Source organism: Aegilops tauschii, chromosome 3 (genome assembly GCF_002575655.3).
Source record: "Aegilops tauschii subsp. strangulata cultivar AL8/78 chromosome 3, Aet v6.0, whole genome shotgun sequence".
Taxonomy (NCBI): Eukaryota; Viridiplantae; Streptophyta; class Magnoliopsida; order Poales; family Poaceae; genus Aegilops; species Aegilops tauschii.
This window is the reverse complement of record NC_053037.3, coordinates 466,531,955-466,602,992: the sequence shown is the minus strand read 5'-3', so window position 1 is coordinate 466,602,992 and position 71,038 is coordinate 466,531,955. Positions and strand designations below refer to the sequence as shown.

Sequence of the window (71,038 nt, the reverse complement as noted above, 5' to 3'; positions counted from 1 at the left end):
CGGCTGAACCGGCGTCCCCGTTCCAGGTGCTTCGACCCGGTTTACCACTGGCTGGTCGCTGGTTCCTGCTCCTGGTGTGTTGAAGAGATTTCTGGCTTCGTAAACCGGAGGCAGGTGAGATCGGTACCTCCTCCTCATGACATCATTCGATGCATTTTGATCCAACATAAGCCGATAAGCCTGTGCATCTAACTCGGCCTGCTTCGCTGTCATCCTGGCATTTTCGGCGGCCAGGTCCACTTTGGCTTGGGCTATCTGATCCTTCACCTTCGCCACTTCTGCGTTGTGCCACTCCTGATCCGTCGGGCTGACTTCAGCCGCTAGCAGTGCTGCCAAGGTGTCGAATAAATCGGACAAAGCCTGAGCCGGTGGCGGTGCAGGGCCTCCTGCCCCAGCTGCTGTCGCCGTTGCTGAACCAGAGATCATCGCCGCGGCGGTCGAAGATTGTGGCGCTGACTGTGTACCAGCCATGAAGATCACAACTCGGCTTGGCGGATCAAGGGGGTCCGAAATACTGTCGCCATCAGAACAGCCCCCAAACCGGCCATCCTGCAACTGATACAATGACTCGGTCTCTCCAGTAGATGACTCGTCACCGGAGTAAACGGCGGTTTCACCACCAGATTCCGATCTATCCTCAGATTCCACTCGGTGGATGACTCCCACGAAGGCACGCTTCATTGCAGGCTTAACCCGGGCGGTTCTCGCACGCTGAGCCGTTTCGACGATGTCGGTGCAGATGTCCGGCTCAGGGCCCGGTTCGCCAATCTTGCCAATGAACACGTGAATGCCGCCGAAGGGGACCCGGTACCCGTACTCAATTGAGCCGGCCTCGGGGCCCCAGCCTGCGTCGTCGATGTAGAGCTTGCCGCGACGACTCTTGGTCATCCGGCCCACAGCATATCACTTGAGCCCTTCGAAGCTGCCCTCTAAGAACTCAAAACCATCGTGCGATAGCCCCACGGTGGGCGCCAACTGTCGTGGTTTTGTCACGGCAGATGTCCTAGTGAAAGGACTTAGTCGTGGAGCCATCGCGACGGGTTAGCTTAAAGGGGTTAAAGCGGACAAAGGACGCAGAGAGTTTTATACTGGTTTGGCCCCTTGCGGTGAAGGTAAAGGCCTAATCCAGTTGTTGTGGAATTGCTAGGGTTTCGATGACCAGGGAGCGAATCCAGTTGTTTCTTGTCCCTAAACCGCCGCAGGGTCGTCCCTTTATATACATAAGTTGACGCCCGTCGATTTACAGAATCCCGAGGCCGGCTTATAAACGTGTCCGGCTCGGTTTCTACTCTTTCTATCTTACAACACAAGTTTACATATCAATGGCGGTTTATGTCTACAGGCTTTAATCCGCCTTTGGGCCCTGGGCCTTCGTAAAGCGCCACACTCCTTGTCTTCATGGGCTTCAAATATAAATAACTCATTATGGGGATAACGCGGCCTCTCCTGGCCAGTTTATACCCAGTAGTAATATCCCCAACGGTCTCCTTTGGGTATCCTATGAAGACACATTTCTTAGATTTGTGTTCGAGCTTATCAGGTTGAAGCTTTTTCACATAAGCATCGCAGCCCCAAACTTTAAGAAACGACAACTTGGGTTTCTTGCCAAACCACAGTTCATAAGGCGTCGTCTCAACGGATTTAGATGGTGCCCTATTTAACGTGAATGCAGCCGTCTCTAAAGCATAACCCCAAAACGATAGCGGTAAATCGGTAAGAGACATCATAGATCGCACCATATCTAGTAAAGTACGATTACGACGTTCGGACACACCATTACGCTGTGGTGTTCCAGGTGGCGTGAGTTGTGAAACTATTCCGCATTGTTTCAAATGAAGACCAAACTCGTAACTCAAATATTCTCCTCCACGATCAGATCGTAGAAACTTTATTTTCTTGTTACGATGTTTTTCCACTTCACTCTGAAATTATTTGAACTTTTCAAATGTTTCAGACTTATGCTTCATCAAGTAGATATACCCATATCTGCTCAAATCATCTATGAAGGTGAGAAAATTACGATACCCGCCGCGAGCTTCAATATTCATTGGACCACATACATCAGTACGTATGATTTCCAACAAATCTGTTGCTCGCTCCATTGTTCCGGAGAACGGAGTTTTCATCTTGCCCATGAGGCATGGTTCGCAAGTACCAAGTGATTCATAATCAAGTGATTCCAAAAGTCCATCAGAATGGAGTTTCTTCATGCGCTTTACACCAATATGACCCAAACGGCAGTGCCACAAATAAGTTGGACTATCATTATCAACTCTGCATCTTTTGGCTTCAATATTATGAATATGTGTGTCACTACTATCGAGATTCAACAAAAATAGACCACTCTTCAAGGGTGCATGAACATAAAAGATATTACTCATATAAATAGAACAACCATTATTGAACAACCAAAAATAGTAGCTTGGTGGCAGTGATTGAAGAATTCTGTCAATGACACTATCATCAGGAAGATTAACTCCTAGTTGAATCAAGTGATTGTTATACCCAGACATTTTGAGTATATGCTCATTGACAGAACTATTCTCCTCCATCTTGCAGCTGTAGAACTTATTGGAGACTTCATATCCCTCAATCCGGGCATTTGCTTGAAATATTAACTTCAACTCCTGGAACATCTCATATGCTCCATGACGTTCAAAACATCGTTGAAGTCCTGGTTCTAAGCCGTAAAGCATGGCACACTGAACTATGGAGTAGTCATCAGCTTTGCTCTGCCAGACGTTCATAACATCTGGCGTTGCTCCTGCAGCAGGTTTGGCACCTAGCGGTGCTTCCAGGACGTAATTCTTCTGTGCAGCAATGAGGATAATCCTCAAGTTACGGACCCAGTACGTGTAGTTGCTACCATCATCTTTCAACTTAGCTTTCTCTAGGAACGCATTAAAATTCAACAGAACAACAGCACGGGCCATCTATCTACAACAACATAGACATGCAAAATACTATCAGGTACTAAGTTCATGATAAATTAAAGTTCAATTAATCATATTACTAAAGAACTCCCACTTAGATAGACATCCCTCTAATCATCTAAGTGATCACGTGATCCATATCAACTAAACCATGTCCGATCATCACGTGAGATGGAGTAGTTTTCAATGGTGAACATCACTATGTTGATCATATCTACTATATGATTCACGCTCGACCTTTCGGTCTCAGTGTTTTGAGGCTATATCTGCATATGCTAGGCTCGTCAAGTTTAACCCAAGTATTCTGCGTGTGCAAAACTGGCTTGCACCCGTTGTATGTGAACGTAGAGCTTATCACACCCGATCATCACGTGGTGTCTCGGCACGACGAACTTTCGCAACGGTGCATACTCAGGGAGAACACTTATACCTTGAAATTTAGTGAGAGATCATCTTATAATGCTACCGTCGAACTAAGCAAAATAAGATGCATAAAGGATAAACATCACATGCAATCAATATAAGTGATATGATATGGCCATCATCATCTTGTGCCTTTGATCTCCATCTCCAAAGCACCGTCATGATCACCAACGTCACCGGCGCGACACCTTGCTCTCCGTCGTAGCAACGTAGTCGTCTCGCCAACTATTGCTTCTGCGACTTGCTACCTCTTGAGCACTGTGTTGGTTTCCCTTGAGGAGGAAAGGGTGATGCAGTAAAGTAGCGTAAGTATTTCCCTCAGTTTTTGAGAACCAAGGTATCAATCTAGTAGGAGACCACGCGCGAGTCCCACGCACCTACACAAACAAAGAAGAACCTCGCAACCAACGCGATAAAGGGGTTGGCAATCCCTTCACGGTCACTTACGAGAGTGAGATCTAATAGAGATGATAAGATAATATTTTTGGTATTTTTATGATAAAGAGTAAAAGTAAAGAAAGCAAAATAAACGGCGCCAGAAATAGCTTGATGACGGAAGATTAATATGATGGAAAATAGACCCGGGGGCCATAGGTTTCACTAGTGGCTTCTCTCAAGATAGCATAAGTATTACGATGGGTAAACAAATTACTGTCGAGCAATTGATAGAATTGAGCATAGTTATGAGAATATCTAAGTATGATCATGTATATAGGCATCACGTCCGTGACAAGTAGACCGACTCCTGCCTGCATCCACTACAATTACTCCACACATCGACCGCTATCCAGCATGCATCTAGAGTATTAAGTTCATAAGAACGGAGTAATGCTTTAAGCAAGATGACAAGATGTAGAGGGATAAACTCATGCAATATGATATAAACCCCATCTTTTTATCCTCGATGGCAACAATACAATACGTGTCGTTTCCCCTACTGTCACTAGGATCGAGCACCGCAAGATTGAACCCAAAGCTAAGCACTTCTCCCATTGCAAGAAAGATCAATCTAGTAGGCCAAACCAAACTGATAATTCAAAGAGACTTGCAAAGATAACCAATCATACATGAAAGAATTCAGAGGAGATTCAAATATTGTTCATAGATAAACTTGATCATAAACCCACAATTCATCGGATCTCGACAACACACCGCAAAAGATTACATCGAATAGATCTCCAAGAGAATTGAGGAGAACTTTATATTGAGATCCAAAGAAAGAGAAGAAGCCATCTAGCTAATAACTATGGACCCGAAGGTCTGAGGTAAACTACTCACACATCATCGGAGAGGCTCTGGTGTTGATGTAGAAGCCCTCCGTGATCGATGCCCCCTCCAGCGGAGCGCCAGAAAAGGCCCCAAGATGGGATCTCACGGGTATAGAGAGTTGCGGCGGTGGAAATAGGGTTTTGGCTCCGTATTTGATGTTTCCAGGGTATATGAGTATATATAGGTGAAAGAGGTCGGTCAGGAGAGCTACGAGGGGCCCATGAGGGTGGGGGCGTGCCCAGGGGGCAGGCGCGCCTCCCAGCCTCGTGGCTTCCTTGTTCGTTTCTTGACGTCCACTCCAAGTCCTCTGGATCACGTTTGTTCCGAAAATCATGTTCCCGAAGGTTTCATTCCGTTTGGACTCCGTTTGATATCTTTTCCTTCGAAACACTGAAATAGGCAAAAAACAGCAATTTGGGCTGGGCCTCCGGTTAATAGGTTAGTCCCAAAAATAGTATAAAAGTGTATAATAAAGCCCATTAAACATCCAAAACAGAATATATATTAGCATGGAACAATAAAAAATTATAGATACGTTGGAGACGTATCACGACTATCGCTACCGCTTAGTGATAAAGTAAAGCAATTACATGGCGATTGTATTTCATACAATAAAGCAACAACCATATGGCTCCTGCCAGTTGCCGATACCTCTGTTACAAAACATGATCATCTCATACAATAAAATTTAGCATCATGTCTTGACGATATCACATCACAACATGCCCTACAAAAACAAGTTAGACGTCCTCTACTTTGTTGTTGCAAGTTTTACGTGGCTGCTACGGGCTGAGCAAGAACCGTTCTTACCTATGCATCAAAACCACAACGATTTTTCGTCAAGTATGTGTTGTTTTAACCTTCAACAAGGACCGGGCATAGCCACACTCGATTGAACTAAAGTTGGAGAAATTGACACCCGCCAGCCACCTGTGTGCGAAGCACGTCGGTAGAAGCAGTCTCGCGTAAGTGTACGCGTAATGTCGGTCCGGGCCGCTTCATCCAACAATACCGCCGAATCAAAGTATGACATGCTGGTAAGCAATATGAATATTATCGCCCACAACTCACTTGTTTTTTACTCGTGCATATAACATCTACGCATAAACCTGGCTCTGATACCACTATTGGGGAACGTAGTTGTCACATCCCTAGTTCTGGTCTGACCTAGGCTAGCTTCCTTGTGAGCATCATATTTAAATTCAAATGAAATTTGAATTGAGGAATTCTCAAAGCCTCAAAAACCTTCTAATAATAATCAACATTTAAAACTTATCAAATGAGTCCAAGAAAATGTTCCTATTATTCTGTGAAAATATTGGTAAGAGGTAAAATCCAAACCAATATTTTTGGAATCACAGAAATATTTATTTTGGGCCTTTTGAATTAAATCAAAGACATATTTGAGTTGAATTTATTTCTGTTATATAAGAAATAAATTTCAAATATTTTTGTAAGTTGCTTGTGACCTTGGACTAGTTTCTGAGCTCACATAACAATTTACAGAAAGTTCAAAAAAAATGATTTGATGTTTTAAAATCAAATCAAAACAAAATGCAAAGAAATAGAAAACTAAAACAAATAAGAGAGAGAGAGAGAGAGAGAGAGAGAAGGACTACCTGGCCATCTACCTGTAGCCGGCCCAGGAGCTGGCCCGGCCCACCAGAGCCGCCACCGTCTCCCACCTCGCGCCAGAAGGACGCCAGAGGGACGCCGGGCGTGTGGTCGCCGCGCGCGTCCACGCGCGAGGCCACCTCCTGCTTCCGCCGCTTCTGGACGCCTCCACGAGTGCCACGCCACCTCCCCGAGCCCCTCTCACTTCTCCCTCGCTCTCTGGACCTCCCTCCCCCTCGCTCCTCTGTCCCCCCCCCCCCATGGCCGAGTATGCCGTCGCCGCCGCTCGCTGTTGCCACGACCACCGGCCCTCCCTCGCCCATCCAACGTGCTTGAGAGCTCCGCCACGCCGTCCCCATCTACCCCACCGAGCCACGTGAGCTGGGAAGCACCGCAACACCCTCGACGTCCTCATCTTCTTCCTCGGCCATAGGAGATCACCGCCGGGATTCCGACGCCGTCAAGCCTTCCTCGATCCCGCTTCGACGACCTCTGCAACCACCGTGAGTTCCCGCGTCGTAACCCCCTCTCCCCGAGCTCGATTACGCCCTCTAGTCGTGCCAGCCGCCGTACCCAAGCGCCGCCGTCCGCCATGGTCGTTGCTCTCGCAGCCACCGTGCATCTCCGCTCAAGATTGTGCCTCCGGCGTGCTCCTGGAGCAACGATGAGTCCAACGCAGCCCCTAACTAGCTCTCCCGTGCGCTGGAACCACGCGCCCGCACTCGCCCGTACTCCGGCCGCCGCCACGAGCTCGACTTCGGCGAGCTCGCTCCATCCCAGCCCCTCCCGTCTGCCGTAACAGATGCGCGCGAACGCTAGCTCGCCGTAGAGCCAGACCCCGCCCCAAACCGCTGTCTGTAGCGCGAGCCCGAGCAACTCCGGCGACCCTCCGCCGTCGGCTTTGGTCGCCGGCATTAAGCCGCCGACGTGGCACACTTAATTAGCCTAATGACAATCTAATTGACCTCTTAGGTCGCTGACACCGGGCCCCACGACGGGTCAAAGCTGAGTCAACGCGGGGTTAAACCGGAGTTTAACACTGTCTCAATGACATGCGGGTCCCAGCCGTCAGGTTTGACCTGGGCTAGTGCCTTTGACCTGCTGACATCACCACGACGTCATGCTGACGCAATTAACCTTTTTCTAGATTTATTCTTATATAGGAAATTCCAGAAAATAGTGCTAACTTCTAAAAATCATAGAAATTAATCTGTAACTCCAAATGCAAAGTGTTATATATGAAAAATGATCAGAAAAATCCAATCTATCAATTTGTACTGGTTTCATGCATGTTTAAACAACTTAACCTTGCTGTTTAGATGAAACAAGATAATGCACTTATATGAATTTATAAAATGGGTTTGCATTTGAATATTTGGTTCAAATGGACTCATCTCAATCCGTTCTAGCTTGCATTAGCCCAGAACACATTCATATTGCCATGTCATGATCATGCATCATATTGTGCATTGCATTGATTGAATTTCTTCTCTGTTGCCGGTAATTGTCCCCTCTCGGTAGACGATGTTCCGGCGTTGTGATCGTTGACACTAATGAAGACTCAATGCTATCTTCAGAAGTGCCAGGCAAGCAAAACCCCCTTGTTCATTCTGATACAATCCCACTCTCTCGCTCCTGCTCCCTTTTATTGCATTAGGACAACAACGATTCATCTGTTACATGCTGCGGTAGTTGAACCCCTTTCCTCTGCATGACCTGTCATTGCCACAGTAAATAGATGAAACCCACTAGCATGAGTAGGAGTTGTTTGAGCCCTGATGTGCCTACTCATTCATGCCTGTTTGTCATGCCTGCTATTGCTTAGAATTGTGTCAGGTCTGATTCATCGGGGATGAATTGGAATAGTGGTGAACATGTCCTACTGTGTGTGAGCTAAGTGTGTGAACACGATTTGGTAAAGGTAGCGATGAGAGGCCATGTAGGAGTACATGGTGGGTTGTCTCATTGAAACCGTCCTCAGGAACTGAGTTCTGTGTTTGTGATCCATGAACAGCTACTACCACGCATTGGAATGCTTAAGTGCCCCTCTCGACTTATTAATCAACATGATCTCTGTCCAGGAGTTGCAACTAGTTTCTGGTGTTTGTAGGTAGTGTTAGTAGTCTACCAAGTGGGACCCGGTACAGGTGGGCTTGGGACAGACTAGGCACCGTGGCCGGGTATACCAAGCGCCGCCCGTTTGGTGGGCTTGGAACCCTGTACACATCGTTTGGGGCCGTGAGCGACACCCCGGCCGGATCTCCTTGCGGATGGAACCCGAATAGGCGATAAACCTGGACGAGAGACTTGTGTGGTTAGTCAGGTCGTGGCCGACTCCCTCGCCAGGCTTCCGCTTGAAGGTTGCCGAGATACATGACGTGAACATGGTGGTAAGTGGCGAGAGCGTGTGTGTGAAGTACACCCCTGCAGGGTTAACATCATCTATTCGAATAGCCGTGTCCACGGAAAAGGACTTCTGGGTTGCCTGTACAGTTCATAGACAAGTGAAAGTGGATACTCTAAAATGCACAAGATAAGCGTGAGTGCTATGGATGGCGTTCTCGTAGGGAGACGGGAGCGGATCCATAGTGGTGTATTGGTATGGTGAATTTGTGGACTCGTGTGCGCCACCTCAAAAGAGTTACTTGCAGTCGTAGATAGGATAGCCACCGAGTCAAAGCTGGCTTGCTGCAGTTAAACTACACCACCCCCTTTGTTGATACCGATGCATATGTAGCTAGTTCTGATGTAAGTCTTGCTGGGTACATTTGTACTCACGTTTGCTTAATTTATGTTTTTGCAGAGAGACTTCAGTCTCGCTAGTAGTTCCGCGTGGACTTCGACGTTTAGCTTGTTACCTCAGCTACGATCTTGTGCCCTCGGCAGGATCTAGTAGATAGTCAGGCTTCTCAGCCTTTTTCATTTATAGTTGTCTGTACTCAGACATGTTAAGCTTCCGCATGTGTTTGACTTGTATGCTCTGAATGCTGGGTCGAGAGACCCCTGTTTGTAATATCTGGCTCTTCGGAGCCTAATGAATAAATACTCTGAGTCGTAGAGTCTTGTTGTGATGCCATGTTGTATTTGCACATATCGAGCATATTGTGTGTATGATTGAAATGCTTGGTATGTGTGGGATCCGACAACCTAGTTGTTTATCCTTGGTAGCCTCTCTTATGGGGAAATGTAGTCTTGTGCTTCCATGAGCCATAGTGGTCCGCTACAGCCCGGTTCACCGGAGTCCTGCTAGCCCAGCACTACTGCTCCGGAACACTTGACTGGCCGGCATGTGATTCACTTCGTTCCTGTGTCTGTCCCTTCGGGGAAATGTCACGCGGTGACATCCGAAGTCCTGCCTAGCCTGCTACAGCCCGGGTTCCCGGAGTCCTGTTAGCCCAGTGCTACAGCCCGGATTCACACGTTGCTGACCGACATGCTCGATGTTGATTCATGTATGCCTGTCCCCGTAAGTTAGTGCCGCTTTGGGTTCACGACTAGCCATGTCGGCCCGGGTTCTCTGTCATATGGATGCTAGCGACACTATCATATACGTCATCCAAAAGGCGCAAACGGTCCCGGGCCATGGTAAGGCGACACCCGTGGGAATACCGTGCGTGAGGCCACAAAGTGATATGAGGTGTTACCGGCTAGATCGATGTGACTTGGAATCGGGGTCCTGACAGTAGTAATTTCAAAAAAAATCCTACACACACGCAAGATCATGGTGATGCATAGCAACGAGAGGGGAGAGTGTTGTCCACGTACCCTCGTAGAGCGAAAGCGGAAGCGTTATAACAACGCGGTTGATGTATTTGTACGTCTTCACGATCGACCGATCCTAGTACCGAAAGTACGGCACCTCTGCGATCTGCACACGTTCGGCTCGGTGACGTTCCACGAACTCACGATCTAGCAGAGTGTTAAGGGAGAGCTTCGTCAGCATGATGACATGATGACGGTGATGATGAAGCTACCGGCGCAGGGCTTCGCCTAAGCACTACGACGATATGACCGAGGTGGATTATGGTGGAGGGGGGAACCGCACACGGCTAAGGGATCAATGATCAACTTGTGTGTCAATGAAGGAAATATGCCCTAGAGGCAATAATAAAGTTGTTATTCATATTTCCTTATATCATGATAAATGTTTATTATTCATACTAGAATTGTATTAACCGGAAACTTGATACATGTGTGAATACATAGACAAAACAAAGTGTCCCTAGTATGCCTCTACTAGACTAGCTCGTTAATCAAAGAGGGTTAAGTTTCCTAACCATAGACATGTGTTGTCATTTGATGAACGGGATCACATCATTAGAGAATGATGTGATGGACAAGACCCATCCGTTAGCTTAGCATAATGATCATGTAGTTTTATTGCTAATGCTTTCATCATGACTTATACATGTTCCTTTGACTATGAGATTATGCAACTCCCGAATACCGGAGGAACACCTTGTGTGCTATCAAATGTCACAACATAACTGGGTCATTATAAAGATGCTCTTCAGGTGTCTCCAATGGTGTTTGTTGAGTTGGCATAGATCGAGATTGTGATTTGTCACTCTGTGTATCGGAGAGGTATCTCTGGGCCCACTCGGTAATGATCATCACTATAAGCCTTGCAAGCAATGTGACTGATGAGTTAGTTACGGGATGATGCATTACGGAACGAGTAAAGATACTTGCCGGTAAAGAGATTGAACTAGGTATGATGATACCGACGATCGAATCTCGGGCAAGTAACATACCGATGACAAAGGGAACAATGTATGTTGTTATGAGGTTTGACCGATAAAATCTTCATAGAATATGTAGGAGCCAATATGAGCATCCAGGTTCCGCTATTGGTTATTGACCGGAGATGTGTCTCGGTCATGTCTACATAGTTCTCGAACCCGTAGGGTCCGCACGCTTAACGTTCGATGACGATTTGTATTATATGAGTTATGTGATTTGGTGTCTGAATGTTGTTCGGAGTCCCGGGTGAGATCACGGACATGACAGGAGTCTCGAAATGGTCGAGAGGTAAAGATTCATATATAGGACAATAGTATTCGGACACCGGAAGTGTTCTGGGGGTACCAGGTACGTATCGGGTCATCGGAAGGGGTTCTGGGCACCCCGCGGCAAAGATATGGGCCTTATTGGGCCAAGGGCGGGACAGACCGGCCCCTAGTGGGCTGGTGCGCCCCATATATGCCAAATAGGAGGAGAAGGAAGGAGGGGAAGAGAGAAAGGAAAGAGGAGGATTCGGCCTCCCCTTCCCTTCTCTCCCCCCTCTCTTTCCTTCCCCCTCCAACACTTTTGGAAGGGGGGAGGCCGAATTGGACAAGGCCCCCAAGTAGGATTCCTCCTACTTGGGCGTGCCCTTGCTGCTCCCCTCCCCCTCCCACCTATATATACGTGGGGAGGGGGCGCCTAGAACACACAACAAACATTGTTAGCCGTGTGCGGCACCCCCCTCCACAATTTACGCCTCCGGTCATATTCACGTAGTGCTTAGGCGAAGCCCTGCGCGGATTACTTCACCATCACCGTCACCATGCCGTCATGCTGACGGAACTCTCCCTCGACACTTTTGCTGGATCAAGAGTTCGAGGGACGTCATTGAGCTGAACATGTGCAGAACTCGGAGGTGCTGTACGTTCGGTGCTTGGATCGGTCGGATCGTGAAGACGTTCGACTACATCAACCGCATTACTAAACGCTTCCGCTTTCGGTCTACGAGGGTATGTGGACACACTCTCCCCTCTTGTTGCTATGCTTCTTCTAGATAGATCTTGCATGATCGTAGGCAAATTTTTTGAAATACTACGTTCCCCAACAGTGTTATCCGAGCCAGGTCTATGCGTAGATGTTATAAGCACGAGTAGAACACAAAGAGATGTGGGCGATAATAGTCATACTGCTTACCAGCATGTCATACTTTGATTCGGCGGTATTGTTGGATGAAGCGGCCCAGACCGACATTACATGACCGTGTTCATGAGACTGGTTCTACCGCCGTGCTTTGCACACAGGTGGCTAGTGGGTGTCTATTTCTCCAACTTTAGTTGAATCGAGTTTGACTACGCCCGGTCCTTGTTGAAGGTTAAAACAGCACACTTGACGAAAAATCGTTGTGTTTTTGATGCGTAGGTAAGAACGGTTCTTGCTAAGCCCGTAGCAGCCACGTAAAACTTGCAACAACAAAGTAGAGGACGTCTAACTTGTTTTTGCAGGGCATGTTGTGATGTGATATGGTCAAGACGTGATGAGATATAAATTGTTGTATGTGATGATCATGTTTTGTTAAAGTTATCCGCAACTGGCAGGAGCCTTATGGTTGTCTCTTTATTGCATAAGATGCAAGTGCCATATAATTGCTTTACTTTATCGCTATGCGATAGCAATAGTTGCAAAAGCAATAGTTGGCGAGACGACCATGTGACGACATGTTGATAAAGATCAAGATGATGGAGATCATGGTGTCATGCCAGTGATGATGGAGATCATGGTGTCATGCCGGTGACGATGGAGATCATAATGGTACTTTGAAGATGGAGATCAAAGGCACAAGATGATGATGGCCATATCATGTCACATATTTTGATTGCATGTGATGTTTATCTTTTATGCATCTTATTTTGCTCAGTACGACAGTAGCTTTATAAGATGATCCCTTACTAAAATTTCAAGGTATAAGTGTTCTCCCTGAGTATGCACCGTTGCGACAGTTCTTCGTGCTGAGACACCACGTGATGATCGGGTGTGATAAGCTCTACGTTCACATACAACGGGTGCAAGTTAGTTTTGCACACGCAGAATACTCGGGTTAAACTTGACGAGCCTAGCATATGCAGATATGGCCTCGGAACACTGAGACCTAAAGGTCGAGCGTGAATCATATAGTAGATATGATCAACATAGAGATGTTCACCATTGAAAACTACTCCATCTCACGTGATGATCGGACATGGTTTAGTTGATATGGATCACGTGATCATTTAGATGACTAGAGGGATGTCTATCTAAGTGGGAGTTCTTAAGTAATATGATTAATTGAACTTAATTTATCATGATCTTAGTCCTGATAGTATTTGCATATCTATGTTGTAGATCAATAACTTGCGATGTAGCTCCCCGTTTATTTTTTAATATGTTCCTAGAGGAAAACTATGTTGAAAGATGATAGTAGCAATGATGCGGACTAGGTCCGTGATCTGAGGATTATCCTCATTGCTGCACAGAAGAATTATGTCCTTGATGCACCGCTAGGTGACGGACCTATTGCAGGAGCAGATAACAGATGTTATGAATGTTTGGCAAGCTCGGTATGATAACTACTTGATAGTTTAGTGCGCCATGCTTTAAGGCTTAGAACCGGGACTTCAAAAACGTTTTGAATGTCATGAAGCATATAAGATGTTCTAAGAGCTGGAATTGGTATGTCAGACTCATGCCCGAGTCGAGAGGTATGAGACCTCTGACAAGTACTTTGCCTACAAGATGGAGGAGAATCGCTTAACCAGCGAGCATGTGCTCAGATTGTCTGAGTACTACAGTCGCTTGAATCAAGTGGGAGTTGATATTCCAGACAAAATAGTGATTGACAGAGTTCTCTAGTCACTATCACCAAGTTACTGGAACTTCATGATGAACTATAATATGCAAGGGATGACGGAAACAATTCCCGAGCTCTTCGTGATGCTGAAATCGACGAAGGTAGAAATCAAGAAAAGCATCAAATGTTGATGGTTGACAAGACCACTAGTTTCAAGTAAAAGGGCAAGGGAAAGAAAGGGAACTTCAAGAAGAATGGCAAGCAAGTTGCCACTCCCATGAAGAAGCCCAAAGCTAGATCCAAGCCTGAAATTGAGTGCTTCTACTACAAAGGAAATGGTCACTGGAAGTGGAACTGCCCTAGATACTTGGCGGATAAGAGGATGGCAAAGTGAACAAAGGTATATTTGACATACATGTTATTGATGTGTACTTTACTAGTGTTTATAGCAAAGAGTAGTAACTCGAAACGGGAGTTGCAAAATAAACAGAGACTAGTTAAGGACGAGGTGACGATGTGTATTGGAAATGATTCCAAGGTTGATAAGATCACCATCGCACACTCCTTTTTTACCTTCGGGATTAGTGTTGAACCTAAAATAAATGTTATTTGGTGTTTGCGTTGAGCATGAATATGATTGGATCATGTTTATTGCAATACGGTTATTCATTTAAGTCAAAGAATAATTGTTGTTCTATTTACATGAATAAAGCCTTCTATGGTCATACACTCAATGTAAATGGTTTATTGAATCTCGATCGTAGTGATACACATATTCATTATATTGAAGCCAAAAGATGAAAAGTTAATAATGATAGTGCAACTTATTTGTGGCACTGCCGTTTAGGTCATATTGGTGTAAAGCGCATGAAGAAACTCCATGCCGATGGGCTTTTGGAATCACTTGATGCTTGCGAACCATGCCTCATGGGCAAGATGACTAAGACTCCGTTCTCCGGAACAACGGAGCGAGCAACTGACTTGTTGGAAATAATACATAATAAGTCTGAAACATTTGAAAAGTTCAAAGAATTTCAGAGTGAAGTGGAAAATCATCGTAACAAGAAAATATAGTTTCTACGATCTGATCGTGAAGGTGAATATTTGAGTTACGAGTTTGGTCTTCATTTGAAACAATGTGGAATAGTTTCGCAACTCACGCCACCTGGAACACCACAGCGTAATGGTGTGTCCGAACATCGTAACCGTACTTTATTGGATATGGTGCGATTTATGATGTATCTTACCAATTTATCACTATCGTTTTGGGGTTATGCATTAGAGACAGCTGCATTCACGTTAAATAGGGCATCATCTAAATCCGTTGAGACGACACCATATGAACTGTGGTTTAGCAAGAAACCTAAGCTGTCGTTTCTTAAAATTTGGGGCTGTGATGCATATGTGAAAAAGTTTCAACCTGATAAGCTCGAACCCAAATCGAAGAAATGCGTCTTCATAGGATACCCAAAGGAAACTATTGGGTACTTCTTCTATCACAGATCCGAAGGCAAGTTCGTTGCTAAGAATGGATCCTTTCTAGAGAAGAAGTTTCTTTCGAAAGAAGTGAGTGGGAGGAATGTAGAACTTGATGAGGTAATTGTACCTTCTCCCGAATTGGAAAGTAGTTCATCACAGAAATCAGTTCCAGTGATTCCTACACCAATTAAGTGAGGAAGCTAATGATGATGATCATGAAACTTCAGATCAAGTTACTACCGAACCTCATAGGTGAACTAGAGTATGGTCTGCACCAGAGTGGTACGGTAATCCTTTCTGGAAGTCATGTTACTAGACCATGACGAACCTACGAACTATGAGGAAGCGATGATGAGCCCAGATTCCACGAAATGGCTTGAGGCCATGAAATCTGAGATGGGATCCATGTATGAGAACAAAGTATGGACTTTGATTGACTTGCCCGATGATCGACAAGCCATTGAGAATAAATGGATCTTCAAGAGGAAGACGGATGCTGATAGCGGTGTTACTATCTACAAAGCTTGAATTGTCGCAAAAAGTTTTCGACAAGTTCAAGGTGTTGACTACGATAAGATTTTCTCACTCGTAGCGATGCTTAAGTCTGTCCGAATCATGTTAGCAATTGCCACATTTTATGAAATCTGGCAAATGGATGTCAAAACTGCATTCCTTAATGGATTTCTTAAAGAAGAGTTGTATATGATACAACTAGAAGGTTTTGTCAATCCTAAAGGCGCTAACAAAATATGCAAGCTCCAGCGATCCATCTATGGACTGGTGCAAGCATCTTGGAGTTGGAATATACGCTTTGATAAGTTGATCAAAGCATATAGTTTTATACAGACTTGCGGTGAAGCCTGTATTTACAAGAAAGTGAGTGGGAGCACTACAACCTTTCTGATAAGTATATGTGAATGACATATTGTTGATCGGAAATGATGTAAAATTTTCTGGAAAGCATAAAGGAGTGTTTGAAAGGAGTTTTTCAAATAAAGACCTCGGTGAAGCTGCTTACATATTGAGCATCAAGATCTATAGAGATAGATCAAGATGCTTGATAAAATTTTTCAATGAGTACATGCCTTGACAAGTTTTTGAAGTAGCTCAAAATGGAACAATCAAGGAAAGAGTTCTTGCCTGTGTTGCAAGGTGTGAAGTTGAGTAAAGACTCAAAACCCGACCACAGCAGAAAATAGAAAGAGAATGAAAAGTCATTCCCTCTGCCTCAACCATAGGTTCTATAAAGTATGTTATGCTGTGTACCAGACCTATTGTGTACCTCACCATGAGTTTGGCAAGAGGGTACAATAGTGATCCAGGAGTGGATCACTGGACAGCGGTCAAAATTATCCTTAGTGGAATGAGGACATGTTTCTCGGTTATGGAGGTGACAAAAAGTTCGTCATAAAGGATTACGTCGATGCAAGATTTGACACTGATCCGGATGACTCTAATTCTCAATCTGGATACATGTTGAAAGTGGGAGCGATTAGCTAGATTAGCTCCATGCAGAGCATTGTAGACATAGAAAATTTGCAAAATACATACAACTCTGAATGTGGCAGACCCATTGACTAAACTTCTCCCACAAAGCAAAACATGATCACTCTTTGGGTGTTAATCACATAGCGGTGTGAACTAGATTATTGACTCTAGTAAACCCTTTGGGTATTAGTCACATGGAGATGTGAACTAATCACATAAAGATGTGAACTATCGGTGTTAAATCACATGACGATGTGAACTAGATTATTGACTCTAGTGCAAGTGGGAGACTGAAGGAAATATGCCCTAGAGGCAACAATAAAGTTGTTATTTATATTTCCTTATATCATGATAAATGTTTATTATTCATACTAGAATTGTATTAACCGGAAACTTGATACATGTGTGAATACATAGACAAAACAAAGTTTCCCTAGTATGCCTCTACTAGACTAGCTCGTTAATCAAAGATGGTTAAGTTTCCTGACCATAGACATGTGTTGTCATTTGATGAATGGGATCACATCATTAGAGAATGATGTGATGGACAGGACCCATACGTTAGCTTAGCACAATGATCTTATAGTTTTATTGCTAATGCTTTCATCATGACTTATACATGTTCCTCTGACTATGAGATTATGCAACTCCCGAATACTGGAGGAACACCTTGTGTGCTATCAAACGTCACAACGTAACTGGGTGATTATAAAGATGCTCTACAGGTGTCTCCAATGGTGTTTGTTGAGTTGGCATAGATCGAGATTAGGATTTGTCACTCCGTGTATCGGAGAGGTATCTCTAGGCCCACTCGGTAATGATCATCACTATAAGCCTTGCAAGCAATGTGACTAATGAGTTAGTTATGGGGTGATGCATTACGGAACGAGTAATGAGACTTTCCGGTAACGAGATTGAACTAGGTATGATGATACCGACGATCGAATCTCGGGCAAGTAACATACCGATGACAAAGGGAACAACGTATGTTGTTATGCGGTTTGACCGATAAAGATCTTCATAGAATATGTAGGAGCCAATATGAGCATCCAGGTTCCGCTATTGGTTATTGACCGGAGATGTGTCTCGGTCATGTCGACATAGTTCTCGAACCCGTAGGGTCCGCACGCTTAACGTTCGATGACGATTTGTATTATATGAGTTATGTGATTTGGTGACCGAATGTTGTTCGAAGTCCCGGATGAGATCACGGACATGACGAGGAGTCTCGAAATGGTCGAGAGGTAAAGATTCATATATAGGACAATAGTATTCGGACACCGGAAGTGTTTTGGGGGTACCGGGTACGTATCGGGTCATCGGAAGGGGTTCCGGGCACCCCCCGGCAAAGATATGGGCCTTATTGGGCCAAGGGCGGGACAGACCGGCCCCTAGTGGGCTGGTGCGCCCCATATATGCCAAATAGGAGGAGAAGGAAGGAGGGGAAGAGAGAAAGGAAAGAGGAGGATTCGGCCTCCCCTTCCCTTCTCTCCCCCCTCTCTTTCCTTCCCCCTCCAACACTTTTGGAAGGGGGGAGGCCGAATTGGACAAGGCCCCCAAGTAGGATTCCTCCTACTTGGGCGCGCCCTTGCTGCTCCCCTCCCCCTCCCACCTATATATACATGGGGAGGGGCGCCTAGAACACACAACAAACATTGTTAGCCGTGTGCGGCGCCCCCGTCCACAGTTTACGCCTCCAGTCATATTCACGTAGTGCTTAGGCAAAGCCCTGCGTGGATTACTTCATCATCACCATCACCACGCCATCATGCTGACGGAACTCTCCCTCGACACTTTTGATGGATCAAGAGTTCGAGGGACGTCATCGAGCTGAACATGTGCAGAACTCAGAGGTGCCGTACGTTCGGTGCTTGGATCGATCGAATCGTGAAGACGTTCGACTACATCAACCGCGTTACTAAACACTTCCGCTTTCGGTCTACGAGGGTACGTGGACACACTCTCCCCGCTCGTTGCTATGCTTCTCCTAGATAGATCTTGCGTGATCGTAGGCAAAATTTTGAAATACTACGTTCCCCAACAGTCCATGGGGTGCCCCCCTCCCCCGTATATAAAGGAGTGGAGGAGGGGGAGAGGGCCGGCCTCCTAGGCGCGCCCAAGGGGGGAGTCCTACTCCCGGTGGGAGTAGGATTCCCCCTTCCCTAGTTGGAGTAGGAGAGGGAAGGAAGGGGGAGAAGAAGAGATGGAAAGGGGGGCCGGCCCCCTCTCCCAATTCGGATTGGGCTTGGGGGGGGGGCGCCCCCACCTTGGACGCCTCCTCCTCCTTTCCACTATGGCCCATTAAGGCCCATTGACTCCCTGGGGGGTTCCGGTAACCCCCCGGTACTCTGGTATATGCCCGAACTCTCTCGAAACCTTTCTGATGTCCAAACATAGTCATCCAATATATCGATCTTTCTATCTCGACCATTTCGAGACTCCTCGTCATGTCCGCGATCATACCCGGGACTCCGAACTACCTTCGGTGCATCAAAACACATAAACTCATAATACCGATCGTCACCGGTCGTTAAGCGTGCGGACCCTACGGGTTCGAGAACTATGTAGACATGACCGAGACACGTCTCCGGTCAATAACCAATAGCGGAACCTGGATGCTCATATTGGCTCCCACATATTCTACGAAGATCTTTATCGGTCAAACCGCATAACAACATACGTTGTTCCCTTTGTCATCGGTATGTTACTTGCCCGAGATTTGATCGTCGGTATCTCAATACCTAGTTCAATCTCGTTACCGGCAAGTCTCTTTACTCGTTTCGTAATGCATCATCCCGCAACTAACTCATTAGTCACATTGCTTGCAAGGATTACAGTGTGCATTACCGAGAGGGCCCAGAGATACCTCTCCAACAATCGGAGTGGCAAATCCTAATCTCGATCTATGCCAACTCAACAAGTACCATCAGAGACACCTGTAGAGCACCTTTATAATCACCCAGTTACGTTCTGACGTTTGGTAGCACACAAAGTGTTCCTTCGGTATTCGGGAGTTGCATAATTTCATAGTCATAGGAACATGTATAAGTCATGAAGAAAGAAATAACAACAACGATCAAATGCTAAGCTAACGGAATGGGTCAAGTCAATCACATCATTCTCTAATGATGTGATCCCGTTAATCAAATGACAACTCATGTCTATGGCTAGGAAACTTAACCATCTTTGATTCAACGAGCTATTCAAGTAGAGGCATACTAGTGACACTCTGTTTGTCTATGTACTCACACATGTACTAAGTTTCCGGTTAATACAATTCTAGCATGAATAATAAACATTTATCATGATATAAGGAAATATAAATAACAACTTTATTATTGCCTCTAGGGCATATTTCCTTCAAAGATGTAATCGATCAGCGATGATATCAAGCAAAAGGAATGGTGAAGCAAAAAGACTACTGGAACCGCGGATACGACACAAACTCGGAATCAAGCTTGTTGTTCAAGGCAATATGATATGATGAGGACGATGGACGTAAGCTTAGCTCATCGTCGAAAATTTTGCTAGGGGGAGAAGGACCAGGTAGCACAGTTAAAATTTAGCACAATAATGATATAGACGACAAGGCTAGGAATGACGAGATTGAGTACAAACTCGTAAGTAAACAAGATTACTAAGAGTTGTTTAATCGCGATACGGACTCGGTTCAGTTATCGGTGTCCTTGAGTAGTTAACAACTCAAAACCCAGGAAAAATTGGAAGCAGTGAGAATAATACTTGATGAAGAACTCATAAGAAGTTATGTAGTTCTTGATATTATTGAGGTACCAGAGGGTAATATTCGATGGTAGGGCAGAATATAGGTTAGAATGGTGTATTGATCTGCAGAAGACAAGTGTCTTTACTTGACTGAGAAATGAAATCCAAGGAGAACAATATGGTCAGAACCACATTTGTAAATGATCAAACCACAGAAGATGAACTCATAACAAGGGGATAATTATTTTAAGAGAAGCTTCCATGATAAGTTATACATCGTGTCCATGGGCATGAACACAAAGTTCAAGGTCGACTCCCACTTCTTCAATGCATAACCTTTCATTCACTTCTCGTCCTCGAAGAAGTTGTATGGTAGAAAATTATCTGGTAAAACACCAGAAGGGTATGACTTGTGAAAACCTTCGGGTTCATACGATTTTTAGGGAAGGTATAGGTTCAACCCATCGGGGCATCTTAGAAACATATACCTCAAGCTTCAAGAGTAAATATCACCAGCTCGAAAGCAGAGTATGGTTGGCCAAATCAAAGAATAGGATTCACCAATGGTATTATGTATCAGGTAAAGAACTCACAAGAATTTTGGTTGTGAAGGACATTGTCGGATAATAACCCGGTAATGGGTATGGCGGTCCACAACGGGGCTGATGTGAGTATCGGTTCTCAATCAGAGGAAGAAGGAATGCAAAGGCGTCAAATTATAGAAACAACTGACTAATTCAAAGCTCAATGCAAAGAAATTTATGATTTCCAAATCATGGGATCAGAAGCAATCGTTCTGATCAAAAATGAATAAGTTCAATAGACTTAAAAGAACAACCGATCAAGGCATTGATTGGTCATGAACCAGCTCATATCCAAATGACATCTGAGCCAGAAGGATGGATTCTAGGATCCGATTGAGGATTGCGAGCATTCGCAACATATTGAATCAAGAGACTCGAAACGATAACGACAAAGGATACTAAATGAATATTGCTGGTCTTAAGGAACACAACCAAAATGCAAGCACACAATTGCAGAGCAATAGCGGGTAGAGGATTAACGGAAGATCAGATAATATCTCAATGTATCTTGTGCATCATATGCACAACGGGGGAAGAACGGATACTCGGTAAGTGCGAGGAATTATCCGTAGGGGGTATTCATGAGGCAAGAACTACTGGGCAATAAGCTCAAAGGATTCTCGGAACAATGGAGAGCAATTCGGGGCATCTTGTAATAACAAGATCAATGGGATTGGATGTAGGCAAGTGTATGTAGTTATCCATACGAATATAATAGTGGTAGGGAATTTGCAAAGGCGATGGGCACAAGCGTCTCAGGAAAACATCGAATAGCATCTTCAGAACCTTTTGGTGAAGCAGTCGATCATCTAGAATGAAGGGGCTCTCTGGCAGGAAGTGGTAACGAGAACCTAGAGTTATAATTAGTAAAATCATTCAACCCGAGTAGAAGAGAGTTCAGAGTCCCGGAGTAAAGATCGAGGAGTAAAAGGTCCTAATACCACCCAAATGGCGACGTGGGCCCGTAAGACACACATCCATGTTAGTAAAAGTTTTGCAATGTCTAGACTCGACTTCGGCCAAGGAGTGTGGAAGGGGGATTCCTACAGGCAGTCGGCTCTAATACCAACTTGTGACGCCCCCCATTTGACCGTACACTAATCATACATGCAAATGTGTACGATCAAGATCAGGGACTCACAGAAAGATATCACAACACAACTCTAGACACAAATTAAAATAATATAAGCTTTATATTACAAGCCAGGGGCCTCGAGGGCTCGAATACATCAGCTCGAACATAAATGAGTCAGCGGAAGCAACAATATCTGAGTATAGACATAAGTTAAACAAGTTTGCCTTAAGAAGGCTAGCACAAAAGTAGCAACGATCGAAAAGGCGAGGCCTCCTGCCTGGGACCTCCTAACTACTCCTCGAAGCCGAACTCCATGTAGAATCATCCTCGGGATCCTCTGGCTCCTGGACTCCATCATATGATCGCAATAATCGGGAAAGGGGGGAGAAGAAGTAGCAAAGCAACTGTGAGTACTCATCCAAAGTACTCGCAAGCAAGGAACTACACTACATATGCATGGGTATCTGTATAAAGGGGCAATATCGGTGGACTGAACTGCAGAATGCCAGAATAAGAGGGGGATAGCTAGTCCTGTCGAAGACTACGCTTCTAGCAGCCTCCATTTTGCAGCATGTAGAAGAGAGTAGATGTAGGTTCACCAAGTATCATCGCATAGCATAATCCTACCCGGTGATCCTCTCCTCGTCGACTAGTGAGAGAGCGATCACCGGGTTGTATCTGGCACTTGAAAGGGTGTGTTTTATTAAGTATTCGGTTCTAGTTGTCATAAGGTCAAGGTACAACTCTGGGTCGTCCTTTTACCGAGGATCATGGCTATTCGAATAGATAAACTTCCCTGCAGGGTGCACCACATTACCCAACACGCTTGATCCCTCTGGCTGGACACACTTTCCTGGGTCATGCCCGGCCTCGGAAGATCAACACGTCGCAGCCCTACCTAGGCACAATAGAGAGGTCAGCACGCCGGTCTAAATCCTATGCGCGCAGGGGTCTGGGCCCATCGCCCATTGCACACCTGCATGTTGCGAACGCGGTCGTTGAGCAGACCTAGCCTCCCTTATACAAGAGCTGGCGTTCCAGTCCAACCCGGCGTGCGCCGCTCAGTCGCTGACGTCAAGAAAGCTTCGGCTGATACCACGACGTCGAGTGCCCATAACTATTCCCGCGTAGTTGGTTAGTGCGTATAGGCCAGTGGCCAGACTCAGATCAAATACCAAGATCTCGTTAAGCGTGTTAATTGATGTAACCGCGGACGCTGACCAGGGCCAGGCCCACCTCTCACCTAGGTGGTCTCAACCTGCCCTGTCGCTCCGCCACAAAGTAACAGTCGGGGGCCGTCGGGAACCCAGGCCCACCACTACCGGGATGGAACCACCTGTCCTTTCAGCCCCCGCATCGAAATCACTTGCGGGTACTCTAAGAGCCGACCCGACTTTAGTCACCACATGTATCATATAATATGTATGTAAGTATATACCCGTGATCACCTCCCGAGTGATCACGGCCCGGTAGTATAGCATGGCAGACGGACAAGAATGTAGGGCCACTGATGGAATACTAGCATCCTATACTAAGCATTTAGGATTGCAGGTAAGGGTAACAACTGTAGCAACAATGACAGGCTATGCAACAGAATAGGATTAACCGAAAGCAGTAACATGCTACACTACTCTAATGCAAGCAGTAGAGAGAAGGAATAGGCGATATCTAGTGATCAAGGGGGGGCTTGCCTGGTTGCTCTGGCAAGGAGGGGTCGTCAACACCGTAGTCGATCGGGTCAAAACCGGCGTCGGTCTCGGTGTCTAACGAGAGAAGAGGGGGAAGAAACAATAAATATAATGCAAACATATGCATGACGATGCATGACATGACAAGTAATGGCGGTAGGTGTGCCCTAATGCGGTATTAGGTGATACCGACGAAGGGTGGAAACATCCGGGAAAGTATTCCCGGTGTTTCGCATTTTCGGACAGACAGACCGGAGGGGGAAAGTTGTATGTTCGCTATGCTAGGGGCGTGTGGCTGCCAAACGGACTGTGTATTCGGATTCGTCTCGTCGATCTGAGCAACTTTCACGTACAAAGTATTTTCATCCGAGTTACGGATTATTTTATATTTATTTTTAAAGTTTTAGTTCATTTTTGAAATTAACAGATTTAATTTAAATAAAAACAGGTTTACTGCATCAGCATGACATCAACATGATATCAGCAGCCAACAGTGCATTTGACTAGGTCAACTGACGTGTGGTCCCGGTTGTCATAGACTACTAACTAATTAACAATTAGTTATTTTAGTTAGCAGGCTAATTAAGTTTAATTAGTCATCTAAACAGAATTAATTAAGTTAATTAATTATTTAATTAATTAGTTTTCGTTTTTTATCTTCTTCTTTTTTTAACAGGGGCTGGGCCCCACGTGTATGTGACTCATCTGGCCAATCGGGGCGGCCAACGGGCGCGGCCGTTGCGGGCGTGCGGGTTTCGCCCGAACGGCGAGCGGTGCGGGGCTAGCGGCAGGGAGGCGGCGACGAGCAGCGGTGGAGGCGGGGCGGCGCAGCAGCAACGGCCAGAGCGAGTAGCGGGCGCCGGCGGCCGCAGCAGGAGTGGCAAGCTGTGCGGGGCTCGGGGCCGGCCGGAGCTCACTGGGAGCTGGGCGAGCAGAAGGCGTGCGGGGAACCGCGATGGGGCGCGGCGACGCAGAGGCGGCGAGGTGAGGTGCGCGGCTGGAGCAGGGCCTCAACCGTGGTTACGACGGGCGCGGATGAGGTCGGGCGCGCGGTAGTGGAAGGCAGCGGAGCGAGGGCTCGGGGGACCACAGCGAGGCGCTGAGTCGAACGCGGTCGGTGCGCGGTGGACGACGCCGAAGACAGAGAACGAGGGGGAGGAGGCCACGGCCGTGAGCGCGTGCACGTGGGAGAGAGGGAGAGGCCGGGGGCCTCACCGCGGGGCCGTAGGGCAAAGGCAGTGGGCTCGGGGACGTCCGGCGAGGCAGATCAACGACGGGGCGAGGTGGCGACGACGGCGAACGGCGTTGGCGTCCAGGCGTGGTTGGAGAAGAGGCCGAGGATGGGGAGTCGCGGCATCCATGGCGATGGCTGGCGTCGGGAGGAAGCAGAGGCGACAGGAGGCCGGTCAGGGAGGAGGGTTGAGGAGGCGGGTGCCGGCGACGGCGGGGCGGCGATGCACGTCGAGGCGCCGTTTCCCCCGATCCAGATCGGGGGGCAGAGGAGGTCGTGGAGGGGGAGTGGACCGAGAGGGGGAAGTGGGAAAGGGATCGGGCTAGGGTTTTGGGTGTGTGTGTGTGGGTGTGGGGGGGGGGTTATACAGCCGGGATGGGCCGGCTGGGTCGCGCGGGTGGCCAGCTGGGCCTGTTAGCCCAGGTGGCCAGGGGGTCCTCTTTGTTTTTGTTTTTGTGTGTTCCTTTTTTTTTAATGTTTTCCTTTTCTTAATTTTCTTATACTTCTTATCTGTGTTATTTTAGTTTCAACAAAATACAAAAGTGGCACCTAAAATAGTGTTACAATTTATGCCACTGCCATAAACAGTTTTAGCACTGAAATAAAATAGTTTTGAAATTGTTTGTTATTTTAAACGCATTTGAATAACTGTTTTCCACTGTTTATTTATTATAGTGCATTTTTTTTTATAAAAGTGTGGTTTCTCCACCAATATTACATATGATTTATTTTTCACTTTTAGAACATTTTAATTTTGACATTTGAAAACTTTTATTGTTTGCTTGATTTTGAATTTGAATTCAAACCGGTTTCAAACTAACGCGAGATTATCAACATTAACCGAGGTGACATGGCATCATTAGCAGGGAATTAATGTAGTCTAATTATTCGGGCTCACAACTCCACAAAATTTAGTAAGAAAAGAAAGCAAAAAACATGAAAACAAATTAGAAAATACAAGGCAACGGCCTCCCGTGCGCTGGCCCGGCACATTTAGGCAGGCGCCTGGTTGTGCCTGCTAGTTGGACCGGCCCATTTACAAGCTAAGCGAGATATAGTCGCGCCCACAAAAGCCTACTTGACACAAAATGCGTCAGTAGGGGATAAAGCCAAATTATTATTGATCAAGTAGCACAGAGAGTGAAATGCATCTTGGATCATTACGAGCGTCTAAACAACCCTGTAAGAGCAAGTACAATAAGCTTATGTAAGTAGGTTATAAGAGTTAAAATATTATTTTTCTACTGACATGAAAGAGAGAGAGAGAAGAAGAAGAGATAAGGGGAGCCAGCTACAGAATAAGAGTCCGCTGCAGCACATACTCCTAGGCACTATGTTGAGAGTGAGAGATGGGCCATGTATTAATTAAGTAGCATCTTTATATCTAGTTATTGTACTTGCTGACTATAAGCTTGGCTATAGATTTTCTTTAAAAAAAATTGGCTATAGATAACATGACAACATCCTATAGCCATCAGCTGGCTGTACTATTAACCATGCTCTAAAGCGGTCATTACCAAACCTTGGGCTTTACACGTAAAAAAAAGAACTTGGGCTTTCTCCAATACTGGTATCAGGCCCAGCTCAGTAGGCGTCGGCCCATGCGTGTTGTCGTTAGCCAGGAGGAAACCGGCGTGCGAAGGAACTCTCCGTCTCTCTCAGAAAAAAAAAACCCGAAGGAACTCCCCTGCATAAAAACTGACCTTCCTCGTCGTGCTCCTTCGGTCCGTTCTGTCCTCCTCCGTCCCTCCATAGCTCGCGCCTCGCGGATCTCAGGTACGCCGCAACTCCTCTCTCTCCCGCTCCCCGTCGCACGCCATGGCACCATCACCCCCTCCGCAAACCCCCACCCCCTCTGCCCCCACTAGGGTTTGTTTGCTCTGCTCTGCGTCTCGCCGGATACCTCGGGGCGCGCCAGGATCCGATTGATCACGAGTCGCGTCCCCTACGCGCTTACCAACCTTGTCGCCCGCGTTCCCAGATCCGTGAATCTGTAATCCGTTTTCGCGAGGCATTGTTCGTGTCTAATTGTTCGTGAATCTGTGATCAGTTTGGGTTCAGACGGTCGGTGCATGGAGAGGTTGCGGTTATCAGTTTGGATCTGTAGTGAACTCCAATAGCGGCTCATAGTCAGTAGTGTCAGTAGTAGTTGGGTTCTGAGATAACGAGTTTGAAGATGTCAATTCGGTTCTGGGATGGCAATCCGGATGTCAAATTAGCCGTTGCCATATCAGTTGTCTGCCGGGCCTGTCTGCATTATGCTCGACTTGTTTGGATAGTTTAGCTCGAGGGTCTTAGGGCATGTACAGCGCTGAGTGCTTAGATAGGCGCTTAAGCGAAATAAAATAATTACTACAAAATCTAATTAAGAGCTAAGCGCCCTGCCCGGCAATGCGGAGCGCTTAAAAAAGTACTAAAAGCAATCGCTAGCGCCTTGGCTTGCTGAAACAAAATAGTCCAAGCGCTCGACGCGACAATTAGCATCGACGCCAGACAAAATCCCTGGCTCGGCCGGGATTTGGACGTAACGGCCTGGAAATCTACCCTGGCGCCCGTCCTTAGCACCCCCATTGGAGATGCCCTTAGAATTTTTTAACGTGATCTGATGTTGTTTGAGTAGGGACATCTAATCATAGTGTTTAATCTGCATCTGCTTCACAGCGAATGCTTTAGGATAGTGTTATTTTAACTGGCGTCAACCAGTTTCCTACTTACATTGTACTTTCGAAATTCATAAAATATTGTATTGGTCTGGGAAAATATGTCTGAATTCACTTGTGTTCATAATGATTACCTTCATGTAGATGTTCCCTTGTCTTTCTGTTCTTGCTTTTTACTTTACCTCGTGATTTGGCGTCAAATGCACCTGTATCTCATTAATATATATTAACATACTGTATTTGTTCTGTCACGAGCAAAACTTAAGTGGCAGAATATTTTGTGAAATCCTATTTGATATGTGCATAAAACATTTATTTCTTGGCCATACTCTTTGTATATGAGTGGCTGTAGATTTGCAGTTCTCACTGCTTTCAAGTTTCAACTATCTTGCATGCCTTTTTTCTGTGAGAAATAATTAGCCTCTCTCTTGCAGTTCTATAACTTGTCAACTTGGCTTTGGTAATTCCTGGGACTGACGGAACCACTGAAAATGGTAACGACTGATTGTTTCCAATTGTTGTCCTGCAACGTTTTACTGTTTTATTCCCAGTATATTATAAACTTACTTACCTCTCGACATTCAGACACGCATCGCAGTTAAATGCTGGGCTTTATTTTAGTTCGTTAATTCTAAGTAGTAATGTTTTCCCCCTAGTACTACTCAGAAGAAATGACTGTTTCTTTTTATATGCACTCAGGTGGTTCTGGCAGCTTCTATAATATCAAAGTCTGGAAAGGGTGAGTGTGTTTGAAATTCCGCAGTTACTAAATTCCTTCTATTGAACCATGAGTTGGTTACGAGATCTTATGGGTTTCAGCTCTAGCCTACCCCAACTTGTTTGGGATTAAAGGCTTTGTTATTGTTGTTGTTGTTGTACTAAAGTCCTTTTATTGATTCTCATATGAGATATATCCTCTTTTTATAATGTTTTCAAGAAAAAACGAAAATGCAGCCTAATCTTAGTAGCTGTAGGCATATATGAAAATCTGTCATCCATTGTAGAGTTGCTTAAAACAGCAGCTCTGAAACGGCTTTTCTGCTTCAGTGTTGTTCAGTAAATCTACGATTTATGTTTTTCTTAGTGTATGTTTGTATCTACAGCTGTATACTATATATGATATGATATTGTTTATTTACTTGAACTGCAGCACTTGCTTCGAGGCAATATGTTGACATGTCTCGGATAAGGATCGAGGGACTGCTTGCAGCATTTCCAAAGTTGGTTGGAACTGGAAAGCAACATACTTATGTTGAGACAGAAAATGTTCGTTATGTTTATCAACCAATTGAAGAGCTGTATCTGCTACTCATCACAAATAAGCAGAGTAACATCCTTGAAGATCTGGACACACTGAGGCTGCTCTCCAAAATTGTATCCTACTTTCAATCATGTTATATATTCCTGTTGTCAAAAGCTAGGTTGTTGCAATTTTAAAAAGGATAGATTATGCCAAAAAAAGAAAAGAAGAAGATGTAGCTAACTCAAAAAAAAAAAACTAAATGCTAGCAACTCGATATCAAACTTATTGGAACAAAAATCAACTCAATGATCATATGTCAGTAGACTGTTACCATCTGTTTTTTTTCTTCTTCTTAAAACCTAGTTATATAATTGGTTTTTATATGAATCAATGTTGCAATGGTTTCCTTGAACATCTATTAAGGTACCTGAATACTCCCCTTCTTTGGACGAAGAGGGTGTCTGCAAGGCCGCATTCCAACTTATATTTGCTTTTGATGAAGCCATTTCTCTTGGAAACAAGGAAAATGTAACTGTTCCACAAATTAAACAATATTGCGAAATGGAGAGCCATGAAGAGAAGCTACACAAGCTGATCATGCAAAGCAAGATAAATGACACTAACGATCTCATGAGGAGAAAAGTTACTGAGATTGAGAAAAACAAGGTTTGTCCTACATATTACTCGAACAAGAAACATGTTCTTAGTTTAGGCGTTACAAGGGATATCCACCCCTATTACTAGCCCTCCATGTAGACATAACAATCTTTTTTGCTGGACTGTACAGATTGATAGAGGCAAGACTGGGGAAGGATTTGCTCCGACAAGAACTCCGAATAACTTTAATGACATGAACATTAGAGGTGGTCCAGGGTCAGAGATTGGTCCTATATTTACTGACAAGACAAAAGGTTTGTAATCAGAAAAATGCATGTTGTTCTCTTTTACCACTGATGTTAATATTTACGTTTTCAATGTGTAGTATCTATACTTGCAGTAAATTTGTGCATAAATAATTGATGGTGTATTGGATGGAATCTGGATGATCACAGTATCATATGCTTACATTCTCCTAGGACACTTCCAATATGGATCATCCGTGGGTTCATGATAATTATTAGCCGGTTCTCATTATGCTTTACCCTATTCATTTTATCAGGCATTTGCAATTGGTTCTATTCAAGTAGACTAAGTCCCTAGCATGCAGTATATTTACTTTTGCAGTAGGTGACTTGTCATGAATTAAAGGATGTAACCATCTGTCGCGTCAGCAAGTAAATTATCATCTCAGTTTGAAAGTTATGACGTGTTCTGATTCACAACCAATTAACAAGGAAAAAAATAGAGCAGTTGCAAGAAAGAAATATCTTCGTTCACATATTTCACACAATTTACTAGACTTGCATGACTTCAAACAGTAAAGCTTTCTTTTATGGCGATGTGTGGTTAGAGGAGAGATGAGGCAACCAATGTGTGAGTATGGGATTTGGCTTTGTGGCTATTATTTGTGTTAAATGCTAGGTGCATTTATACAGGGCGATCATCTGCTCCTTCTCCTGCTCCTAGTAAAATGCCTGGTGGAATGAAATTAAGTAAAGCACACAAGCCAAATCAGTTCCTGGAGTCTTTGAAAGCTGAAGGAGAAGTTATTCTGGAGGATACTCAACTAAGGTCAAAGTCATCATCATCTATTCCACCAAGTGATCCTATCACAGTGACTATTGAAGAGAAGTTGAATGTCACAGTTAAAAGGGATGGCGGAGTTACTAATTTTGATGTTCAAGGAACCCTTGCTCTCCAAGTTCTTAATGACACTGATGGTTATATCCAGTTGCAGGTCATTTTCTATGTCTGAGTTCTGGATCTTTGCATTCTCATATGACTCATTCACTTGGAACATTCAGACTATTAAGCAATGCAATCTGTTAATTCAGTTTTAATATGAATTTGCATAAAGCTTCTGTTCATGTGTATTTATAGTAGTGAGTCACACTGTTTTGTGCAGTCCTCAATATCCACATGAATACACTCATAGCGAGTGACTTGCATGAAGCTTCTGTTCATGTGTATTTATAGTAGTGAGTCACACTGTTTTGATGTTAATGCAAGTGTTCATGTGTATTCATGCGACTAAATGAAATGGTCTGTTAGATCACTCATAGCACACGATAACCAAACTTCCATATATAACTCACCACTGTCCTATCTTACACTATGAATTTTTGAGACAGGAAAAGTGGTCACGATTTTATTTAGGATATGCTACTGTAGCAACATGAGTAGGAGTTGCTTGCCTGCAAGAACTGCTTTTTTTAGCTAACAGCACGCTTGAAATTACTTCAATTTTAATTTGGAGATACAATTTTCCCCTACATTTGGTACAGATTGAGAACCAAGATGCACCTGGACTTAGCTTCAGGACGCACCCTAATATTGACAAACAGCTGTTCAACGGCCAGAAAATTGTTGGGGCAAGAGATCCATCCAGGCCTTTCCCCAGTGGTCAAAATGAAACACCCCTGGTGAAATGGAGAATCGAGGGGTTGAATGAGTCTTCTCTGCCATTGACAGGTATACTGCAACTGTTTGGTTTTAGTAGCTTGCTAGTTTGTACTTGCGTAATCTGTTTTTGCCAATTCCAGTGGTTTGTACTTGCGTAACCTGTTTTTGCCAATTCCAGTCAGTTGCTGGCCTTCAACATCTGGAAATACAACTGTTGTGAACATTGAATATGAAGCTTCAGACATGTTTGATTTGCACAATGTTATCGTCTCTATCCCTCTGCCCGCACTTAGGGATGCTCCAAGTGTAAAACAGATAGATGGAGAATGGAGGTAATGTTCTAACTTCCTCATCTTCTCTTAAATACCCTGCTAAAATGTGCAGAGACCAAGAAACACTAAATGTGGGACAAATTTCCATGCACACACACTTGTTAAATGACATGCTAAGACCACTTCCAGAACATCTTAAGGGCATAGAGTGGAAATATGGCAATAACTATGCTCTTGATTCACACAAGACCCACTGTGAAGACACCTGAGTCCGAGGACAGTTTAGACACCTGAGAATGGAGGACAATTTGATGTATACTTAGGCTGTATTTAACATGGCTCAGTATTTCATTTTTATGTAGTATAATAAATTAAGCAGCTTTAAAAAGAAGTGATTCAATTTATTTAAAAAATGATTACTCAGATGACAATCTCTCCAGGTCACCCATCCATTCATTCCTCTTTAAAATAGTTTCTTTATGCAAGTTTCTCCGGATTGTCCATCTAGTTAGTTATTACCTGCACTCACGGTCTTGTGTCTTTATTTATCCAGGTATGACTCAAGAAACTCTGTGTTGGAATGGTCTGTGATGCTTATTGATCAATCCAACCGAAGGTACATGAAGTATACTTTCCCAGTAGTGTTGCTTCTATTATGCAGTTTGTTCCCATGGTGTTGATAACACTTGTCTTCTATTTATTTTTTCATTTGCAGTGGTTCCATGGAGTTCTCTGTTCCCGCTGCTGATCCATCGACATTTTTTCCCATCTCCGTTGGATTTTCTGCATCAAATACATTTAGTAACGTGAAGGTTTGTTATATTACTTGTTTACATGCATACTTGCATCTTCCCCTGCTTTGCTCTAGTGACTCCAGAACTATGGACACAGATAAGAATAATGCTATACTGAGAATAACATATTGTATTTGAGTGTGGCATTTGCATGGTTATCTGGCTGTATCACATCATTTGACTTGCATTAAGGCTTGGTTGAATATTCATTGTCTCTACAGTACGTACAACCTCGCAGAATTTTCCAGTATAATGTTAGACAGTGAACAGTCTACCTGTGTAGAGTTTGTATGTTTTGCTTTCTTGCCTCTTCCTTTCCATGTGTCAAGCAGTAGGATGTCCTCTTACTGGCTTTTAACGCATTTTGATCTACTCTGCTTTGCAATTAATATTTTCAGCCACATTTCAAATTTCTTTATGTCCACCCTTGCCTCGTCATTTCTTTAGTAGCAGCACTTTGGAAAAAGAATAAACCAAATAAAGTTTATAGTGGGTCTCTAGTCATAAACTGATGCTGGAAGCATTTTATTTATGGGCTTTGTGATATTTCTTACTGTTTACTCGATGACACTGCACCACATCGTTCCGGAAATGCTATTCTGCTTGCGCCGAGTTAATCCATTTGTCTAGGTTCGATGTTTCTCCTTGAATCTGTAATTCTTATGGTCTCCTGCAAATTCTGTTTCAGGTTACTGCCATCCTTCCATTGCAGGGAGGTAGTTCAAAATATTCACAGCAGGTTCGACTGGTCACTGTTAACTATCAAGTGGTCTGATGTCGTTTGTTCTGGTCAAGTGATTGCGCATATCTGGAGTATATAGGAACTTTTGATTTTTGTTCATGACTTGCTGAGCCGGTGTGACATCATCTTTCGGCTCAAGAATTTCATGGGATAGAGGATAAAAAGCTGGTATACGGAAATGCATTTTTGTACTTTATATTGTAGATTGGTGAACCGAACATTGTGTTCTTCGTGTCCACAGATACAGTATATGGAAATATATATGACACTCTCGTCGCCCGTTTTCTGCTGTTACTACGTTGTTGGATATCATACACTAATATGTTCTCTAAATGCGTGTTTTTTTTGTTGGTCGCTTGTAGTTGGAATTCTTTACTTTCACCTTGAGTCAAATGTATCCGATTGCTTAAGATGCACAAGTGCAATTTTCTCGTGGTTGTTTCTGGATCCTTACCGGCGTCTGGGTTTGTATTGTTTCTGGAACGTTCCAGCAAGGCCCGTTTGCTGTCGATGGCCAGAAGGCGAGATGTGGTCGTTGCCGGCCAGTGTGATATGTGGCGAGATCTGGGCCGTTAGAACTCTGGATTGTTCCAGATGCGCGTTCTAATTCGTACAGTTGTAGCAGTACTTGTTCGTCTCTTTCTGCTTTCGATTAAGACAGCGCAGTGTTTACCGCTGGATTATGTGTGCTCTGTATGGTTCAGGAGAGAGGAAGAATTCATCACGAATAGCAAAGGTAAACACGGACGCGAAATTCCTGACATCTTTGGCACTTTCTTTGCCGAACCCTGAATAAATCGCTCGCTCCATCGACTGTCACTCAGGTCACGCGCGCCCTGTCTGTGTTTCTCGTCTCGTCTCCCTTGCGCGATCTGACACGAAATTCTCGTCGAACGCAACCATACATCCGCTTCCATGGCGATCAGCAGCAGAGCTGCAGCTTGTACCGCACTCGGTTTCCCGAGCACCACCGCCGCCGCCCCGCCCTCGAGCGTCTCCGTGAACCGGAGAGCTCAGCCGAGGAAGGCGGTGGCAGCCGTGGCCCGCGCGACCAGCGCTGGCGGCGCGGTGCTGGACCCGCCGGCCTTCGACCAGTCCCAGCTCGACACCCTTCCCCCAGCACAAGAAGGTGCGCATTCAGCAACAACGCCGAACCAAAACCAAATCATCGTTTCGAGCTCTCCATTCCTGATGCTCGGTGCGCTGATACTGACATTGCGTTGTGCCGTTGCATGCAGGAGGAGACACGGGGAGGCTCAAGGACCGCAAGGGCACCGGCAGCGGCGACAGCTACAAGGTGCTGCTCCTAGACGACCCGCGCCACACCGAGAAGCACGGTATGCATTCTCCTTCTTCTCCTCCTCGATCGACCCTGGCAGTGGTGGTGCGTTTTTCCTTACTGCCGTGTGTGTGTGCTGTGCAGTGGAGACGGCGTTGCCGCAGGTGGTGCCGTCGGTGACGGCCGAGGCGGCGCGGCAGCTCTTCCACGAGTCCCGCCAGAAAGGCGCCGCGCTGGTCATCGTCGCCGTCAAGGTACATACCACACGCATGCCCGCCCGCCCCCCCCTTTACTTACTTCAGTCCGTCGAATAGCTAGCGCGCGGCGTGCACACCTCCGTATTAATAAATCTCAGTTGAGCCAGCACGTCTCGATCTGCTGCAGCTCCAAGACTTGGAGGACACTCTCAACTTGTTTCCCTTTCTCCTTATATATTATGGGGGTAGGGTATGGCTTAGATATAGTGGTACTAGTAGCTTTTTGGGCTAGTTTAATTTAAGAGATTCTGTCATGATGGCTGAACAGGAGCATGCCGAGTTCTACGCGCAGATGATGGTTCGCCACGGGCTACGATCTGCCATCGAGCCCGAGTCCGACATGGCATCTTAACTTAACCGTGTTTTCAGAGACAAGGGAGCACCTGCCCATCCTCGGCGCTGGGTTTTGGAGGACCGACGCATCTCTTCTCATCCCATAGGACCGGAGGCAAATTCAGCTAGTGCTAGTGTGTAAGCTCTGAGCATTTATGTAATCACATGTAACATCAAGTAAGTGAAACCAACGAGATTCAGACAGAGAAGCTCCGAGCACATTTCCCATGGCGTTCCACGTCTGCCAGCCAGCGCGTCGAAATGCATGGCTCTGTCCAGTGATGCCACACATCCCAGCATGCGATTTTCTGGGTGTCTGGTAACATCAAGTAGGTGAAGCCAAAGAGATTCAGAGAAGTGATCGTGCGCGCAAACTCCTGCCGCTGGTTTTGTGGCACATTTTGTATGGCATTCCGGATGTGCCAGTCACTCATACGTACATTCTTGGGTGCCTGGTAATCTGGTATGTCGACACGTCGGTTGGGACTAGGACCAGAGCTTTGCATAGGGCCTGCACGCACGCACGTAGGCGACATCATTCCGTTCCGTAGCGACACACGGCAAGCCCCCACCACACGAGTTCGTTCGTTCGCTGGGCGCAGCAGAGCTCAACGTGAGATACTATGAACTACTCAAAAAAGGGCCATGGAAGTGTATAGAGAAATGCGTGCTAGAACCGAGCCCAAACGTGCTGCTTTCGGGTTCCCCTAAGCGGCAAATTTGACCCGTGGACGAAATCAAATCACAGAATAAACTGCCCGTGAAACTATTTCACGCGGCTGACCTTTTTGTGACGCCCGACACGAAGGCGCCACACTAGCCACACTATACTGTGCAACGCCTCACAGATAAGCGCTACACGCCTGGCCAGCGTTGCAACCCAGACTGCCTAAAAATTGCTAAGTCATTGTGTAGAGCCTAAGAGCTAGGCGTTGCACTGTATAGTGTGGCGTCTAGCTCTCAGGCGCTGCACTAGTGGTTGCACTACAAAATGAAGCAACCACTAGTGCAACGCCTAGAAGCTAGGCGCTACACTGTATAGGGTGGCGCCTAGCTCTCAAGCGCTGCACACTGACTTAGTAATTTTCGGATCACACGGGTGCGACGCTGGCCAGGCGTGTAGCGCCTATCTGTGAGGCCTCGCACAGTGTAGTGTGGCGCCTTCGTGTCGGACGTCACACAAAAAAGTCAGCCGTGTGAAATAGTTTCACGGGCAGTTCATTCTGTGATTTGATTTCGTCCATAGGTCAAACTTATCAATTTTGCCCCTCGAAGCATTCTCTCTGCTTTCTTTCCTTTCCCCGTGCGTGCTGTGCTGCAATCATGCGGCAGTCAGCATGTTGTTATTCTTTCCGGGAAGACTGCCCTCTGCCGCCGGCAGTAGTAGTAGTGTAGTACCACCGCTCGCCATCATCACAGCTCCTGCAAAGCCCTTTTGCCGCTAATCACAGCTGCGACAGGCAGCAGATTCTTAATCCCATCCCCCTTTCTAGCAGCAGGCGGCAATGTTCGCAGCTGCAGCTCAGCTCCTCCGGGTCGTCAGCCGGTTTACCCACTCCAGCGCGTCGGGAACCAGGGGTGAGCAACACAGGTCACTCCCGGCGGTGGTTCGGCCGCCCCTTTCGTCCACAGCACGCGCGAGCAGGACGGGACGCCGCTAGCTGCCGCGGCCAGATGCGCGCCGCGAATTATTATTTTGGCGCTGCCCCGCAACCTCCCGCCACTGCCAGTCTACTCTCCGCCACCACCCCACGTTTCCCTCCAGCCCCATGTGCCCATCTCAGCCTCATCTTCTTCCTCCCGCCCCCGTCTCATTCACACACCCACGCTCGCCGCCATTCACTATACTATTGCGCTGCTGCCGACACGGCACCCAGAGCAGATACCGCGGTGCCAGCCAGCCAGCCAGCCGATCTGTAGCAGCACCTAATTTAGTCTTGCAAGTCAGCCACCCAGCCCAGCCCAGCCCAGCCAAGCACACGATCCGATCCGCCCTTTTCCCTCCTCCGCCACCCTGAGCTGTGCTGCCCCCCGCCGCAGGTCAATCATCGCGTCGCCAAGGGCAAAATCTCCGCACATTTTGCGCCTCCTGTACTTGCTTGTTGCTTCCCTGTACCCACCGTGGGGGCGGGCGCGCTGGTCAGAGCGAATGAGAAGGAATGTGACGAGATCGGCTGTCCTCCTCCCCATTATTTCTTTAGTGCTTCCATCCACGGGGACCCAGCCCGGCCGAGGACCCTCTGAGCTGAGCTAGCTGTCATGGCGTAAGGATCGAAAACCAAATCCCCTGCTGCTGATGAAATCCATGCAAGCAACCCCAGCCTTCTTTGTGGTGGCCCTGAGTATCTTATAGCCAAGCTCCTGCCAGCAGCGGCAGCAGTCGCAGCACGAGCGTTTGCGTACTGTGCAAGTGCAAGCAAGCTCAAGCTCCACTCTACCCGCTTCTTCCACTTCACCACCACCCGGTGTGCCACAGTCCAGCTCCACCCGCCTAGCCCCCGATGGCTCGCGGGCTCGCGGCGGCTCTGCTGGCGCTGCTAGCGGCGTCGGTGGCATTGGCGGCGGCCGCCCCGGCCGACCAGGAGGGCGACCGGATCCGGGAGCTCCCGGGGCAGCCGCCCAACGTGGGCTTCTCGCAGTACTCGGGCTACGTCACGGTCAACCAGGCCCGCGGCCGCGCGCTCTTCTACTGGCTCGTCGAGGCGGCGCCGGCGGCCGGGCCCATCGCGCCGCTCGTCCTCTGGCTCAACGGCGGGCCCGGCTGCTCCTCCGTCGGCTACGGCGCCTCCGAGGAGGTCGGCCCCTTCCGTATCCGGCCCGACGGGAAGACGCTCTACCTCAACAAGAATTCCTGGAACAAGGGTGCGTACCCGTCTTTTTCTTCAGCTTGAGCTCCGATTATTAGCGGCGCTGGCCGCATTGGTCCAATGTCGCCGGCGATTTTCACTCAGGGTGCGTGCGTTCTTGCTTGTGGCTGCAGCGGCCAACTTGCTCTTCTTGGAGTCGCCGGCAGGCGTGGGCTTCTCCTACTCCAACACGTCGATGGATCTGTACACCGCCGGAGACGCCAAGACAGGTAGCTGATGGCTGGTCCATGGCCATTTTCGTGCGAGCTTTCCGGTGACACCGATTCTTCAGAATTTTGGTACCAACTTCTTGTCCTCTGCCTCCTCATTTTTTGTCTTGTCTTGTAGCACTGGATGCCTACGCTTTTATGGTGAACTGGCTGGAGAGATTCCCACAGTACAAGTACAGGGAGTTCTACATTGCTGGAGAGAGTTATGCAGGTACTATTATACTTTCAAATGCAGGAATATCACAAAATTTTCAAAGGAAATGGTTCAATTCTTGTAGGAACTGATGAAAATGGGGCCTACTTTTTGAATTTTACGTTCTGGTTCTTTGTTTGGTGGAAGAATGATTTTTTTGAAAATTTCAGGGCATTATGTTCCCCAGCTGGCCAAGCTCATATTCGAAAAGAACAATGGCACTGAGAATCCAACAATTAACCTCAAAGGATTCGTGGTAAATAAATGTTTGAAACCCATGTTTTATTTGCACAAGTTCTTCGATATAAATGCCAGTTTCTGAAAACTTGCTATTCCTGAAAATTAAGGTGGGGAATGCGGTTACGGACGACTACAATGACTATCTTGGCACATTTGAGTACTGGTGGAGTCATGGCCTGATCTCTGACAGCACTTACCTCAACTTGAAGAAGACATGCTTGTTTGATTCCTCAGAGCACCCTTCCCCTGAATGTGTCAAGAACCTGAATCTGGCTAGTTCCGAAGAAGGCAACATTGACCCTTATAGCCTGTATACAAAGCCCTGCAATAGCTCAGCCTCTCTCAAACTTGGCCTAGGAGGACGCTATGTAAGTGTTTTGCTTCTAAATTTTCATAACCGATCATTTTGCAACTCGTTAAAATTCCAGTTCTTACATAAAAAGGTACAGTGGAGTGTGGATTCTATGAGCAGGCATCAGTGCAATGTCAATAACGAAATGATGGTTAAACAACAGCCCAAGAGGGTAGTTGTTAATCAGGGTAGACAAACTGAATTGATTTAATATCAGCCCAATAGGTTGACCGCCATTTTAGACTGAATAAGGAACAATACAGTTCAGCTCAGTGTAGTTTCTCTGCTAAGGTGGGTACAATTGGTCCAATAAATGGAAACTAAATGTTTGATAAACTGAAGTAACGGGTGCAATGAATAAATTGTCTGTTGAGGAAACTTATATTTTGGCGATTACGTTCGATCAGGTGGTTTTGCGTTTTTTAGAAGGTTCTGTTTTGTGTGTTATACAGAGTGCATGCATTTCCATGCAACTGTGGCATTTAACACGGCTTGAATTTCGATAGTGATACCAAGTAGGAGTATTTTAGATCAGATATACATGAATGTTGACATGAAGGGTGATGTTTATTCAATTTGCTACAGTGATTTGCATTGCCTTAGAAATATTTGTTCGATATCTGATTCTTATTTATCTACCTAGGATTGTTATTTTCACTTGATTGAGTAGATGTATGTCGTAGAACTAGATATTCTTTGATTGTATTGTTCGTCTATATATTTAAGCTGATGATACTTTTTACAGCCTTGGTTGTCCAGAGCTTATGATCCTTGCACCGAAAGATATTCAAATATATACTACAATCTGCCAGAAGTGCAGGCGGCATTACACGCTAACACAACTGGAATTAAATACCCTTGGAAAACTTGCAGGTTTGAATCGTTTTAGCTGAAAAATACACCTTAAAGTTCTGTTACTTTCTTAAGCATATATATATATATATATATATATATATATATATATATATATATATATATATACTCATTTGCCTATTTATTGCAGTGATATTGTCGGATCGTATTGGGCGGATTCCCCCAGATCTATGCTTCCTATCTACCATGAGCTAATTGCAGCTGGTATCAGGATATGGGTATTCAGGTAAGTGCCAGAAGGCCCAACACTTCCTTATTTCAGATCTCCTATATTCCGCATTACCGAGCCATTTACTGAGTTTGCTTGTGGATGTCTAGTATAAGTTTTTGTCAGTTTAATCTGAAGTCCATCTTGTTTCTGAGTTATGGAATCATCTTTATGTGTTTGGTATTGACTAACTGCAGTATCTAAGTACCACATTATATCGATATCGGCTTGTCTGTATAAATGAAGATCTTATCCAAACATTTAGACTATTGCCCCTTAAGGGAACGAACAGGAATAGAACTCCATATTCTCACATTCTGAAATGATTTCTGGTTGCTGCAAAACAGTCTAGTTGTATTATCTAGTCCTCATGGATAATAAGTGACCATGCATTTTACCTTTATGCAGTGGGGATACAGATGCTGTTGTTCCTGTAACCGCAACAAGATATTCGATAAGCGCTCTCAAGCTACCAACGCTGATGAATTGGTACCCTTGGTATGACCATGGGAAGGTGGGTTCACTAAAATAGTTATTCACTAAATTGAGAAATTCTGTCCCAGAAAGACCATTTTGACATCAAATTCTCCTCTCTGTTTTGCAGGTTGGAGGTTGGAGTCAGGTTTACAAAGGACTAACTCTCGTCACCGTAGCAGGTGCAGGGCATGAGGTACCTCTGCACCGGCCTCGGCAAGCACTAATACTATTCAGACACTTCTTGAAGGACACACCGATGCCTACTCAATAGCCACTTGAAGCAAAATGATAGTGTAAACTACGAAAATCATATTCACCGTTTTTCACATTCTTTTTTTTGTTTGATTTGATCATTACAACATTTTATTCAGTTATCTCTATTGAAAATGTATGTATCTTAGCTAATAGGGGAAACTGACATTTGTACTACTGCAGCTAAAAGAGCTCCTTGTATATGATATAGTGATTATTTCAAAAGTATAATTTCCAGATTTACTCACTGCATAGAAAGAAAATAACTGGCATTTTTGCATATACAAATTCTTGGATCAGAAAAATGGTGTTTCTCACCATGGAATCATCCAACTGATTAACTGGGGTACTGGTTGCATGGACTTACCTGGAGCCTTTTTTTTTCGAATAGACTTACCTGGAGCCTTGACTGCAAACCTTGATGTTGTGCTCCAATTCTGAATTCCCAGCGAGTTGACTGCATAGAAGAACTGATGGTGATAATAAACATAACATAACAAAGCTCCATCACATGAATTTATCTTGTCATCCAGCTTATGAAATTAGTGGTGACAAACTGAAATATATTTATCTGTGGATAATCAAAACAGAATCCACAATTTAGATATCAAGAGAGAAAAGCCCACACAGAAAGCTAGAATTAAGCCATTGACAAATACTAGGTGGCTCAAAATTGCAACCATGGCTCACTCCATTACCAGGACACAAAAACTATAGTAGGATCAACTTACACACATCAAACCCTGGGGTCGTCCTCCACTATGAACAAAGGAACAAAATTCAGCAACAGTGTGTCATATCATATCATATCATAGAGAGAAGGGATCAGCGGGAGGAGGATCGTCCGTCGAGGGCTGCAGCGCGCCGATCCTGATCAGGTAGTTCCTCCTTCTGGACGCGCCGACGCCGCCGCTATCGTCGCCCGGGCTCGTCCGCAGGTCGTCGCCGTCGTCGTCCGAGCCGGCGCACGCGGACAGGCCGGCGGGGTCCTCGTCATCGTCGACCTCGTAGGCGGCGCCGATGCGGCCGCCGCACTTGCCGCAGAGCAGGCGCGACCTCCGCCGGAAGAGGCGCCAGGTCCAGGGGCGGAGGCGGGGCGCGCAGGTGACCTCGTCGGCCTGCGTGAAGCGCGTCTCGTCGACGGCGACGAAGGCGACGACGCCCTTCTTCCTTATATTCTTGCCGTACTTGGAGCCGATGCCGGCCGTGTTCCGCGCCGCCGAGCTCAGGTTCAGCGCGTAGCCGCAGTAGCCGCAGCTGCCATCAGCAGCAAATCAGAAAAGAAGTCGAGCTATGAACCGCCAATCATTGGTGCAAGAGCCGTCTCGCCGGTGGAGAAGAAAGTGGAGGTGTGGATGGAACTGGAAGTGGAAGCGGAAGGTACCTGTAGGTGACGTCCTGGATGGAGGAGTAGCAGCTGTCGATAGAGTTGGACCTCACCATGGACGACGACGATCGGGGCTGGAGCTCTTGGCCGGAGTCGGGGAGCGTTCCGCTCTGTGCGTGGCCGGCCGGAGTGGGGGAGGGATCGTGGGGAGAGTGGAGCGAGTGGGGGCTAAAAAGAGCGGTTGCTTGCTGGTGGCGAGCTGATCGGGTCGAGCAGACGGACAGGGAGGGAGTGGTACTAGTAGTACTTTGTCGTCCGGCGCCCCCCGTGTCGCCACCTCGCGCCGTGCGCTTATATAAAGTCATTGCTAATTAATCGGGAGCGCCGGGTAATCGGCATGGGTGCTTTGCTTCTGCTCTGACCATTGCGGGCACGCCAACTATCTCTACGGCGGCCGGACGGGCAGACGTGGATGCCGACGGGGCCTGCACCCACCGTCGGGGTGGACGCGCCATGTGTCGCGCGCCGGGAGGGCCCGGGCCCGGCGGCGGCCGCGCATTCACGCCGGCCTCCGTGCCCATGTGCACGGCGCGGCCGGCTGCCGCTCGCTCGCTGGGGCATGGCCGGCGCGGCACGGCTTGGCCTGGTACTAAGAATTTATGATGTGTGTCAGCAGAAACAACGACACAAATAAACGCTCAAGGAGCCAAAAAGGAGCAGCGTACGAAGTACACGTGACTTGCAGTACATTATTGCATATACATACTGGACGTGCATCATACAGAGGGACAGGGCCCGAACAGCGTCCGTGAGGCACACGGTGCGCTGAGCTTTTGTGCATAGGTCGTGGTCAGTGACATGCAGCGTCTCAGTCCTCGATCACAAAGGTTACGCCGTCCTGCTTCTTGAAGTAGTGCGTGGTGTGATCAACAACCTGCAGATTTCACAAGTATGGTCAGATGGGAACTACTGTCGTGCAGCCAACAGCCAAGTGAAGCAAATGCCCTTGGCTTAGACTCGAGAGAACCATGTCTAGAAAGAGCAGGATAAAGTTACATAATTTTATGAATTCATTCACATCCTATACATATGAGATGATAAAGTTACACTCGATACGTATAATTAGTACTCCCTCCGTCCCATAATGTAAGACGTTTTTTGACATAGTGTCAAAAAACGTCTTACATTATGGGACGGAGGAAGTAGCTTCTTATAGTACGATGGGATGTGAAACGTCTTACATTATGGGACGGAGGAAGTAGCTTCTTATAGTACGATGGGATGTGATGATCAACTACTTGGACGAACCAAACCATTTTTAGTCCCAACATTTTGAGTTTGGCCTAAATGGTACCCGATCGAGTTCTTTTAGATTGGGTGCACAACATTTCTTCCATTAGAAAAATCTGGATGGAGTACATCAGGCTTTCAAACCAAGTTAGACTACTCAATCTAGGACAGGACAGGACAGGACGGGTTGGTTTAAAACTCCTGTAGATGAATGATGCACTTCTACAATACTCCTATCAAGATTTCGACTCACTACCAAAATAATTAATAATATAGGCTGGTAGTTTTCCGACTCCAGCTCACAAAAGTTTACTCAAGACAGGATGAATGTACCCACTGCACATACCAGTAGCACAAACTGCAAACTCATCATGAACTGTCTGACAAACTCTATGAAATTGAAATTTAGCTAACGCAGTAGTGCAAGGTGTGAAAAATACACAAATGTTCATGTATCCTAACTAAACTGCCTCATGAAACTTCTGGAAGTGGAGGCAGCAACTCTCATCCTAGTATCGTGGTTTCCCTCACATTTCCTAATTCAGGTCGGTCCTATGAAGTTCCAGTTTTATAACTAACAACGACACTGCAACTGCAAAGCCAGACAAAACTATCTCGGATTTATTAGAAGCCAGATGGAACAGCTGTTTTCCAGATAAACTAAATTCAGTAATGAACTTATAATAGTGCAACGACATGGCAGTACGGCACTCACATTGGTGTTGCTCAGCTCCAGGTTAAAGTAACAACACAATTTTTATAATTTCACACCCTAAAGAGACGAGATGATAAACTTAAGAGTTGATGTGTATAATTAAACTTCTGGTAAGGGAGATGTGATCAACTACATGGCCGAATTCTTTTTGATCTAAACTCTAAAGGATATCCGATCTCTTTTAGATTGGGTGCGCAACATTTCTTCCATTAGAAAAATCTGGGTGGAGTGCATCGGGCTTTCAGCTCCACTTTAGACTATTCAATCTAGGACAGGATAGGACAGGTTGGTCTCCAACTCCAGCGGATGAATGATGCACTTCTATAAGATAATAATGCAACAGCAATAGTTTTAATAGGTTTCCGACTCTACAAACAATAGCAGTATAAGAAATGTTGGCGGTTTTCCAACTCCAGCTCACAAAAGTTTACTTAAGACAGGATGAATACCACTGTAGATAGCACATGGACTTGTAAGTGTAATAGGTACTACCATAAAACTGCAAACTCATCATGAACGGTCTGACAAACTTTCTGAAATTGAGAGTTAGCTAACGTACTTGTCAAAAAGTGTAAAAAATGCACAAATGTTCATATATCATAACTAAACTGCCTCATGAAACTTCTGAAAATGGAGGCAGCAACTTCAGTATTGTCTACACTAGCATAGAAGTACACAAAAGAAACTTTTATCTTAGTATTGTGGTTTCCCTCAGGTCTCCTAATTAAGGTCGGTGCTATGAAGTCCAGTTTTATAACTAACAATGACACTGCAACTGCCAAGCTAGACAAAACTACCTCGGAATTATTAGAAGCCAGATGGAACAGCTGTTTCCCTCTCTTAACGATATGACGCGCAATTCTATTGCGTGTAAAAAAAAACTGTTTTCCAGACAAACTAAATGCAAGAATGAACTTATAAATGCAACGACATGGCAGTATGGTACTCACATTGGTGTTGCTCACCTCCAGGTTAAAATAACATAGTTTTATAATTTCATGCCCTAAAGAAACGATGAGATGATAAACTTAAAGTTGATGTGTATAGCCAACTTCTGGTAAGGGAGATGTAATCAGCTACATGACTGAATTCTTTTTGATACAACACACTGGGCTTGATCTAAACTCTAAAGGATATGCGAGCTCTTTTAGATTGGGTGCACAACATTTCCTCCGTTAGAAAAATCTGGATGGAGTACATCGGGATTTCAACACTACTTTAGACTATTCAACCTAGGACAGGATAGGACAGGTTGGTTTCCAACTCCAGCGGATGAATGATGAACATCTATAAGATGATAATGCAGCAGCAATAGTTTTAATAGCCTTCCCACTCTACAAACAATAGCAGTATAAGAAAGGTTGGTGGTTTTCCAACTCCAGCTCACAATAGTTCACTTTTGGCAGGATGAATGTACCACTGTGGGTAGCACTAGCACATGGCCTAAGTGAAACTGAAAGCTTTATAATTGAAATGCGTACATAATTGTGAACTCATCATGAACTGTCTGACAAACTCTCTGAAATTAAAACTTGAGGTAACGTACTCGTGTGCGAAGTGTGAAAAATGCACAAAAAATCGTATATTATGAACTGCCTCATGAAATTTCTGAAAATTGAGACCGCAACTTCAGTATTGTCTACAGTATTACCATAGAAGCTACTTCAAAATGAACTCTTATCTTAGTATTGTGACTTCTCTTGCATTTCAAAATTAAGACCAGTGATATGTGAGGCGCTACTGCTCTAAGAAGACGCACGAAACGAACACGTTCAATTTTATTCCAACCAACAATGACACTGCAACTGCAAAGCTGGACAAAACTTCCTAGAATTAATTAGAAGCCAGATGGGACTATTGTTTTCCAAGCGAACTAAATCCAGTAATGAACTTATATAATACCAGTGCAATGATATATCACTCACATTGGTGTTGCTCAGCTCCAGGTTATAGAAATCCACGGCGTCTGCCTTGAACAGCGGCCCGGCGTGCCAGGTCCCGGCGTGCAGCTTGAGAAACTTGGGACCAGAGACCCGGAAGACGCAGACCTCGGACGGATCGGGAGGCAGATAGAAATGCCCAGCGCGCGACTGCACGGCAGTCCCGCCACCACTCTGCTCCGTCGCCCCGTCAAGGATGGAAGGCTTGGCCACGCCGAGGTACCAGTCCTGGCCGCCGATGGAGCCCAGGCACTGCGTGACGCTGGCGTGGTGGGTGATGGACGAGAACTTGAGCGGCCTACTCTCCAATCTCATGATGTAGAACCTGCCAAAGCGGAGAGGGCTCTAGTCCAGGACAGAGTAGAAGAGGATGATTCGTTGGTACTAGTATGTGCAGAATCGAACCTAGGGATGCCGCGGCTGAGGTCGAGCTGGGCGTCGTGGGGGCCGAACTGGTCGCCGTCGGGGGAGGCGGCGATGACCTGCCCGAAGGGCGCGAAGGACTCCGGCGTGGCCTCCACCGGCCGGAGCGTCACCACCCTCGGCTCCTCCTCCCGCTTGGCTCCCATCGCCTGCGGCGCCGACGACGAGGTGGCTCTGGCTCCGGCGCGCACGGCTCTGCCGCTGTTGCTGCGAGGAGGGGGGCGGGGAGAGGGAGGGGGAGGAGTGGCCGTGCTGCGGCGGCAGAAGTGGCCGAGGCGGCACACGCGGCCCAGGAGGCCCAGCGCATCCATCCCCAAACGTTTTCCCGTGGCCGAAACCGAAGCGTGCACGGTGTGGTGTGGTGTGGTGCGCCGCAGTGTGCTAGTACCAGGCCACCGTGCGGCGTGGGTGCTCCGGTGCATCTCTCTCGTAATCTGTCCACGCGTCCAGTCCGAATGAGCGGCGCTGTACACGAGCGCAACCATGACGCGACACGCGGGCAGCAGCTTTGCAAAATCCGCAAGGCCGTTGTCTTTTTTATGCCATGGCATCTTCAACGCGTGTGGATCTTGTTCTGCCATCCAACATCGTCCCGCATATATATTTATGAATGGATTCACGCATCCGAACTCTTACAAACCGGCATCAAATCTGGGGAGGTTTTGCGGCTGTCCAACCTCCACCATGTACATGTCTGATAATGAGACCGCTTCAACCGTGTCATGCAATGATCTGGCTTTCTATCTCCCTCTTCACAAAATAGTTTCGTACACCGATAGGTTGTCTAGTTTTCTGTAGGGCCTAATTCTGGACGGCGAAGCCTTGTTGGTTAGTTGTCATCGGATGTGTGCAACCCGGTAGAAAGGTCGTAGTTTTGATCTTATTTCGAGGAAAAAAGTCAATTTTAAACCCTGAATTTGTAGGTGTTCGGTGAAATGAACCTTCAAGTCAAAATCCCGGTCGATTGCACCCTAAACTAGGCAATCCCGGTCTAAATTAAATCCTGGCTACAGTTAACCGGGATTTGTGTAGCTGATGGGCCAAGGGGCGGCATATCAGCAACTCAACGCACAGGCTTGATAGACTGGGCCGGCCCACCAACCCGCCCGTTGTTTCGTTTCCTTTTCCGCGCGACAAAAAATGATGAAATTCACAACAGAGAGTACCAGTACTCCATCCCACGACCGCGGAGACCAACCAAGAGCCATTAGCCACTACATCACGAACAGCAACCTAAACATAACGGTGCAGAAATATATAAGAATAGACAGCAGCGTTGAGATTGGAAAACATTTTCGAAAACATTTCTTGAAAATTGCTAGCAGTTTTAAGATGCCGCACTTTTTTGTATTACATATTTTTGGAAAAGTGAAGGTGTTTTGTAATTCTGATTTCAAAATGAAACATGAACAAAATTTGCAACCCCAAATAGATTCCAAAAACGTGAACAATTTTCAAAAAAAATCTGAAAAACAAACAAATTACGAAAAACACGAACACTTTTTGAGATTGTGAACAGTTTTTAGTATTTTTAGAAAATATATAACAGGAATGTTTTTAATTTAGAGACAAAAAAAGTTAAAACAGAAACTTTTTTTAAAAAGCGCACAAAATTTGTATTGTACGCATTTTGGACACGCGAACAAAAATGAAAAGGTGGTGGAACATAATTCAAACTCGCGGCAAATATATGATAGCATTTAAAAAATATATTAATAAATGAACATTTTTGTAATATATGTTGAACAAATTTGGAATAAATATTCAACAATTGTGCGATATACAACAAATTTCTAATACAAGATGAACATTTTTTAAATGAGTGAAATTTTTGGAAATTACTGTGAACATTTCCTTAATATACGCAATGAACTTTGTATATATACATGAAAAACAAAAAAAAGTAAAGAAATATTAAAGAAAAATATGCACGAACACTTTTTCAATTTTACAGTTTCTTTTTCAAAATCTATGAATTTTTTCCCCAAATCCGTGGACTTTTCTTTTGAAAACCCATGAACTTCTTTCAAAATTGTTGAACTTTTTCTAAATCCGTGATTTTTTTTCAAATTTTGTAAAATATTTTTATTTTTGAAATTCTAGTTCAGAAGTTTCTTTTTTTTCGTTCAAATAGCACCAGCATGGGGTCTCGTGTTCGAGCAGAGTTTTTTTTTTGCTTTTTAACGAAAAATATTATGCGGGCCGGCCCAGCAGGGAGTAGCGCCCTTTGCGAATTTTTGTTTCTTAATTGAAGAAAACTAAAGCGGGCTGGCCCAGCAGGAGCTGGTGTGCGCCCTGTACGAAATGTCCGAATCCCGGCCATCCAAACGACCCGAAGGTTCGATTTAGACCGGGATTGCATAGTTCAGGGTGCAATCGACCGGGATTTCGACCTGAGGGTTCATTTCGCCGAACCTCTACAAATTCAAGGTTTAAAATGGACTTTTTCCTATTTCGAGAGATATGCCGAGGTTTTGTCCGAGGGCCTCCCGAAGGGCTGTCCGAGGGACTGTTCAAGTTTCTGTCCAAGGGCCTTCCGAAGGGCTGTCCGAGGGACCGTCTGAGAACTATCCGAGGGAAAACATCCTCGCGGTTGGGATCTCCACCGACTCTCCTTCCATTGCGCTTTGAGTCAATAATGATCAGATCAAACCTTGGATGCATCTTCTTGGTGGTCCTGGCGTGCTCGTAGTACAATTTTTTTGTTTTTTTGTTGCGTTACCCTACAGTGGCATGAGATGTATGGGTATTGCATAATATAATTTTGTAACAAATGAGATCTATTGCTGAAAATTATTTGTGCAGGTAATCAATGAAATCTATTACCTGATGTTCTTGTTGCTTATCTTTAACATGCATATTTCTGATCTTGACGGCATGGTGGAGTGCTTTAGTTCTGGCAATCCACGATCATGATAGATCAACGAAGTGCTTTAGTTCTTTGGGTTACCATTGTTAAAGAAATATGAAATTTAGTAGACTAAAGGGCAATGCAAATATGATGTGCACGGGGTTCTTACGTATGATGTAGTTGTTGGGGAACGTAGTAATAATTCAAAATTTTCCTACGTGTCAGCAAGATCAATCTAGGAGATGCTAGCAACGAGAGAGAGGGAGTGCATCTTCATACCCTTGAAGATCGCTAAGCGGAAGCGTTACAAGAACACGGTTGATGGAGTCGTGCTCGCGGCGATTCAAATCGCGGAGGATCCGATCTAGCGCCGAACGGACGGCGCCTCCGCGTTCAACACACGTACAGCCCGGGGACGTCTCCTCCTTCTTGATCCAGCAAGGGGAGAGGAGAAGTTGAGGGAGAACTCCAGCAGCACGATGGCATGGTGGCAATGGAGCTCGTGGTTCTTCGGCAGAGCTTCGCTAAGCACTACGGAGGAGGAGGAGGAGTTGGAGGATGAGAGGGTTGCGCCAAGGGAAGGGTGTGGCTGCCCTCCCACCCCCTCACTATATACAGGGGGAATGGGAGAGGGGGGCGGCCCCTCTAGATGGATCTAGAGGAGGAGGAGGCGGCATGGGGAAACCCTAGATGGGTTTGGGCGCCCCCACCCCCTAGGAAACTTGCCCCCCAAGCCGGGAGGGGCGGTTGCCCTAGGGGTGGCGCCCCCACCTCTCCTGGTTACGTGAGAGGGGTTGGGAGGGGCGCACACCCCCCTAGTGGGCTGGTTTGCCCCTTCCCCTTGGCCCATAAGGCCCCCCAACGCTTGCCGGGGCCTCCGAAACCCCTTTCGGACATGCTGGCCATAGCCTGGTACCCCCGGAACAATTCCGGACTCCAATACCCTTCGTCCAATATACCGATCTTCACCTCCGGACCATTCCGGAGCTCCTCGTCATGTCCGGGATCTCATCCGGGACTCTGAACAACCTTCGGTAACCACATACTATTTCCCATAACAACTCTAGTGTCACCGAACCTTAAGTGTGTAGACCCTACGGGTTCGGGAACCATGCAGACATGACCGAGACACCTCTCCGGCCAATAACCAATAGTAGGATCTGGATACCCATATTGGCTCCCACATGTTCAACGATGATCTCATCGGATGAACCACGATGTCGGGGATTCAATCAATCCCGTATTCAATTCCCTTTGTCTATCGGTATGTTACTTGCCCGAGATTCGATCGTCGGTATCCCCATACCTCGTTCAATCTTGTTACCGGCAAGTCTCTTTACTCGTTCCGTAACGCATGATCCCGTGGCTAACTCATTAGTCACATTGAGCTCATAATGATGATGCATTATCGAGTGGGCCCAGAGATACCTCTCCGTCATACGGAGTGACAAATCCCAGTCTCGATTCGTGCCAACCCAACAGACACTTTCGGAGATACCTGTAGTGCACCTTTATAGCCACCCAGTTACGTTGTGACGTTTGGTACGCCCAAAGCATTCCTACGGTATCCGGGAGTTGCACAATCTCATGGTCTAAGGAAACAATACTTGACATTAGAAAAGCTCTTAGCAAACGAACTACACGATCTTGTGCTATGCTTAGGATTGGGTCTTGTCCATCATATCATTCTCCTAATGATGTGATCCCGTTATCAATGACATCCAATGTCCATGGTCAAGAAACCATAACCATCTATTGATCAACGAGCTAGTCAACTAGAGGCTTACTAGGGACATGTTGTGGTCTATGTATTCACACATGTATTACGGTTTCCAGTTAATACAATTATAGCATGAACAATAGACAATTATCATGAACAAGGAAATACAATAATAACCATTTTATTATTGCCTCTAGGGCATATTTCCAACAGTCTCCCACTTGCACTAGAGTCAATAATCTAGTTCACATCACTATGTGATTGTAATGAATCCAACACCCATGGGGTTTGTTCAAGCGAGAGGTTATTAGTCAACGGGTCTGAACCTTTCAGATCCGTGTGTGCTTTACAAATCTCTATGTCATCTTGTAGATGCAGCTACCACACGCTACTTGGAGCTATTCCAAATAACTTCTCTACTATACGAATCCGGTTTACTACTCAGAGTCATCCGGATTAGTGTCAAAGTTTGCATCGACGTAACCCTTTACGACGAACTCTTTTACCACCTCCATAATCGAGAAAATTCCTTAGTCCACTAGTTACTAAGGATAAGTTCGACCGCTGTCATGTGATCCATTCCTGGATCACTATTGTACCCCTTGACTAACTCATGGCAAGGCACACTTCAGGTGCGGTACACAGCATAGCATACTGTAGAGCCTACGTCTAAAGCATAGGGGACGACCTTCGTCCTTTCTCTCTTTTCTGCCGTGGTCAGGTCTTGAGTCTTACTCAATACTCACACCTTGTAACACAGCCAAGAACTCCTTCTTTGCTGATCTATTTTGAACTCCTTCAAAATCTTGTCACGGTATGTATTCATTTGAAAGTACTATTAAGCGTTTTTTATCTATCCTTATAGATCTTGATGCTCAATGTTCAAGTAGCTTAATCCAGGTTTTCCATTGAAAAACACTTTTCAAATAACCCTGTATGCTTTCCAGAAATTCTACATCATTTCTGATCAACAATATGTTAACAACATATACTCATCAAAAATTCTATAGTGCTCCCACTCACTTGTTTGGAAATACAAGTTTCTCATAAACTTTGTAAAAACCCCAAATCTTTGATCATCTCATCAAAGCGTACATTCCAACTCCGAGATGCTTACTCCAGTCCTTAGAAGGATTGCTGGAGCTTTGCATACTTGTTAGCATCTTTCAGGATTGACAAAACCTTCTGGTTGTATCACATATAACCTTTCCTCAAGAAAATCGTCGAGGAAACAATGTTTTTGACATCCTATCTGCAAGATTTCATAAATAATGCAGTAACTGCTAATATAATTCCAACAGACTCTTAGCATCGCTACGAGTGAGAAAATCTCATCGTAGTCAACTCCTTGAACTTGTCGGAAAACATCTTAACGACAAGTCAAGCTTTCTTAATGGTGACACTTACCATCATTGTCCGTCTTCCTTTTAAAATCCATCTGCACCCAACAGCCTTACGACCATCAAGTAGTTCTTCCAAAGTCTATACTTTGTTTTTATACATGGATCCTCTCTCGGATTTTATGGCCTCAAGCCATTCGTCGGAATCTGGGCCCACCATCGCTTCTCTATAGCTCGTAGGTTCATTGTTGTCTAGCAACATGACTTCCAAGACAGGATTACGTACCACTCTGAAGTAGTACGCATCCTTGTCGTCCTACGAGGTTTGGTAGTGACTTGATCCGAAGTTTCATGATCACTATCATAAGCTTCCACTTCAATTGGTGTAGGTGCCACAGGAACAACTTCTTGTGCCCTGCTACACACTAGTTGAAGTGACGGTTTAATAACCTCATCAAGTCTCCACCATCCTCCCACTCAATTCTTTCGAGAGAAACTTTTCCTCGAGAAAGGACCCGTTTCTAGAAACAATCACTTTTGCTTCCAGATCTGAAATAGGAGGTATACCCAACTGTTTTGGGTATTCTATGAAGATGCATTTATCCGCTTTGGGTTCAAGCTTATCAGCCTGAAACTTTTTCACATAAGCGTCGCAGCCCCAAACTTTTAATAAACGACAGCTTAGGTTTCTCTAAACCATATTTCATACGGTGTCATTTCAACGGAATTACGTGGTGCCCTATTAAAGTGAATGCGGTTGTCTCTAATGCCTAACCCATAAACGATAGTGGTAATTCGATAAGAGACATCATGGTATGCACCATATCCAATAGGGTGCATTTATGATGTTCGGACACACCATCACACTATGGTGTTCCAGGCGGTATTAGTTGTGAAACAATTTCCACAATGTCTTAATTGTGTACCAAACTCGTAACTCAGATATTCATCTCTATGATCATATCATAGACATCTTATCCTCTTGTCACAACGATCTTCTACTTCACTCTGAAATTACTTCAGACTTGTATTTCATCAAGTAAATATACTTAGAATCTACTCAAATCATCTGTGAAGTAAGAGCATAATGATATTCACTGCGTGCCTCAGCACTCATTGGATTGCACACATCAAATGTATTACTTCCAACAAGTTGCTCTTTTGTTCCATCTCACTGAAAACGAGGCCTTTCAGTCATCTTGCCCATGTGGTATGATTTGCATGTCTCAAGTGATTCAAAATCAAGTGAGTCCAAACGATCCATCTTCATGGCGTTTCTTCATGCATATATACCAATAGACATGGTTCGCATGTCTCAATATTTTCAAAAACGAGTGAGTCCAAAGATCCATGTACATGGAGCTTCTTCATGCGTTTTATACCAATATGACTCAAATGGCAGTGCCACAAGTATGTGGTACTATCATTACTATCTTATATCTTTTGGCATGATCATGTGTATCACTACGATCGAGATTCAATAAACCATTCATTTTAGGTGCAAGACCATTGAAGGTATTATTCAAATAAACAGAGTAACCATTATTCTCCTTAAATGAATAACCATATTGCGATAAACATAATCCAATCATGTCTATGCTCAATGCAAACACCAAATAACAATTATTTAGGTTTAACACCAATCTCGATGGTAGAGGGAGCATGCGATGCTTGATCACATCAACCTTGGAAACACTTCCAACACATATCGTCATCTCACCTTTAGTTAGTCTCCATTTATTCCGTAGCTTTTTATTTCGAGTTACCAACACTTAGGAACCGAACTGGTATCTAATACCCTGGTGCTACTAGGAGTACTAGTAAAGTACATATTAATATAATGTATATCCAATATACTTCTGTCGACCTTACCAGCCTTCTCATCTACCAAGTATCTAGGGTAGTTCTGCTTCAGTGACCGTTCCCCTCATTACAGAAGCACTTAGTCTCGGGTTTGGGTTCTACCTTGGGTTTCTTCACTAGAGCAGCAACTGATTTGCCATTTCATGAAGTATCCCTTCTTGCCCTTGCCCTTCTTGAAACTAGTGGTTTTACTAACCATCAACAATTGATGCTCCTACTTGATTTCTACTTTCGCGGTGTCAAACATCGCGAATAGCTCAAGGATCATCATATCTATCCCTGATATGTTATAGTTCATCACGAAGCTCTAGTAGCTTGGTGGCAGTGACTTTGGAGAACCATCACTATCTCATCTGGAAGACAACTCCCACTCGATTCAAGCGATTGTAGTACTCAGACAATCCGAGCACATGCTCAACGATTGAGCTTTTCTCCCTTAGTTTGAAGGCTTAAGAAACTTGTCGGAGGTCTCACACCTCTTGACGTGGGCACGAGCCTAAAATCCCAATTTCAGCTCTTGGAACATCTCATATGTTCCGCGACGTTTCAAAATGTCTTCGGTGCCTCAATTCTAAACCGTTTAACATTACGCACTGAACTATCACGTAGTCATCAAAACGTGTATGTCAGATGTTCGCAACATCCACAAACGACGCTCGAGGTTCAGCACACCGAGCGGTGCATTAAGGACATAAGTCTTCTGTGCAGCAATGAGGACAATCCTCAGTTTACGGACCCAGTCCGCATAATTGCTACTATCAACTTTCAACTAAATTTTCTCTAGGAACATATCTTAGTAGAACTAAAGCGTAAGCTACGACATAATTTGCAAAGACCTTTTGACTATGTTCATGATAATTAAGTTCATCTAATTAAATTATTTAATGAACTCCCACTCAGATAGACATCCCTCTAGTCATCTAAGTGATACATGATCCGAGTCAACTAGGCCGTGTCCGATCATCACGTGAGACGGACTAGTCATCATCGGTGAACATCTCCATGTTGATCGTATCTACTATACAACTCATGTTCGACCTTTCAGTCTCTTGTGTTCCGAGGCCATGTCCGTACATGCTAGGCTCGTCAAGTCAACCTAAGTGTTTCGCACGTGTAAATCTAGCTTACACCCGTTGTATGCGAACGTTAGAATCTATCACACCCGATCATCACGTGGTGCTTCGAAACAACGAACCTTCGCAACGGTGCACAGTTAGGGGGAACACATCTCTTGAAATTTTAGTGAGGGATCATCTTATTTATGCTACCGTCGTTCTAAGCAAATAAGATGTAAACATGAGAAACATCACATGCAAATCATAAAGTGACATGATATGGCCAATATCATCTTGCGCCTTTTGATCTCCATCTTCGAGGCGCGGCATGATCACCTTCGTCACCGGCATGACACCATGATCTCCATCATCATGATCTCCATCATCGTGTCTTCATGAAGTTGTCTTGCCAACTATTACTTCTACTACTATGGCTAACGATTAGCAATAAAGTAAAGTAATTACATGGCGTTTTTCATTGACACGCAGGTCATACCATAAATTAAGACAACTCCTATGGCTCCTGCCGGTTGTCATAATCATCGACATGCAAGTCGTGATTCCTATTACAAGAACATGATCAATCTCATACATCACATATATATAATTCATCACATCCTTTTGGCCATATCACATCACATAGCATACCCTGCAAAAACAAGTTAGACGTCCTCTAATTGTTGTTGCATGTTTTACGTGGCTGCTATGGGTTTCTAGCAAGAACGTTTCTTACCTACACAAAAGCCACAACGGTGATATGCCAATTGCTATTTACCCTTCATAAGGACCCTCTTCATCGAATCCGATCCGACTAAAGTGGGAGAGACAGACACCCGCTAGCCACCTTATGCATCAAGTGCATGTCAGTCGGTGGAACCTGTCTCACGTAAGAGTACGTGTAAGGTCGGTCCGGGCCGCTTCATCCCACAATGCCGCCGAATCAAGATAAGACTAGTAACGGTAAGCAAATTGAACAAATCATCGCCCACAACTACTTTGTGTTCTACTCGTGCATAGAATCTACGCATAGACCTTGCTCATGATGCCACTGTTGGGGAACGTAGTAATAATTCAAAATTTTCCTACGTGTCACCAAGATCAATTTAGGAGATGCTAGCAACGAGAGAGAGGGAGTGCATCTTCATACCCTTGAAGATCGCTAAGCGGAAGCGTTACAAGAACGCGGTTGATGGAGTCGTACTCGTGACGATTCAAATCGCGGAGGATCCGATCTAGCGCCGAACGGATGGCGCCCCCGCGTTCAACACACGTACAGCCCGGGGACGTCTCCTCCTTCTTGATCCAGCAAGGGGAGAGGAGAAGTTGAGGGAGAACTCCAGCAGCACGACGGCGTGGTGGCAATGGAGCTCGTGGTTCTCCGGCAGAGCTTCGCTAAGCACTACGGAGGAGGAGGAGGAGTTGGAGGATGAGAGGGCTGCGCCAAGGGAAGGGTGTGGCTGCCCTCCCACCCCCTCACTATATGTACGGGGAAGGGGAGAGGGGGACGGCCCCTCTAGATGGATCTAGAGGAGGAGGCGGCGGCCAGGGGAAACCCTAGATGGGTTTGGGCGCCCCCACCCCCTAGAAACTTGCCCCCCAAGCCGGGAGGGGCGGCTGCCCTAGGGGTGGCGCCCCCACCTCTCCTGGTTACATGAGAGGGGTTGGGAGGGGCGCACAGCCCCTTAGTGGGCTGGTTTGCCCCTTCCCCTTGGCCCATAAGGCCCCCCAACGCTTGCCGGGGCCTCCGAAACCCCTTTCGGACATGCTGGCCATAGCCTGGTACCCCGGAACAATTCCGGACTCCAATACCCTTCGTCCAATATACCGATCTTCACCTCCGAACCATTCCGGAGCTCCTCGTCATGTCCGGGATCTCATCCGGGACTCCGAACAACCTTCGGTAACCACATACTATTTCCCATAACAACTCTAGCGTCACCGAACCTTAAGTGTGTAGACCCTACGGGTTCGGGAATCATGCAGACATGACCGAGACACCTCTCCGGCCAATAACCAATAGTAGGATCTGGATACCCATATTGCCTCCCACATGTTCCACGATGATCTCATCAGATGAACCACGATGTCGGGGATTCAATCAATCCCGTATTCAATTCCCTTTGTCTATCGGTATGTTACTTGCCCGAGATTCGATCGTCGGTATCCCCATACCTCGTTCAATCTTGTTACCGGCAAGTCTCTTTACTCGTTCCGTAACGCATGATCCCGTGGCTAACTCATTAGTCACATTGAGCTCATTATGATCACTACAAAAAAAATACACTTCCGTGATGATACGTGTTTGTCACAGTAGGTCGCGTTTTCTGTCATGCATGTACATCCATGACAAATTTATGACAGAATCAAGATAGTCATACCTGTGCTGTCGTAGAAGTGTTCCATGACATTGCTAAAATTATCATCATGGAAGTGTCCACTTCCATGACGATAAATCGCGCGTCACAGAAGTGCTTTCGTCAAGGGTGACCGACACGTGGCATCCACCGTAACGGAACGCCGTTAAGCTATCGGGTCGGGTTTTGGATCCGATAACCCGTTAACAACCCCGACCAATGGGGATTTTCCACGTGTAAAATTATCATTGGCTGGAGGAAACACGTGTCGGCTCATCGCTGGGACGGATGTCATCCACTCATTGGACAGAAGGCGCCTATGATATGTCGGCACGTGGCACGGCCCAACAGAGGCCTATTCTTGTGAAAAGGCCGGCCTGTTTGACTTGGTCAAAAGGTGGCGGGCCGACCCATGGAAAGCCTGTTAACGGCCAGTTCGCATATAGCCCATTTACAGCCCGCTAACCCAAGGCCCGTTACGCCCTATTCGAATTAGGCCCAGTAGCGTCATCTGGGCCATCCAATATGATTCCAGCCCGTTTTCACTTCTGGCCCATGTATGGCCCATGACGTCTTTCGGCCCATATGAGGCCCTATGTAACTCTTGGCCTATTAAAGGCCCGTGGTGAAACTGGCCCGTAATGAACAGTGTATCACTTTACACCCATTAACGGCCCATGGTGAAACCGGCCCGTAAAGAATAGTGTATCATTTTATACCCATTAACGGCTCGTTATTCCGTTGGGCCGTTTCCAGCCCATGTTATCTTTCGGCCTTCTCACAGCCCATTTATTCTTGGGCTATTTTCCAGCATTCGTTTACTTACGGCCCGTTACTGTCATTTTCTGCTTGTGGGCCAAATTCAGCCTGTGGTTACAGTCGACCCGTTTGTGGTCCGTTAATACGTTGGGTCGTTTTCATAGCGTCATCAAATACGGCCTATTAACGATGGCCCGTTATGGTCGGCCCATGAACGGACGATTCCAACTCTAGCCCGTTTACGGCCAGAATGCGGTCTGTTTGGCCCATGTTTGGCCAATCGATCATACGGCCCGTATAAGGCCCATTGATGATACGGCCCATAGAAGGCCCATTGTTTCTACGGCCCGTAGAAGGCCCACTATTACTACGGCCCGTAGAAGGCCCACTGTTTCTACGGCCCGTAGAAGGCCCACTGTTTCTACGGCCCGTAGAAGGCCCACTGTTTCTATGGCCCGTAGGAGGCCCAGTGTCACTACAGTAAATATTAGCCCATGGTTATTGTGGCCTAGTTTTAAAAAATAGGTTATTGCAGCCACTAGCAAACCGCAGAAAAAGAACTGCACTGACTACAAGCATACAAATAAACAAGACAACAAGGAAATAAATAAGCAAGCAACTTACACTAGGCTATCACGGCTATTACACATATTACATCCACTGGGCATCAAAGTTCGCCACTAGTGCAAATATAGGGAACACAACAGCATATAAACGCCGCAGCAAAACAAGTCCAGAACTGAAACCACTTCAGAAGAGCTCAAGAAACAATATCCTGGGTACCCATAATGCTGGCAAGATGCTTAGCAAGCTTATTAACTTTCTCTTGTTTGGCGCTTAAGTTCTCCAGCGCTTGCTGTTGCACCAGAAAGTATGCATCTGAATTCTGCAGGGACTTCCTCAGTCCTTCGGCTTCCTGTCGCATAACATCTGATCGATGTCTTTCAACTTGAAGTTGAGACTCAAGAAGCCGAACTGATTCAGGCAACGAGTTCGAAGAGCTGGTGCCAGCAGTGGTAGCCAGTAACTCGAACACTACATCAAGACAGGACTTTGGGGTTGTCTCAGTGTCTTCAATATAGTTTTTATCAGCTTTCTTGGAGACCAACAGTGATGTCTCACTATCTTGAACCTTATCTGCATTACTTCCTTTACCATTGCATAACAGGGTACTCTTCTCCAATATTTTATCCGCGTTCTAAAAGCGAAACAAACAAACACATCTCAGGTTTACAATGTAGTATATGAAACTCATTTTGGTAAACCAGTTCAGTAGTAAGGTGGACAGGATAACAGCATGAAACAAACATATATCTATGTAGTATGGTCACTGTATGGTCTATATCATTCTAGTTTATGTTGCCAAATCAAGATAGATACAGTTCGAATCATATCTATTTAAGACAAAGCAACATAGACAGAATATAAGTGTGGGAAACTACACAGCAATAACAACACTTGTAATGTTCATGGCATGAGAACATAACTGTTTATTCAATTGAAATTGAAATCAACATAGAGCAAGTTACAACAGCAAACAACCAAACACGTTGAAGAAACAGGTTTAAAACATACCTGTTGCGCCATTGGAGTTTCAATTGCATCCTTCAAATTTGAAATTAGTTGGTATCAGTAAATACAGTGATGCAAGAGCAAAGTAGTATGAACCATAGCTACAGAACCTGACCTGAGAACAATTCTTCTTCCGATTTAAGCGTTGACTTCGGGTTCGGAGTGGTGGTCCTCGTGATTTGGGCACTGCAGTTGCCTTACTAACTGCTCGTGTTTGGGTGCTCTGTGGTGGAGACGGTGCTGTGTCAATGGGAACTGGGTGTCTATCTGCTGGGGTTGGGGTTAGAAGGGGTGTAGCTAGTTCTCTGTCCAACTGGGTAGGGGTACAATCTGCATGAGTGTGGGTTGTGTGGTGGGGTTGGTTCTTGGGCAAGTACAACCGTGGTTCTATCTGCATCGACAGGTAGCACGATCTTTTCTGAAGACCGTGTTTTTACTCCCACAGATACTGCCATCACTCCCTCCAATTGAAATGGCTGATAAACAAGAAAAGTAATTGAATGTACAGACATTGTAAGATAGACAGGTGCAATGGATAGTAGGGAAGAAAATAGGGCATGAAATAATTCACATTTATGTTGTCTAAGCAAACAGAATAGCAGGACATAATTTCACATATATGATGGCTAATTAAACAGGATAGCATGACACAATTTCACATGTATGATGGCTAACTAAACAGGATAGAATGACATACTTCAAAATATGATGACTATGTAAACAGGATGGCATGATATAACTATACGATGTGTCTATTAAAGTGGTTGGCATGCCATAAATCACAAACATGCCGTCGATGGAAACATGATGGCATGATATAATTCACGGATAGAATGACATAATTTAAAATATGATGACTATGTAAACAGGATGAGATGATATAACTATATTATGTCTCTAGAAAATGGGTTGGCATGCCATAATTCAGATACATGCTGTCTATGTAAACATCATAGCATGACATAATTCAAATATATGATTTATATACTAAGGAAGTGAGCAGAGGGCAATCGCATATATGATGTGTCAACTAAGGAGATGGCATTCAATATTGTGTATATGATGTAAAAACTAAGCATTGCAATACAACATATGCATTATATGAGTAATATAACCCTGCCAAGTTTGAGCATACACCTCAGGGGGATAATAGGACTGGTCATCTGCCTCTGAATCCTTCTCTGAAGAGCTATCTGTAACCAGCAAGACATCTGCTTCAGCAGGTAGCATTGTCTGCTCTGAAGACCTTGTTTTCACTCCAGATTTCTCCATCACCAATTCAAATGGCTGATGCACAGGAAGAGCAGTTGAATATACAAACATTGTTGACAAAAGCAATGAGAAATACAAAAAAAGGACGGCATGATATAATTCACATATATGACGCTTGCCTAAACAACATGGCATTGCATAATTCACATACATAATGCCTTGCAACAAGATAACATTGCATAATTCACATATATAATGTCTTGCAACAAGATGGCATTGCATAATTCACATATATGGTAATTAGACACTAAACAGGTGGCATTCACACAAAGCATGTCTAAACTAAGCAAATGACATAGCAATGTAAGATACCATACGCACAATATGAGCAACATAACCCTGCCAGGGGAATATGACTGGTCATCTGTCTCTGAATCCTCCTCTGAGGAGCTATCGGTAACCAGCAAGACATGCGCTTTGTCAGATAGCATTGTCTGCTCTGAAGACCTTGTTTCCACTCCAGATTTTTCCATGACCGTGCCGAATGGCTGATGCACAGGAAGAGTAATTGAATGTACTAAAATTGTTGACAAATTTAACACGTAATAAAAAAATGATGGCATGATATAATTCACATATAAGATGACTGGCTAACCAGGGTGGCATTGCAAAATTCACATATATGATGCCTGGCTAGACAAGATGGCATTGCATGATTCACATATACGATAAAGAAACTAAACAGATGGCATTGACACAAAGCATGTCTAAACTAAGCAGATGACATCTTTAATGTATACAGTAAGCAATGCAAGGCACCATATGCATGATATTACCAACATCAGCATGCCAAGTTAGAGCGAAGACATCATGGGGTAAATAGGAGTGTTCTTCTCCTTTTGAATCCCCCTCAGAACAGTTATCTTCCTCTTGATTACGATCCGAAATGGGTGGAGGGGGCTGCCTTTGCGCCCACCATGGAACGACGTCTGCATGAAATTTTATTGCCACGCAAGGCTCGTCTCTTTTGCTCTACATGATCAGTTCCATTGTGTACAATAACTGGCATGCATAGGAATAAAACATAGTGAGACTATGTAAGGAGTGCATGCACAAATCCAGAGTGATGGTAGCAAACTGTGGATAGACCCAAAACCAATGATAGCAGGCAGATAATAGCTTTAGTTAAAAAATACAGATAATGGCTCCTTTAATGTTTGTTTGCACCCAACATGAAACTCATAGTAGACACCGGAGATTAACCAGATAGTAGACAGATAGTACTGATTGCTGCCCCAATATGTACCCCACAACCATTTAAAAACTCAAGTTTCAGCATTAGTTTGGACCTGACTCGGAGTCTAATAGGTGAACACGACGATAATGTAGCATGTCATCATATTAAGCGACGCATAACATAAGCAGACACGGAAGAGTGCGACCTCTCTTGCGGACCCGTGTAGTCCTCAAGGTCATCTGCTCAGTTGATGATGGTAATGCAGTTGCCGTGGCTGCCGGCGGTGGGGAAGAAGATCTGGGGCGGCGAAAGACAGTCTGGAGAGCGGATCCCTGCTGTGGTGAACCCTTCCGTCGTTGGAGCAGCTGAGCTGGGGTGGAACACAGCGCCGCAGGAGCAGTACAAACCACACAAGGTTTTCTTTGACACATATCTGTAACAGAAGTAATTGAGTAAGGGCTTGTTTGAATTTGAGGATTCTAACAATGCAGGGATAGGAAATAGACAGGAATAGGATAGGAATGCACGTGCAAAATAGAGAATTTAAAAACACAGGATTTCTGCCAATCTGGGTGTTTGATTCACAACAATTGGAAGATCACAGGATGCAAAAAAGCATGGTGAGATTAAGTCAAACCACAAGAAAATGTACGGTTATAATGCTATTATGCTACTATCTCTTAGTCTTGTGCTTGATGAATGGGAATATGAAAAGGAGGAGAAGTGGAAATTAGAATTCCTACGGTTTTTCTTTCAAGGAGACACTAAAGGAACAAATCCTACAGTTTTCCTTTGCTCCATTCCTTTGCACCAAATTCATGAAAAGTAGTACCATAGGAAACTTTCCAATTCTGATGTTTTTCATTCACTTTTCCTTTCAAGCACTGGCGATTCTAGTAGGCAGGCTTGAGCAAGGAAAATCCTACACTAAAAAAATGTTTTTGTGCTACTTCTATTACTTTGGACCCAGGCCACTGCCATACTAGCTCAACTCCCAGGCCCATCGACAAATGCACAGCTCAAACGCGCAGAGATAAATAATGATGGCATTCAAGAGAGTCCATCACGGATAGCTAAGTTGCCTGGTACCTCACTGCTTGTCATATAGTAGGATAAAATAATCGTATTTCCCGTTACTACGAGTGCTCAGTGGACAATATATATAACATGTAGAGTAAAAAAGAGATGCAACAAGTGTACAACCTCTTTGGCGAAGCCATGTCGATCTCAGCGTGATTGGGTTGGCCGATGAGGATGCTCCGGCTGACTTTGCTGTCGGAGGAGGGGAAGAAGATCTTAGGCGTCTGGAGATGGAGCCCGAGGTACTGCTCCGCTATGATGGAGGGTTTCGTCATTGGAGCAGCTCCGGTGAGTTGTATGACGCCGAGGCTGAAGCAGGACAAGAGAGACAACGAACAACGTTAACCTGAGTGGAATTCTAATAGCATCTCCAATACATGACGTAAAATACATAACCACAAAGTGCTAGATGTAAAATACATCAGCCGCTCATCTCTGAACTTAACTGTTGAAACTGAACTTAACTGTCGAAACTGAACTTAATTGTTGAAACTGAACTTAACTGTCGAAACTGAATTTTGCTGTCGAAACTGAACACACTAGCAAGGTGAGGCTACACGTCGGTCGACTGACTTTTTCATCTCTGGTCAGTCGATTTTGCAGCCGTTGGATACGAAATCAAGGGTCTGCGGTTCATCTTCAACCTCCACCCCCCTGAGCCGCCAGCCACCACCGGCCAAACAACAGCCCCCCCGCCGCCCGCGGCCGGCGGTGCGCCACCCCGCCCGCCCCGAAAACACTCCCCACCGCCGGCGCTGCCCCGGCCATCCCTCTAGCCCCCCCCCCCGTGCCGAGCTTTTTCTCTGGCGATCCCCACGCCACCGCCCCGCCAATGCCCCGCCACCGCCGGCGACCACCGCCCCCATCCTGAACCCTAAGATAGATAGTGGGGTACCTCTCCGGCGAGCCCCCCTCCCCGCTGCGGCTGGTTCTTCCTTCACCCCGGCGAGCCCCCCCTGAAAATTGACTGACCCAACAGTCGATTCAGTCGACTGAAGTGTAGCTAAATCGGAGTAGCATCGCAAGCAAGAGCAAGAGTGAGAGCAGCAGCGCGAGCAAGAGCAATAGCAAGAGCAGACCAGGCAGGGGACCGAGAGCAAGAGCAGAGCAGCAGCGCAAGCGAGAGCTAAAGCAGCAGCAGCTCCTACTGATGTGGACGTCGCCGCCGAGGGAGCGACGCCGTGGAGGAAGTGGCCGGCGACGCCGCCGTGGATGGAGCCGCGCCGTGTCGGCTCGGGACCGAGCGCCGACAGCACCGTGAGTTCGAATCAAGAAGAAAATGCGGCGATTAGTGTACAACCTCTTTGGTGGCGCCGATTAGGCCGCAGCTTCATCCGAGGAAACGGTGATGATGATGCTCTTCCGGTGGTGCAGGTGAAGACGGTGGTGTGGGAATGGAGGTGGCGCGAAAGACGAGGGGAACATCGGGGCAGCTCCTTGGAGGTGGAGGACGGGGTGGCTGAACCGGCGGGACGATGAGATCGACGACGGATCCTCATCTGGTACGGTGGATGAGGGACGTCGAGGTGTTGTTGTGGACGACGTCGTCGGGGAAGAGGCTCCGGCTGGGTGGCGGACGGAGCAGGGTGTGGGGTTTCGTCGCGGGTTTTCGCGGCCTCGGTGTATGAATGGGTGGGCGGATGGGATGGCAGTGGGGAACCATGGCTTAGAGACGCGCTTGTCCGAAATGTGGGGTAAGTTACGAAAGTACCCCCACCGATTTGAGGCGGTTCTTTCGGTTCAGGGGTACCACGGGCATTTCACATGTCGGGATTTCACAAGAGGTGGGAGTTTTCGCGCGCGTTGTAATTTCGGAATAGCAAGACGCGGGTTGAGATGGAGGGAGTTGTTGGAGCACAACGAGACAAAGATATATCTTAAATATTTCGGGCTAACAAGGCGCGGGTTGAAGAGGCGGGAGTTTCGTAGCATGATAGACAGAGACGCTAGCTTGAATTTTCGGCATAACAAGGCGCGGCTTGAAATTTCGGAAGAACAAGCTTAACGTGTACCAAAAAAATACAATTTGCACCTCAACACGCACAACACACACACAAACACCATTTAGACTAGAGTAAGGTACACGTGCATTGCACGCATGAGATTTGGCAACCAAATTATGAATAAATACCACATTATAGCATGCAAGCTTTGAGTCATATATGCATGATGCAGATGTTCGTTTAATTCTTATAGTTCATTTCATTCAAAATCATCTAGTTTTTATAAGAAAGCTAATCTATTTTAAGATTCATGGAATTATGCGTCGTAAGACATAAAGTAAAAACAAATAATGGCAAATCATGTAGAAAAACATTTGGGCAACTCTGATACGGAAGATTCTAGAACAAATAAGAAGTGCTTGTGTTTTGATCTTTGTGCATTATGCTTAAGTTCAACCATGGAGTCTTCTAGATTATACATGTGGCGAAATCTGGTGGAATCTAGATGATATCCAACGGCCAGTAGTGCTCAAATTTGCCATCTTTGGACCATCGGATTCGCCTCATCCAACGACCATCTTTCAAAGTTAAAGTTACCCGCACACAATATAAAAAATATAAAATATAAAATATATAGGGGTATAGATATAGATATGTGATGCGAAAGCCGCCCATCATCTCCAATTAGAATAGTGTGTCCATGCACGGATGCGACGTGGCCAAATGATGTCTGCCATCGGTATCTCAAATTCAAATCAGTCAGACCTTGTTCAATGTGTATACATTACAACATGCTCGTTTCCAAACCACACCGCGCAGATCTCCGTTATATTCATGCATGCGTGGGTTTCAAACATCAGGATCTCTTATTCAAATATTTGAATTCAACTTTACATTGATTATGACCTCACCTATTCTTTTACACCCACACGGTAGTCTTCTCTTTATAATTGTACCACTAACTTTCTCTCGTGCATGCATGCACACACACTACCAGTCGGCATTATCCATCGCACGCATACAATCTTTTTCTTCAGGTCGGTCTCCCATGAAGGCACACACCCACACACATCCCCCTCTCCATCATATCGGGCATTCTTTATCTCTCACGCATGCATGCGCAACGATCGATGTTCCTCTATGTATGTGTGTATATAGCTAGGTCTTTCATAGTTTTCCACACAAACCAATCAATCGATATATCCAGTGAGGTCTCATTCCACGTCCACATCGATCAATCTATACCTCTCTATATAGGATTAACATATATAGCTAATACACCCACATTAATTATATATCCAACGTCCCCCTCTCATCATCCATGCCTTCCGCTTCATCTCTCAGACGCGTGCACAATGGCGAAGACAGGGGGCAGTAAGGGCCCTGCCCCCCTCCCCCCTAACATCACTATATATCGAGGCTAATATGAATGTGATCATTAGACAATTGCTGCTAAAAATGGTTTAAGTTATGAATTGACCCTCCTCGTAAAGGATTAGCAATGCTTGGCCCCCTAGCTCATTTATTTTTCATGGCTCCGCCACTGCGCGCAACAACGCACGTGTTCGCCCCCTCTCTCTAAATATCGATCTCGCACTTGTGCATTCCTTCATAGTCTCCCTCCACTCGGCCCCTCGCACCATCTTCTAGCCCCCACCGGATTTTGCCACATGTACAATCTAGCAGGCTCCATGGTTGAACTTAAGCATAATGCACAAACCTCAAAACAACAGTGGTTCTCTTTTGTTCTAGAATCTTCCGTATCATAACTGCCTAAACTTTTTTTCTAGTTGAATTGCCATTATTTGTTTTTACTTTATGCTTTACAATGCACAATTCCATGAACCATAAAATAGATTAAGGGCTTCTTTGATTCAAAGGATTCTCAAAGGAATTTTGGAGGATTCTAATCATTAGGAAATTTTCCTATCTTGGTTGTTTGATTCGTAGGATTGTAAACCATAGGAATTTTTCCATATGATTCATTCGCACTAGATTTCATAGGAAACATCCCATCCACTCAAACCTCTTTGAAAGAATTCTGCGTTTTTTCTATGCACAATCAAACACTCGTACAATCCTGTAGGATTCAAGACGACATTCCACTATAATCCCATGTTTTTCCTATTCCCGCGTTCTTAGCTTTTTTATAAAAACTAATTGATTTTGAATGAGATGAACTATAAGAATTAAACGAAGGGCTACATCAGGCATATATGACTCAGAGCTTACATGCTATAGTGTGGTATTTATTCATAATTTGGTTGCAAAATCTGATGCGTGCAATGCACGTGTACCTTACTAGTACTTCGAGTATGTGCAAAACACGTAAATTAGAATACCAATGGCACGCTACACAGTGTCTCTCTTATAGTTCATGAAGCCACGTGGCACATGTGGAGGCGTTGTCGCGACCTCCTTGCGTGGATTGATCACAGTGACGTGCTGCTGGTTCCAGAAGAATGTACTCGTCCTCCCTGAGCCATACTGGCGGTACATGCATGAAGCGAAGATGTGCACGCACGCCACGCACGCACTCATTCCCTCGCACACACACGCGGGTACACGGGCGGACGCAATTTTGTACCAAGATCCACCCCATGTGATAATTTGACGCGTGTAAAGTCGTTCACTTCATTGATGGTCAATTAATACAGCGCATGCAAATTGAGTGGACGTGAGGGCGGAAGAAAGACATTATTACTCCACTGCGCGCATGCGAGTAGTTAAATCGTGGGTTGCTAGTAGTACTTCCATTGGTCTCCTTCGTATTTTGTGCCAATTTTTGACAGTAACATAATATTTACGCATTTGAGCAGTGTAGTACTTGAAATTTATGTTCCGCTAAACTCATCGGGAGCCGTTTCGGGCCTCGAAACCAAAACCATCAATTAATCTTTACCTTGTTCCCATCACATTCGAAAGCCTGCTCACACCTACTAGTAGGTACCAAACCTGAATGTGTTCCCACTATGCAAGTATTAGTACTAGTGCTAGTACTTAGGTTATAAAAAAGGGAACTACCTAACCGAAAATTACTCTACCTTTCCTCCTCATAAGTGCTTCTTCTTCGTCCGTCGTTGCCATGGCCAGTGAGCAGAGCTCTAGGTCGAGAACTACTCGTAACAAGGGAGCGGCAACCAAGGCTGCGGAAAAAAAGAGGGCTCGCCGCCACGCAGAGACCTCGAAAGATCTCTCACGGGCAGGCGATGGCTCCCAGGAGCGCCCTAGCCGCGGAGGCGAACATGCCGAGCCGGCGGAGCTGGAGTCGTTATCCCTCGACGGCATGCCCGATCAGCTCAATAAGCAGAAGGAGTTCACCCAAGGCTTGATGGAGTTGCTGAAGGAGAGCCTCGACGACATGCCCGCTGAGCTCAATCAGCAGGGGGAGTTGACCGCCGGCTTGGTGATGCTTCTGAAGAAGAGCATTGCCTCGGAGAAGAAGGCGACCGGCGAAATCCTGCGACTTCAGGAGGACAAGGCGAAGCTCTGCCACTAGATTGACCTGTTGAAGGAGAAGAACGCCGGCTGGAAGAAGCTGCATGAGAATAGTAGTTCCTCGATGAAGATGCTGCAGGCCCTCGTCATGGAACAGAAGGAGGAGTTGGCGAAGCTCCGCATGGAGCACCCGGCTGCTGTCAAGGTACGTAATGCGGCCGTGGAACAGATGATGAAGGCTCGCGTTGAGAAATCCCGCGTCATGGACAGAATGAAGAAGATGGCGGAGGAGACGCGCAAGGAGATGGAGGTCGTGGAGGCGATGAAGAAGCAGTTACGACTCCGCGGCGAATTAGATCATTTGGGGTGATAATCTTCCTTCTTCTTTTGCTCCTGTGTTTCATCTTTTGCTTCGGGTGTTTCGCCGCACGTGTCACGTTCTCTGCGAGGCATGATTAGAACAATGTTTTTTTTGAGGGAATGAATAGAACAATGCTAACAATGAGATGACTAGCAAATTAGATCATTTTTTATCGCCATATGGCACTGGGCTACCGTGTTTCGTGCTCCTCCGTCGCAGTACTACTCCAGTGGAAAACTTGAGTATACCGCACGGTTCTTTGCTCCTCCTCGATCAGGTCATCGGCGCATTTATACGAGCAGTCAAATCACAAGGCCCCGCCTTCCAGCAGTAATGAGCCGTCAAATCACAAAGGCCCTCGCCTCTCGTGAAACCGACCAAGCTAGACTGCCCCGCCCTCTAGCCTTTTAAAAAATGTATACTTTTGTACAGCAGTAGTATCGATGGATTGCGCCATGGAGCAAAACTTGAAATTAAAAAATAAGGTGGTACATATAGAGAGCGCTCGTCGCCAAATTATTCATATAGTACTATTAAAAAGGCTAGTCACAATAATGGTGTCCAGCACAACCCACCCCTCAAATAAAACTAAGAGGGTGCTTGGATACGTTTTAGTCCCATGACTAAAAGTAGTGGGACTAAAACATGCTAGCCTCACCCATGCTTGGATCCAAATACTAAAAAGACTAAAATCAAGTTAATGAGCATTTATTATCCTCCAAACCCTCCAATCCAGAACTCGCCTGTGTTAAAGGAGAGGAGTTAAATGAGTAGAGAGAGGACTAATCCACATTTTAGTAGGGGTACCCCTGACTAAATTTTTTTAGTCTCAAGACTAGTTTTAGCCCCTCTTTAGTCAGGGGTGCTTGGAACTTTAGCCTCTTAAATAGACTATTTTTAGTCAGACTAAAATAAGTCCCTTGGATCCAAGCACCCTCTAAGCATCCTAGAATTATTTGACAAAACTAAGCACCCTGAAATTCTTTGACAACTAAACTGCTGGCTATATGATGTTGGCCATATATATTGTATGTATATAATGTGAAGAAACAAGTGGTAGTACTATACCAACTAAAAGATGAAATGTAAGAAATACTAGTATGTACGTACTGAAGAGTTAAAGTAACGAGAAGAAACATAACATAGTTCTGCTAGGGGCTCAGCACAACACACCCCTCAAATTAAATTAAGCACACCTGAAATTAAACTTTGCAACTATTCCGGTTGACACTGCATTAGAACCACCATGAGCAACGACACTGCCACCTTACTCGGAGTCCTCGTCCACGTCCTCGACTTCGTCCTTGTCCCTCTTCCTCTTGGCCGATACTTCTTTGCTTGAACCGCACACTTGGCTGTTGCTCTTCATCCAACCCTTGTAGATATTGAAGCAAAAGTAGCCATCCATTGCAGCGTAGTGGATGTGGTCTATATCTAGTACATTCCGCTACCATGCATGACGATGAAACGTGTATGGAGGTTTCTCCAGTTTACCGTACGAAGGATGAACCATGGCTCCTGCCAGGGTCAGCATTGAAGGCTGACGAGAGGACACCAGCCGATTCTTCTGGAGGTCGAAGGTGTTGACTACAACGAGGCCTATCCGACGCAGGACTTCTTTGTCGTTACCAAAGTCTACAGTAACGAATTTGACTAGGTTGCTCTCGAGGAAGTCCTTAAAATCCTGGCACTCAACGTTGGCATGGCATATGTGGTAGACCAAGCATAAGTCATGCACGCAAACCTGGA

The 71,038-nt window shown here is 45.6% G+C and overlaps 5 protein-coding genes across 5 annotated transcripts; 3 read left to right on the top strand and 2 right to left on the bottom strand.

The window, feature by feature from the left end:
• The first annotated feature begins 26,717 nt into the window (after positions 1–26,717).
• Positions 26,718–33,563, top strand: LOC109780243 (coatomer subunit delta-3). The gene is made up of 12 exons (XM_020338830.4): positions 26,718–26,832; positions 28,151–28,210; positions 28,416–28,455; positions 28,867–29,090; positions 29,383–29,625; positions 29,747–29,870; positions 30,495–30,796; positions 31,344–31,530; positions 31,640–31,793; positions 32,287–32,349; positions 32,449–32,545; positions 33,216–33,563. The coding sequence occupies exons 2-12, from the start codon at positions 28,208–28,210 to the stop codon at positions 33,300–33,302; spliced, it is 1,524 nt and encodes a 507-aa protein (XP_020194419.1). The 5' UTR covers positions 26,718–26,832; positions 28,151–28,207; the 3' UTR covers positions 33,303–33,563.
• A 423-nt stretch (positions 33,564–33,986) lies between these two features.
• LOC109780244 (ATP-dependent Clp protease adapter protein CLPS2, chloroplastic) lies at positions 33,987–35,347 on the top strand. Its single transcript, XM_040404404.3, has 5 exons — positions 33,987–34,005; positions 34,094–34,398; positions 34,508–34,606; positions 34,693–34,802; positions 35,074–35,347. The coding sequence occupies exons 2-5, from the start codon at positions 34,185–34,187 to the stop codon at positions 35,155–35,157; spliced, it is 507 nt and encodes a 168-aa protein (XP_040260338.1). The 5' UTR covers positions 33,987–34,005; positions 34,094–34,184; the 3' UTR covers positions 35,158–35,347.
• A 1,513-nt stretch (positions 35,348–36,860) lies between these two features.
• On the top strand, positions 36,861–41,052 carry LOC109780242 (serine carboxypeptidase-like 27). Its single transcript, XM_020338829.4, has 9 exons — positions 36,861–38,000; positions 38,119–38,214; positions 38,333–38,425; positions 38,578–38,663; positions 38,755–39,015; positions 39,745–39,872; positions 40,003–40,098; positions 40,489–40,594; positions 40,685–41,052. Exons 1-9 carry the CDS (start codon positions 37,640–37,642, stop codon positions 40,826–40,828), a joined length of 1,371 nt encoding a protein of 456 aa, XP_020194418.1. The 5' UTR covers positions 36,861–37,639; the 3' UTR covers positions 40,829–41,052.
• A 299-nt stretch (positions 41,053–41,351) lies between these two features.
• Positions 41,352–42,785, bottom strand: LOC109780241 (uncharacterized protein At4g08330, chloroplastic). Its single transcript, XM_020338828.4, has 2 exons — positions 42,194–42,785; positions 41,352–42,066 (listed from the first exon to the last, which is right to left on the bottom strand). The coding sequence occupies exons 1-2, from the start codon at positions 42,499–42,501 to the stop codon at positions 41,619–41,621; spliced, it is 756 nt and encodes a 251-aa protein (XP_020194417.1). The 5' UTR covers positions 42,502–42,785; the 3' UTR covers positions 41,352–41,618.
• A 15-nt stretch (positions 42,786–42,800) lies between these two features.
• LOC109780240 (uncharacterized) lies at positions 42,801–47,004 on the bottom strand. Its single transcript, XM_020338827.3, has 3 exons — positions 46,487–47,004; positions 46,067–46,406; positions 42,801–43,070 (listed from the first exon to the last, which is right to left on the bottom strand). The coding sequence occupies exons 1-3, from the start codon at positions 46,987–46,989 to the stop codon at positions 43,005–43,007; spliced, it is 909 nt and encodes a 302-aa protein (XP_020194416.3). The 5' UTR covers positions 46,990–47,004; the 3' UTR covers positions 42,801–43,004.
• Positions 47,005–71,038: the final 24,034 nt, after the last annotated feature.

What these genes read in the sequence shown, in the direction of transcription:
- LOC109780244 (XM_040404404.3), top strand. Translation starts at nt 34,185, where the DNA reads ATGGCGATCAGCAGCAGAGCTGCAGCTTGTACCGCACTCGGTTTCCCG. An exon ending in CCTTCCCCCAGCACAAGAAG is followed by an intron (nt 34,399 to 34,507) that starts GTGCGCATTCAG and finishes CGTTGCATGCAG; the next exon opens with GAGGAGACACGGGGAGGCTC. An exon ending in GCGCCACACCGAGAAGCACG is followed by an intron (nt 34,607 to 34,692) that starts GTATGCATTCTC and finishes TGTGCTGTGCAG; the next exon opens with TGGAGACGGCGTTGCCGCAG.
- LOC109780241 (XM_020338828.4), bottom strand. Translation starts at nt 42,501, where the DNA reads ATGACTTTATATAAGCGCACGGCGCGAGGTGGCGACACGGGGGGCGCC. An exon ending in ATCCAGGACGTCACCTACAG is followed by an intron (nt 42,067 to 42,193) that starts GTACCTTCCGCT and finishes TGCTGATGGCAG; the next exon opens with CTGCGGCTACTGCGGCTACG.
- LOC109780240 (XM_020338827.3), bottom strand. Translation starts at nt 46,989, where the DNA reads ATGGTTGCGCTCGTGTACAGCGCCGCTCATTCGGACTGGACGCGTGGA. An exon ending in CTCAGCCGCGGCATCCCTAG is followed by an intron (nt 46,407 to 46,486) that starts GTTCGATTCTGC and finishes CCGCTTTGGCAG; the next exon opens with GTTCTACATCATGAGATTGG. An exon ending in TGGAGCTGAGCAACACCAAT is followed by an intron (nt 43,071 to 46,066) that starts GTGAGTGATATA and finishes TGAAATCTGCAG; the next exon opens with GTTGTTGATCACACCACGCA.
- LOC109780243 (XM_020338830.4), top strand. An exon ending in AATATCAAAGTCTGGAAAGG is followed by an intron (nt 28,456 to 28,866) that starts GTGAGTGTGTTT and finishes CTTGAACTGCAG; the next exon opens with CACTTGCTTCGAGGCAATAT. An exon ending in TGAGGCTGCTCTCCAAAATT is followed by an intron (nt 29,091 to 29,382) that starts GTATCCTACTTT and finishes ACATCTATTAAG; the next exon opens with GTACCTGAATACTCCCCTTC.
- LOC109780242 (XM_020338829.4), top strand. Translation starts at nt 37,640, where the DNA reads ATGGCTCGCGGGCTCGCGGCGGCTCTGCTGGCGCTGCTAGCGGCGTCG. An exon ending in CGCCGGAGACGCCAAGACAG is followed by an intron (nt 38,215 to 38,332) that starts GTAGCTGATGGC and finishes CTTGTCTTGTAG; the next exon opens with CACTGGATGCCTACGCTTTT. An exon ending in TGCTGGAGAGAGTTATGCAG is followed by an intron (nt 38,426 to 38,577) that starts GTACTATTATAC and finishes TGAAAATTTCAG; the next exon opens with GGCATTATGTTCCCCAGCTG.